A 72,089-nucleotide genomic window follows, 5' to 3' on the forward strand; every position below is an offset into this window, starting at 1 on the left:
TAGGAACAGATTACAATATACCCAAGATTCCTAGAAGCAAAAGAACCTAGGTATCTTTAAAGCGACTCTGTACCCACAATCTGACCCCCCTAATCCAACATCTGTCCTGGGGTCCATTCAGCAGGTGATTCAGTTATTGTCATAAAAACAACTTTTAATCCTACAGTGCTGTGTCTAACTGCCGGGGCTTACATTTGTATATGGATTAGGCTGGCACCACCTCTCTGTCCTTCCTCCCCACCAGGGCCGTTTCTAGGTCATTTTGACTACAGGGCGAATCCTGCTAAAAGCGCCCCCCCACCCATAGTAGTAAGCCCCCCTGTGCTCCCCCACCCATAGTAGTAAGCCCCCCTGTGCTCCCCCACCCATAGTAATAAGCCTACCTGTGCTCCCCCATAGTAATAAGCCCCCCTGTGCTCCCCCACCCATAGTAATAAGCCCCCCTGTGCTCCCCCACCCATAGTAATAAGCCCCCCTGTGCTCCCTCACCCATAGTAATAAGCCCCCCTGTGCTCCCCCACCCATAGTAATAAGCCCCCCTGTGCTCCCCCCATAGTAGTAACCCCCCCTGTGCTCCCCCACCCATAGTAATAAGCCCCCCTGTGCTCCCCACCAATAGTAATAAGCCCCCCTGTGCTCCCCCACCCATAGTAATAAGCCCCCCTGTGCTCCCCCACCCATTGTAATAAGCCCCCCTGTGCTCCCCACCCATAGTAATAAGCCCCCCTGTGCTCCCCCACCCATAGTAATAAGCCCCCCTGTGCTCTCCCACCCATAGTAGTAAGCCCCCCTGTGCTCCCCCACCCATAGTAATAAGCCCCCCTGTGCTCCCCCACCCATAGTAGTAAGCCCCCCTGTGCTACCCCACCCATAATAGTTAGCCCCCCTGTGCTCCCCCACCCATAGTAATAAGCCCCCCTGTGCTCCCCCACCCATAGTAATAAGCCCCTCGTGCTCCCCCACCCATAGTAATAAGCCCCCTGTGCTCCCCCACCCATAGTAATAAGCCCCCCGTGCTCCCCCACCCATAGTAATAAGCCCCCCTGTGCTCCCCCACCAATAGTAATAAGCACCCTGTGCTCCCCCCCATAGTAGTAACCTCCCCTGTGCTCCCCCACCCATAGTAGTAAGCCCCCCCTGTGCTCCCCCACCCATAGTAATAAGCCCCCCTGTGTTCCCCCACCCATAGTAATAAGCCCCCCTGTCCTCCCCCATCCATAGTAGTAAGCCCCCTGTGCTCCCCCACCCATAGTAATAAGCCCCCCTGTGCTCCCCCACCCATAGTAATAAGCCCCCCTGTGCTCTCCCACCCATAGTAGTAAGCCCCCCTGTGCTCCCCCACCCATAGTAATAAGCCCCCCTGTGCTCCCCCACCCATAGTAGTAAGCCCCCCTGTGCTACCCCACCCATAATAGTTAGCCCCCCTGTGCTCCCCCACCCATAGTAATAAGCCCCCCTGTGCTCCCCCACCCATAGTAATAAGCCCCTCGTGCTCCCCCACCCATAGTAATAAGCCCCCTGTGCTCCCCCACCCATAGTAATAAGCCCCCCGTGCTCCCCCACCCATAGTAATAAGCCCCCCTGTGCTCCCCCACCAATAGTAATAAGCACCCTGTGCTCCCCCCCATAGTAGTAACCTCCCCTGTGCTCCCCCACCCATAGTAATAAGCCCCCCCTGTGCTCCCCCACCCATAGTAATAAGCCCCCCTGTGTTCCCCCACCCATAGTAATAAGCCCCCCTGTCCTCCCCCACCCATAGTAGTAAGCCCCCTGTGCTCCCCCACCCATAGTAATAAGCCCCCCTGTGCTCCCCCACCATCAGTAATAAGCCCCCTGTGCTCCCCCCCATAGTAGTAACCTCCCCTGTGCTCCCCCACCCATAGTAGTAAGCCCCCCCTGTGCTCCCCCACCCATAGTAATAAGCCCCCCTGTGTTCCCCCACCCATAGTAATAAGCCCCCCTGTCCTCCCCCATCCATAGTAGTAAGCCCCCTGTGCTCCCCCACCCATAGTAATAACCCCCCCATGCTTTGTCCACACACAAAAAAAAAAAACATTATACTCACCTTGTTCCAGCATACAGCAGGACCCTCTCTCCTCTTCTCCAGCCTGCAAGGAGCAGGCCGCCGTCACCCCTGCACAAATCTTCTCTCTTCAGCAGGCACAGTGATATGACGTCATTGCGCCTGCTCAGGGAGAAAATGTCTGCAGCGGCCTGCAGAGTGCTCGGCAGGGTCCGGCCGGTCCATGGGGGGCGGAGCTACGTTCGGACGGGGGGCGGAGCTACGTTCGGGCGGGAGCGGAGCTACGCCTGGGCGGCAGGGCGGAACAACGTTCGGGCACCAGTCTTGCCCTGTGATGGGGCACAGAGGCAGGGGGTCACAGAGCTAGGTGATGGGGTGAGCGGGTGGGCGGCCGGGGGTGCGCGCAGCTCAGTGGAGCCACCAGTGCCCCCTAGCTGTCGGCGCCCCGTGCGGTCGCCAGGCCCGCCTGACTCTAGAAACGGCCCTGCTCCCCACCCTCCTCATCATTAGTAATGCTTCAGGCAGATTGCTTCCTATTTCCCACCTGTGTGCATAATGAACATGGGCTGGATCGTTAATACACCTGTGCAAAGCTCAAACAGCAGTAAATGTTCCTGGATGATTCCTAATGATGAGGAGGGTGGGGAGGAGGAACAGAGAGGTTGTGCCAGCCTAATGCATATACAAATGTAAGCCCTGGCCGTTAGACACAGCACTGCAGGATTAAAAGTTGTTTTTTAGGAGAATAACTGCATCACCTGTCAGACGGACCCCAGGACAGATCTTGGATTAAAAGCAGCTATCGGAAGGTACAAGTGGTTTGGGGGGGGGTCGGATTGTGGGTACAGAGTCGCTTTAAGAGGATGTACAAGTGAAAGGATAGTAGTTATCTAAGAAAAGCACATATACAGTATGCTGTTTCTATATCACATTATCAGTGAATAGGCATGCTGTAAGAAGATCTTTGCTGTCTGTATACCCATAATCATGCTTCCTTCACTGTGCTACACTTCTCCATTAGATCAGGCAAAACACAACCATTTAAAAAATACAAAAAAACAAACATGCAGTTTCTAGATATTTCTGTTATATATTTGTAGCATTCTAAAAGAGTAGTATATACTTGGAACAGACTTCAAACAGAAGTTGAAAGAAAATCAACAATAAGTGAAGGCATATACATATATCGATTCTAGGGGTGGTATTTTTCAATTTCCTCAGAAAGTCCACCTAATGTGTGCAGAGCTGGTGGTCGCACAGTCCCATCGCCTGTATTCTCTCAAACACAGTCAGGCCACGTTCACACGTCGTAAACACCAGACATTCTGTGACCCGACAGGTGTTTGTGAAGATTATCCTGCAGTACCGGCTGAATGATTTTTCTTTGTGCTGAATTGGGATGCGGGCACATCTGTGTGCGCCCACATCCCAATTCACCATAGCTGATAATGGAGTGTGCGGCCGGAGCCCCATGCTCCATTGTGTGATTTGTCAGGCTTGTTCAATGAATAGCGGCCACACAAAACTGACATGTCAGTTTTTTGTGTGGCCGCTAGGGATCCCACCTGGAGTGTATACTATGTGTATACACTCCGCCCGGGATTCCCTCAGCCTGCAGTGCAGGTAAGTTTTGAATTTATCACGGCCATTGTTGTAAATCTGCAACAACAGCCGTGATTAATTCAAAATGACGTTGTGTCAACATGGCCTCAGGGAGGATTTCAGCAGACGTGCAGGCCAGCAAATAAGAATCACTGCACTAAAAGCAACATATTATCACCAATACTGGGCATGTGAGGTGATGTCCTAAGCAGAAGAAATTACTTTCACTAAAATTTAGTGACCTCTACATGCTGCCAGGAAATACAACAATGATAATGACACATCATTAGCTGGTTGATTGGTGTATATCTACATATAGCGTTGAGTAACTTTCCTTACCTTACACTTCTTATGTCTTAGTTCACGTCTATAGTTTTAACTGTGAAATTATTATGGGCAATAACAGGAAGCTAGGCAGAAATGTCATAAGCTAGTACTGCAATTCAGGTACTATGCAAGACCCATGTAACTACATCACCAGATCATTGCAGAACCTTGGCCAAGACAGTCTAAAAATTCCAGTGTATTTCTGACGTAGCTTGTTTTTTTTCTTGTGGGTTTTCCCCCCAAAAAAAAATTATGTGAATGATAGATAACTTAATTAAGTTTTTTCTTTTTTGGAATCACAATTTATAATGTAAAAAACAGCACAAAGTACAGGTGAAATTGCCTGAAAATTGCCCGCAGCCGCAACTTCAGAGCCGGTCTCTGAAGTGACAGGACGCTTAGCCTGTCACTTTAGAGAAGTTGCATTAGCAGCTGCTGGGAGAAGACAGGAAGATAGCGGGGAGTGTGGACAGGTAAGTTACATTCAGTCATGGCCAAAAGTTTTGAGAATGACACAAATAATATATTTTCACATGATCTGCTGCCCTCTGGTTTTTATGTGTGTTTGTCAGATGTTTTTATCACATACAGAAATATAATTGCAATCATATAATGAGTAACAAAAGCTTAAATTAACAGTTAGAATGAGTTAATGCAGCAAGACAATATTTGCAATGTTGACCCTTCTTCTTCAGGACCTCTGCAATTCTCCCTGGCATGCTCTCAATCAACTTCTGGACCAAATCCTGACTGATAGCAGTCCATTCTTGCACAATCAATGCTTGCATTTTGTCAGAATTTGTTGATCTTTGTTTGTCCACCCGTCTCTTGACGATTGACCACAAGTTCTGAATGGGATTAAGATCTAGGGAGTTTCCAGGCCATGGACCCAAAATCCTCAGCAGTCCACTCCCTGTACCTTTTGGAGAATATCAGTCTGTCCCTGATGTTTTTTCTGGAGAGAAGTGGCTTCTTTGCTGCCCTCCTTAAGACCAGGCCTTGCTCCAAGAGTCTCTGCCTCACAGTGCGTGCAGATGCACTCACACCTGCCTGCTGCCATTCCTGAGCAAGCTCTGCACTGCTGGTAGCCCGATCCCGCAGCCGAAACACTTTTAAGAGACGGTCCTGGCGCTTGCTGGTCTTTCTTGGGCGCCCTGGAGCCTTTTTGGCAACAATGGAACCTCTCTCCTTGAAGTTCTTGATGAAGCGATAGATTGTTGACTGAGGTGCAATCTTTCTAGCTGCGATACTCTTTCCTGTTAGGCCATTTTTGTGCAGTGCAATGATGACTGCACGTGTTTCTTTAGAGATAACCATGGTTCACAGAAGAGAAACAATGATGCCAAGCACCAGCCTCCTTTTAAAGTGTCCAGTGGTGTCATTCTTAGTTAATCATGACAGATTGATCTCCAGCACTGTCCTCATCAACACCCACACCTGTGTTAATGGAGCAATCACTGAAACAATGTTAGCTGGTCCTTTTAAGGCAGGGCTGCAATGATGTTGAAATGTGTTTGGGGGGATAAAGTTCATTTTCTAGGCAAATATTGACTTTGCAAGTAATTGCTGTTAAGCTGACCACTCTTTATAACATTCTGGAGTATATGCAAATTGCCATTTTAAAAACTGAAGCAGTAGACTTTGTAAAAATGTATATTTGTATCATTCTCAAAACTTTTGGCCATGACTGTACTTTATTATATTCTTTATTTAGTCGTCAGCCTCACATCGCTATTACAAGTAGAAATGTGCGGTCGGTGGCTGATGATTTTAGGTCAGGATCATGTAATAGAGGCAATGATCAGCAGATGACAACAATCATTAATATCTTTTAATATCTTTTAAGGTATCATGTGATTGCAACAAAACTGCTTTTAAAAACTCCAACCAAAACATTAGTAAATCACTATGTGTATGAAGCCCAGGGACATGTGTGAGAACAGCCCAGGGACATGACCTCCTAATCATAGAGCACTGAAAAATATATTAAAGCCATAAAAAAGTTATAATTATTATATGAAACTTGTTTTTGTTAAGCTTTACAGTATTTCACAATGCAGTGAGCAGAAATTAATCTGGAGCTTGGTTTGTAGGTCCCCGAGGCTCTGTTCACACTCTCTTTCTGAGGCGTATGTCTCACAAATGTGCCAGAAAATCCAGACATGTGTTATGCTTTCCTGTGCAGTGCAATACAATACCCGTGGCCTCCCTTTGTATTGCAAAATGCAGTGTGGTATCACCTAAAGGTATGTTGATACAAGGCTTTAGGCATATGTCGGGTACATATAAGACTGTTGAGAAGACGATAAGATTTTACCCTGATCTGTTACACAGTAAAGAGGCTGCTCACAGAACTTCTGAGCTTCCTTCTGCATGACACAACTGCTGTACAATTACTCCACCCGTAATGAAACTTTACATGGTTCCACCCTTATTTATACCCTATATTCTGTAATGATAATGATTTTAGTAATTACAAATGTGCAGTCAGTAATTGCCTCCTGATCTTTTGTTTTTATTGATACCAAAACCAGAAATGGAACTAGCACAGAAAAACTTAAAAGTCAATGTACCAGGCATGAAGCACTGAAGGTGGGTCTGCCAGCTTCCAGTGTGACGAGCTGTTCTCCCCATTGTGATGTGGCTCCATTAATTCGCACCACAGAGAGCAGCGGGTTTCGTCACACTTGGGGCCGACCAGCCCACCTCCGGTGTTTCATGCCCAGCCGATGCTTGGTAATAGACAAGCACCATGTGCGGGAACTGGGCGGCGGTTCTAGGCGCACCTAGTGGATGTGCCGAACATTTGGTTTTCCCCAGAGACAATACCACCTCCAAGAGAGACTTTTCTCTGGGGTGACAGACCACTCAGCCAATCACTGGTTGTGGTTCTGTCGCCGGAGACCCAAAGGAAGACACAGGAGGCGCGCAGAGAGGTAGACATAGCTTCTTTATTGTTTTATAGGTACTTGCAACTAAATATATATATATACACTACCGTTCAAAAGTTTGGGGTCACTTTGAAATGTCCTTATTTTTGAAGGAAAAGCACTGTACTTTTCAATGAAGATAACTTTAAACTAGTCCTAACTTTAAACAAATACACTCTATACATTGCTAATGTGGTAAATGACTATTCTAGCTGCAAATGTCTGGTTTTTAGTGCAATATCTACATAGGTGTATAGAGGCCCATTTCCAGCAACTATCACTCCAGTGTTCTAATGGTACAATGTGCTTGCTCATTGGCTCAGAAAGCTAATTGATGATTAGAAAACCCTTGTGCAATCATGTTCACACATATGAAAACAGTATAGCTGGTTACAGAAGCTACAAAACTGACCTTCTTTGAGCAGGTTGTGTTTCTGGAGCATCACATTTGTGGGGTCAATTAAACGCTCAAAATGGCCAGAAAAAGAGAACTTTCATCTGAAACTCGACAGTCTATTCTTGTTCTTAGAAATGAAGGCTATTCCATGCGAGAAATTGCTAAGAAATTGAAGATTTCCTACAATGGTGTGTACTACTCCCTTCAGAGGACAGCACAAACAGGCTCTTACCAGAGTAGAAAAAGAAGTGGGAGGCCACGTTGCACAACTAAGCAAGAAGATAAGCACATTAGAGTCTCTAGTTTGAGAAACAGACGCCTCACAGGTCCCCAACTGGCATCTTCATTAAATAGTACCCGCAAAACACCAGTGTCAACATCTACAGTGAAGAGGCGGCTGCGGGATTTTGGCCTTCAGGGCAGAGTGGCAAAGAAAAAGCCATATCTGAGACTGGCCAATAAAAGAAAAAGATTAAGATGGGCAAAAGAACACAGACATTGGACAGAGGAAGACTGGAAAAAGTGTTGTGGACGGATGAATCCAAGTTTGAGGTGTTTGGATCACAAAGAAGAACGTTTGTGAGACGCAGAACAAATGAAAAGATGCTAGAAGAATGCCTGACGCCATCTGTTAAGCATGGTGGAGGTAATGTGATGGTCTGGGCTTGCTTTGGTGCTGGTAAGGTGGGAGATTTGTACAGGGTAAAAGGGATTCTGAATAAGGAAGGCTATCACTCTGCAGCGCCATGCCATACCCAGTGGACAGCGCTTGATTGAAGCCAATTTCATCCTACAACAGGACAATGACCCTAAACACACCTCCAAATTGTGCAAGAACTATTTACAGCAGAAGCAGGCAGCTGGTATTCTATCGGTAATGGAGTGGCCAGCGCAGTCACCAGATCTGAACCCCATTGAGCTGTTGTGGGAGCAGCTTGACCGTATGGTACGCCAGAAGTGCCCATCCAACCAATCCAACTTTTGGGAGCTGCTTCTAGAAGCGTGGGGTGCAATTCCTCCAGCTTACCTCAACAAATTAATAGCTAGAATGCCAAAGGTGTGCAGTGCTGGAATTGCTGCAAAAGGAGGATTCTTTGACGAAAGCAAAGTTTGATGTAAAAACAATGTTATTTCAAATACAAATCATTATTTCTAACCTTGTCAATGTCTTGACTCTATTTTCTATTCATTTCACAACGTATGGTGGTGAAGAAGTGTGACTTTTCATGGAAAACACAAAATTGTTTGGGTGACCCCAAACTTTTGAACGGTAGTGTATATATATAGTTTTGTCTATTCAGATAACCCTTTAAGGGTGCCTTCACACCTACCGACTCGCAGTGTTAATAACGCTGCGAGTCGGCTAGGTCCTGGCAGTCTGAACGACCGCTGCGTGTATGTAAATACTCAGCTCTGTATACATTACCTCCTCGCTCCACGGGGTCCCGGCGTCCTGCTCTCGCGCCCGGCCAATCAGTGTTTTGCCCTGCCACAACCACTGATTGGCCGGGCGGTAGAGCAGGACGCCGGGACCCCGTGGAGCGAGGAGGTAATGTATACAGAGCTGAGCGGGAGGCAGCCGGCCGGCATCAGAAGGGGTTAAGCGGCCGGCAGATTTACATACACGCAGCGGTCGTTCAGGCCGCTGCGTGTATGTACTGACAGTGATCTGCCAGGACCTAGCCGACTCGGTAGGTGTGAAGGCACCCTAAGAATGATTATTGGCTGCACAAGCTAATAATGCCCTGTGTATTAGGCCCAGCAATCAGCCGACAAATCACTCATCACATTATTTTAGCAGGTTAAGAGAAATTGTTGTCTGCACGTATGTAATAAGTCATGTGCAGCCAATGAATGATGAAAGAAAAAGGCTAAAGAACTAAAATGTTTTTAAATAACCCATTGTAATGATATATAATTTGCTAGTAAGGTTAGATGATGTTGATGGGGCTGTACTGTTAAAACAGCACTAGCATCATTATTAGTGATGAGCGGACTGTCGGACTTTTGGTCAGACGGCATCTGCGCTCTATCGGCATGCCTGTGATCCCGACTGCATAGTTGCGATCCTGCGAATATGCGGCCAGGATATTTCAGGGAATTCCAGATCGATTCCCTGGAATAGAATCCGGGATCACAGGCATGCCGATAGAGCGAAATGCTTTCGGACCAAAAGTCCGAAAGATTCGCTCATCTCTAGCCATTATTATTTTACTGCATGGAGCTGTGGACCTTCTCTATTTTTGCCTTCCATTCACGGTGAAAAGCCTGACTTGATTATCCACCTGCTCTGCATCACATGGGTTACTGCGGACCCCTCTCCCTGATTGGTCCATTTGCGTACTTGCCCCCTTAGCTTTCTTTCCTGCCCACTGCTGTCATTACTATTGCACAGTAAACACTGAACTGTATTTTCCACTGATTTTGCATCACATCACCCCAATATGTATTCCATGCTAGCTGATGATGTAGCAGAGATGACACACGCATGGTGTAGCTATGTGCTGCATTACGGGCATCTGTTTACCAGGGGTGGGGGGGTGTAGTGTATGTTTAGATCTCTGCTTGCTGACTGTGAATAAAAATATTCTAGTTCCATCCAGACTCTAAGAACATCCATAACGAACGCAATAGCGACAACAAGACGACCGCAAGAACGATCATAAGTAACGATTATCTTTCCATGTAAATGGGTGAACGATTTCAGGTCTTTCGTAATAGCGGTCCTTTGGATCGTTTATCATTAAAAATTATGCAATGTGATGTAATAATTGTATGTAAAAGTCCCCCAAAGGCCCTCCCCCAATAAAAGTTTAAATCACCCCCCTTTCCCATTATATAAATAAAACATATAAAAATAAATAAATAAATAAACATATAATATATTGTAGCATGCATAATTCTCCGATCTATTAAAATATAACAATCGTCATTGCGAACGGCGTAAATGAAAAGAGTGAAAAAAGCGTCAGGATTACCGATTTTTTTGTTACATTTGTAACCGGTTGCTTTTGATAATAGTCTGAGAAGGCTATAACCACACAGATTTATAGAAAAATAAGAGATTTATTACAGAAAACAATACTTAGCTGCAGTTACAGATGGTACAGATGCATAGATGTTCCTTCCACAATGAAATGGGGAGCCCCATTGTATATTATGCACTAATATACACCCATCTCGCTCGATGACAGGGTGCTGGGCACCTTCCATCCATGGTCCCAGCTGAGGCTGACTAGAAGCTACATACCCCCGATCTTTATAGTAAGTTTGGGTGGGGGGTGATGTGCTTCCAGAAATGTCTATGTAGACCACTGATGACCATGAATGGAAGTTTCCCAGGCTTTGTACATGTTTATCAAGCAAAATGTGGTTGTTCAATTTCAGCTACATGCATTTGGACAATAACAACAACTGTGTCCTCCAATGTTGACACTACTGGGGAGGTTTATGGCCGAACAGTTGACATAACAATACCTATTCCCATGCACATAGCTAAATACAAACCAATCCCACTTACACAGCCAGCTAAGATAGATAGATAGATAGATAGATACAAATAAGACATGAAAACACTACATTCCTTCCTATCACATGAATAAGACACTTTAACAATCTGAAATAAATCCATCCGGTTACACATTATATATAAAGTAAAATGTATTAAAAGGTGATCAAAACGTCCGATCTACACAAATATGGTATTAATAAAAACTAGAGATCATGGCGCAAAAAATGACACCCCATACAGCCCCGTAGGTGAAAAACTTAAACCGTTGTAAGTTTCACAATAGGCCCATTTTATTAGTAATTAATTGCAACAAAAAAAAAAGGATTTAATAAAAATGTTTTATAACATTAGAGAATCTGTGTAACCTGCATGTGGTTGTGTTCGGCCTGACCTATAGAATGATGGTATCATGTCGCTTTTACCATATAGTTCCCCCCAAAAGTTACTATATTGCATTCTTTTTTTACGATTTCACTAATTTATATCTTCATAAATAATAATTTCATCATACATGTTATGGTAGAATGAAAGACGCCATTACAAAGTACAACTATTCCTGTAAAAAACAAGTCCTTACATAGCCCTGTAGATAGAAAAATGAAAGTGCTAGAGCTCTTAGAAGGGGAGGAGGAAAAAACGAAAACACAAAAATGACCACTGGGTCATTTGGGGCTTGGTCCTCAAAGGGTTAATTGCAGCGATTTTGCTTTGGGTTATTGCAGTTTGGTTATAACAGGTGACAGGTATTACAGGGGCGGACATAGACTGCAGAGGGTCCCTGTGCAAAAAATGTGTTTGGGCCCCATAACACATTTGTTTCTCCACCCTTCTGCCTTGAAGGCGCACACATATGTACGCCTGGGTATCTGGTACATGTGTTCTGGTTTCTCGGGAGGGCCCTACAGCACAGATGCCAGGGCCCACTAAAGGACTATACTGCAGTCTGTGCAGGCCCCAGTGTGAGACTGGGGTACATGTGGCCCACCAATAGAACTGAGCATGGGGAGCACCCAAATAAAGAACCCATCAGAAGGGACATGCAGACCTTGTCCCATCCCGTACTGATGTATCTGTGACCACAGCTCCCGGAAAAACAATAACTACAACTCTCAGAATGCCTTACACTTATGAAGCTCCAAGAGAATGCTGGGAGTTGTTTTTTCCGAGCGGACAACCCCTTGAATTGTCTGCTCATTTGTACTTCAAATCCCAGCATATCCCGAGGGCTGCAGACTGCAGTAAATGCTGGGAGTTGTAGTGTTTGCAGCTGTTGTACTTGGAGGGTCCTGAATGCATTATACACTTGAGGCTGTGGATGGGATTAGAATATATAGGTCAGAGTGTGGAAGTGACTCCAGAACATCACTAATAGGGGATAGAACAAATGGGCCCTTAATCACGGTGGGGTACATGTACTGTATGTGGCTGCACAGGTGTGAGACATGTACTGTGTGTGGCTGCTTAGGGGGAGATAAAAGAGAAAAGCAACCATGCTTCAGGGGGGAGGGGGCACAGATATCGGCTGAAAGGCATAAACTTACAATAAAACTTACAGCACCAGAGAGGGGGGTGGGGGCTCTGTGCTTTCTCTTACACAGTTCAACCTCTATCTTACAACTTCTAGCAGCCTGACAGACACACTGACAATAATCACTCACTGTCAGAGCTGCTGCTGTTACTCCTTTCCACAGTCCTGTCCCTGACAGCCATAACCCTGCAGGACCCCACCCCATGCTCTGTCCTCTCCTCCTCACACAAGGTATGCCGGACAGTGGATTACAGGTAGAGGGGGGGTCTGTCATCACATGCTCTCTCTCCTCTCTTCCTCACACAAGGTATGCCAGACAGTGGAGTACAGGAGGGGGTGTGAGCAGCCGTAGTGTGCAGGAGGAGAGGAGAACCAGAACCTATGTTCACTAATGGGGCCCGCACTTCCCGGGTGCTGATGCCGCCTGGGGGGGCCCACTACAGATATGTGCCATGCTGAGCTGACACTTAAGAGTCTGAGCCTGGCGGGCCCCTCTATTGGCCTGGGCACCTGTGCAGCTGAACAGGCTGCACAAGTGATAGGTCCGCCTCTGAGGTCTTAAAACACATTGAGAGATAGGATCACAATCTACCTAGTAGCATACCTGTGTTTCCTGCCCATAGAAAACAATCAGAGGTTGTAAAGATGAAAGGTCGGATGTAGTTGGTTGCTGTATGAGAAAAACCACCGATATACTAGTAGTTATTAATGGTTTCCCCAGTAGTGAAATGTCTCCCCTGTCCTATAATGTGCTGTCAGTAGCCACATTGTACATCTGGGGCCGTACACAGCAAGATACACTGTCACTACTATAGCATTACTTCATCATCGTTTCTATTTACATTTTATTGCCCAGGACCCCTTCACCCCATAAGGCATCATGTGATGACAGCTCTTGTTATAGGGACTATAATTGACTATAGCAACCAATGAGATCATTGCTTCAACTGTCACACCTACAAGCACTAATCTGATTGGATGCTACAGTCATTGAACCTGTCAACCAATCAGATCATTGCTTCAATTGTGAAACCTACAAGTACTAATCTGATTGGCTGCAACAGTTATCGACCCTTAGCAACCAATCAGATTATTGCTTCAATTGTGGAACCTATAAACACTAATCTGATTGGCTGCCACAGTAGTAGGACAAACAAAGTGATGTCACCATGCTTCTGATTGACATGGCAACATCTGAAGGAGCAAAGATACACAGATCTTATACAGAGAAACTACTCCGCACTACATCACAGGAGCGTCCTCCATCTCCTGCTACAAAGACAACTCCACCTGGGACATGGACAATGCTGACCTGGGACCACTGAACTACAATACAGGTGGGTCTATCTAGGCAGACTATGTGCAATGTGTGGTGGTGGGGATGAGTGATGGAGATGGGGGAGGGGTATGTGTAAGGCTACGTTTACACAGAGCAAAAGGTGCGGATTACGCAAGGAAATATTTCCGCCTGAAATCAACTGACGCTGAATTCCGAGCAGAATATAAGCAGAATGTAAGCAGAATCCCTGCGTATTCCGCTAGGAAAGTGTTCAGCTCGTAATCAGCTCTTGACAAATTCAGCGCGTAATTTCCGCTTGTATTACGCTTGTATTCCGCGCTGAAACAGAAAATCAGAGCCCCATTGGTTTGTATAGGCTTCCGCTAGCGGAAGAATGAACATGTTCATTCTTCTGGCGGAAAGCGGATTAGTTCAGTGCGGAAATTCCACAGTGTGAACTGCAGAGCAGAATTTCCATTCAACACAATGGAAATTAGCTCTGCACCTATTTTAACGGCTGAAATTTCAGCGCTGATTCAGCGCAGAAATTCATCTGCTTTTGCTCTGTGTGAACGAGCCCTAAGATTACAACCTGTAATGGTTTTTTCTATTAAAGAAATGGAACGCTATGGCTCTGCACAGTGACTGGATATGGCTGTTCTAGGACTCCACCAGGTATGGTTATGGACACGTCCATTATAACATTTCTTATTCTATCCATGTTACAAACAGTGTCGGACTGGGCCACCGGGGGACCGGGGAATTCCCCGGTGGGCCCCGAGCAGGAGTAGGCCCCGCCCCCCAGTCAGGGGACTCAGGGCTGGAGACCACAAGAATGTGGTCTCCACCCAGTAAGCCCAGCGGGGGCCCCCGTGCTCCTAGGGGGCCCACTCAGCCGCCGATTGCCGCACCTTCCCTTTTAACTGGAAGCGATCGAAACGATCGCTTCCAGTTAAATGTAGCAGTGTTCCGATTGACAGGGCGAGAAGCCATTGGCTTCCCGCCCTGTCAATCACTCTTGTGACCGCAAGCAGCTTCTTGCTTGCGGTCACAAGCGTGGTGCTGCCGCCGCCTCCCCTGACAGATGAGCAGCTGCTGGTCCCGGGCAGCGTCATCACCAGAGAGCTCCGTGCGCAGTGCGGCAGCGGGGACTTCCGGTTTACGTAAACGCATACCGGAAGTCCCAGCCGCTGCGGTGCACACAAAGCTCTCTGGTGGTGATGCTGCCAGGATCAGGAGCTGCTCGTCTGTCGGGGAAGAGAAGAAGGGGTCCGCGACCGTCGGGGGAGCGTGGTGACAGGTGAGTTGGGTTTTGTTGTTTTTTTACCAGCACTGGGGGCTATAGGGGAGGGAGGGGGATGGCCAGCACTGGGGGCTATAGGGGAGGGAGGGGGATGGCCAGCACTGGGGGCTATAGGGGGGATGGCCAGCACTGGGGGCTATAGGGGAGGGAGGGGGATGGCCAGCACTGGGGGCTATAGGGGAGGGAGGGGGATGGCCAGCACTGGGGGCTATAGGGGGGATGGCCAGCACTGGGGGCTATAGGGGAGGGAGGGGGATGGCCAGCACTGGGGGCTATAGGGGGGATGGCCAGCACTGGAGGCTATAGGGGGGGGGAGGGGGATGGCCAGCACTGGGGGCTATAGGGGAGGGAGGGGGATGGCCAGCACTGGGGGCTATAGGGGGATGGCCAGCACTGGGGGCTATAGGGGAGGGAGGGGGATGGCCAGCACTGGGGGCTATAGGGGGGATGGCCAGCACTGGGGGCTATAGGGGGGATGGCCAGCACTGGGGGCTATAGGGGAGGGAGGGGGATGGCCAGCACTGGGGGCTATAGGGGGGATGGCCAGCACTGGGGGCGATAGGGGGGATGGCCAGCACTGGGGGCTATAGGGGAGGGAGGGGGATGGCCAGCACTGGGGGCTATAGGGGGGATGGCCAGCACTGGGGGCTATAGGGGAGGGAGGGGGATGGCCAGCACTGGGGGCTATAGGGGGGATGGCCAGCACTGGGGGCTATAGGGGGGATGGCCAGCACTGGGGGCTATAGGGGAGGGAGGGGGATGGCCAGCACTGGGGGCTATAGGGGGGATGGCCAGCACTGGGGGCTATAGGGGAGGGAGGGGGATGGCCAGCACTGGGGGCTATAGGGGAGGGAGGGGGATGGCCAGCACTGGGGGCTATAGGGGGGATGGCCAGCACTGGGGGCTATAGGGGAGGGAGAGGGATGGCCAGCACTGGGGGCTATAGGGGAGGGAGGGGGATGGCCAGCACTGGGGGCTATAGGGGAGGGAGAGGGATGGCCAGCACTGGGGGCTATAGGGGAGGGAGGGGGATGGCCAGCACTGGGGGCTATAGGGGAGGGAGAGGGATGGCCAGCACTGGGGGCTATAGGGGAGGGAGGGGGATGGCCAGCACTGGGGGCTATAGGGGAGGGAGGGGGATGGCCAGCACTGGGGGCTATAGGGGGGATGGCCAGCACTGGGGGCTATAGGGGAGGGAGAGGGGGTGGATGGCCAGCACTGGGGGCTATAGGGGAGGGAGGGGGATGGCCAGCACTGGGGGCTATAGGGGAGGGAGGGGGGATGGCCAGCACTGGGGGCTATAGGGGGGATGGCCAGCACTGGGGGCTATAGGGGAGGGAGAGGGGGTGGATGGCCAGCACTGGGGGCTATAGGGGAGGGAGGGGGATGGCCAGCACTGGGGGCTATAGGGGAGGGAGGGGGGGTGGATGGCCAGCACTGGGGGCTATAGGGGGGATGGCCAGCACTGGGGGCTATAGGGGAGGGTGGGGGATAGCCAGCACTGGGGGCTATAGGGGAGGGAGGGGGATGGCCAGCACTGGGGGCTATAGGGGAGGGAGGGGGGGTGGATGGCCAGCACTGGGGGCTATAGGGGAGGGAGGGGGGGGGGGATGGCCAGCACTGGGGACTATAGGGGAGGGAGGGGGATGGCCAGCACTGGGGGCTATAGGGGAGGGAGGGGGATGGCCAGAACTGGGGGCTATAGGGGAGGGAGGGGGATGGCCAGCACTGGGGGCTATAGGGGAGGGAGGGGAGGGGGATGGCCAGCACTGTGGGCTATAGGGGAGGGAGGGGAGGTGGATGGCCAGCACTGGGGGCTATAGGGGAGGGAGGAGGGGTGGATGGCCAGCACTGGGGGCTATAGGGGAGGGAGGGGGGGGGGATGGCCAGCACTGGGGGCTATAGGGGAGGGAGGGGGATGGCCAGCACTGGGGTCTATAGGGGGGATGGCCTGCACTGGGGGCTATAGGGGGGATGGACAACATAAGGGGGGCTATAGGGGGGGATGGACAACATAAGGGGGGCTATAGGGGGGGATGGACAACATAAGGGGGGCTATAGGGGGGGATGGACAACATAAGGGGGGCTATAGGGGGGGATGGAAAACATAAGGGGGGCTATGGGGGGATGGGCAACATAAGGGGGCTATGGGGGGATGGAAAACATAAGGGGGGCTATGGGGGGGATGGGCAACATAAGGGGGCTATGGGGGGGATAGACAACATAAGGGGGGCTATAGGGGGGATGGACAACATAAGGGGGGCTATAGGGGGGATGGACAACATAAGGGGGCTATGGGGGGGATAGACAACATAAGGGGGCTATGGGGGGATGGACAACATAAGGGGGCTATGGGGGGGATAGACAACATAAGGGGGGCTTTAGGGGGGATGGACAACATGAGGGGGGCTATATGGGGGAATGGACAACATGAGGGGGCTATATGGGGGAATGGACTACATAAGGGGGGTATCTATATTGAAGAAGGACAACATGGAGGGGCTATATATATGGGGATGGACAACATAAGGGGTCTACCTATATGGGGCATGGACAACACTGTAAGTTGTCTATATGGGGGACTGAACAAAGGACCATCTATAAGGTGCCTACACAGAGGGGACCATATACTATAAGGGAGATATATACACATAGTGTCAGGGCTACCCACTAAATGAGGGCATAAAGGGGCCAATACAGATGTGCATTGTGTATAGAGATGAGGATGGTGACAGAGTGAGGAACCTAATATATTTCTCTGGCAGATTCTGTGGATTAGTGGCTCATAGAAGTTCTCATAACGGCCCAGGACAGATGGAGAAGAAGAAGAAGAGGGAAGAACTCTGATTAGAGAAGACGTCCCCTGTGAGTCACCTGCTATAACTGCACTGTAATGTATATGGTGTACAGAGCCTGTGTAGAGCTGCGTCTACCTCTATATGACTGGATGAGGTGATGGTGATCTGTGTACAGAGGATTATTCAGTAGCAGCGGTGGTGTTAGTCAGTATGTGGTGGTTTTAGTCAGTAGCAGTGGTGATGTGAGTCAGTATGTGGTGGTGTTAGTCAGTAGCAGCGGTGGGGTTAGTCAGTATGTGGTGGTGTTAGTCAGTATGTGATGGTATTAGTCAGTATGTGATGGTATTAGTCAGTATGTGGTGGTGTTAGTCAGTATGTGGTGGTGTTAGTCAGTATGTGGTGGTGTTAGTCAGTATGTGATGGTATTAGTCAGTATGTGGTGGTATTTGTTACTTGTAATCTGGTGCAGTGTTCATTGGTCTTAGTATACTGGTTCTGGTCAGTAACAATATGGTGGAGATGGTATTGGTTGTGGTGTGACGGTAATATTTCCCCCTTGTATACTGTTATTATTGGTAATATTGGTATACAGGATCTGGTCAGTAATAGTATGGCAGTAATATGTATGGTGATATTTCCCTCCTATATACTGGTATTATTGGTAATATTGGTATACAGGATCTGGTCAGTAACAGTATGGCAGTAATATGTGTGGGGATGTTTGCTCTTTATATACTGGTGTTATTGGTAGCATACAGTAGTATACAGTGTTATCATGCAAAGAAAATTGTCTTATAGCCCAATTACATCGGCCAATTATCGGTAACAAGCGCTCCTAGGAAGCCCCATGTAACAGTGCCAGAGATCAGCTGACAAATGCCCCATAGTTGGCTGATTAGATCTTTTGTGCGGGTGTAATAATCATTGCTGTCGGCCGCACATCTCTATATACTGCCCCCTATCATGCCGTGTAACTGGACCCTTATTAATGTTACCATAGATAAGTATAGTGGCAGAAGGGTGGGCCCCAAGAAGGATTTCCCCTGGTGGGCCCAAGGACTCCAGTCCGACACTGCTTACAAACACATGTATTAGTCACTGAGATAAACCAGACTTTCAATGATAGTGATTGCTGGAAATAACAATGTTTTAAAATGAAAGCTGGGCTCTTATTGGTTGCTATGGGAATGACAGATGTCATGTTACACAGTTTTTTATTCAAATTTTTCTTATTTCTTTTAAAGATGCGGAGCACTGGAGAGGGAAAGAGAATGATCCGGGGCAAAGACTACAGGTGACGTCTATCTAACATTACTGGAGGGGGGATTTGGCAGTTCTGCTCTGAACATTGGTTGTCTAAGGGTGCCTTTACACAGAGAGATTTATCTGACAGATTTTTTGAAGCCAAAGCCAGGAACAGACTATACACAGAGAACAGGTCAAAAAGGAGATTTCTTCTCTTTCCAAATCCATTCCTGGCTTTGGCTTCAAAAATCTGTCAGATAAATCTCTCTGTGTAAAGGCACCCTTAGGCTCTGTTCATACATTGCTTTTATTTGGCACTATTTTGCCGCAAATAGCACGATCACAGAAAAACGGCACCATTTTACAGCGAATTGTGCAAAATAGCTGCAAAATAGCACTAACTAACGCTAATTAAATGCTGTGCGTGAACATAACCTTTTGTAAGTACCATTGTTGTGTATGAGGGAATATATTATATATTATCTGTGGTCATGTGCTGGGGTAGAGAGAGTATTATTTTGTAAAAGTTGTTGGGCAAAAAAATATTCTGATCAGTACAGTACATCATTTTGAAAAAGAAAAAGAAAACTAACAACTTAACATGGCACTGGATCTGAGGTTTCTATTTGTTAAACACTGTATTGCATGAAAATCTTATAAAGTCATGGCGCAAGGATATTTCCACTAAGTGCAATATGGCAGCTAGAGATAAACACTGTTAAAGTACCCATTATTGCAAAAGAAGACTTGGGAAAGAAGACTACCCTCATGGGAGAAGAAGAAAGATAAAGACTGTTGTCATACTCATAATTTTTCACCACAGGCTACCTTCTAAATACTGCACATGAGAATGTGGTATGCTGTATGATAGTTGTGGCCTATCTCTGTGATCATGTGCTTGAAGTAGCTATGGGTTTAATTCCGCAAGAACATGCGATAGACAGAAGGAAACTTCAACAAGAAAGAAGACCTGGGACAGCTGAAGATGAAGATGGGCATGTTATCATACCCATCATTTCTTACCACAGGCTATCTTCCAAAAATTGCGCATGTGAATGTTGCATGCTGTATGATAGTTGTGGTTATGTCTGTGATCATGTGCTAGAAGTAGCTGTGATTCCCTTCTGCAAGAAGATGCAGTGGCCAGAAAGAAGATTGAACTAGAAGACCTGGGACAGATGACTACCCTCCATGGGAAAGAAGGCAAAATGGGTATCTTATCATACCGATTATTTCTTACCACAGTCTACCTTCCAAATACTGCGCATGTGAATGTTGTATGCTGTATGATAGTTGTGACTTATGTCTGTGATCATGTGCTAGAAGTAGCTGTGGATCCCATTCTGCAAGAAGATCTGGTGGCTAGAAAGAAACTCAGCAACAGAGAAGACGTGGGACAGATGACTACCCTCGTTGGACAAGAAGCCAGCTAAAGACGAAGATGGGTATGTTATTATACCCATAATTTCTCAGCACAGGCTATCTTCCAAATATTGCGCATGTGAATGTTGCATGATGTATGATAGTTGTCGCCTATGTCTGTGATCATGTGCTAGAAGTAGCTGTGAATTCTGTTCTTCAAAAAGATGCAATGGCTAGAAAAAAGATTGAACAAGAAGACCTGGAACAGATGACTACCCTCCATGGGCAAGACGTTAGCTAAAGAGAAGGATGGGTATTTTATCATACCCTTCATTCCTCACCAAAGGCTATGTTCCAAATATTGCGCATATGAATGTTGTATGCAGTGCCATAGTTTTGGCTTATGTCTTTGATCATGTGCTAGAAGTAGCTGTGGATTCTGTTCTTCAAAAGATGCAAAGGCCAAAAAGAAAATTGAACAAGAAGATTTGGATAGATGACTACCTTGTATTTGCAAGAAGCCAACTAAAGATGAACATGAGTACGTTATCATACCCATTATTTCTCACCACAGGCTATCTTCCAAATACTTGCGCATGTGAATGTGGTATGCTGTATGATAGTTGTGGCTTATGTCTGTGATCATGTGCTAGAAGTAGCTGTGGATTCTGTTCTGCTAGAAGATGCAGTGGCCAGAAAGAAGATTGAACTAGAAGACCTGGGACAGATGACTACCCTCCATGAGCAAGAGGCCAACTAAAGAGAAAGATGGGTATGTTATCATACCCATTATTTCCTACCACAGGCTGACTTCCAAATATTGCACAAGTGAATGTTCTATGCTGTATGATAGTTGTGGCCTATGTCTGTGGTCATGTGCTAGACATAGCTGTGGCTTCCATTCTGCAAGAAGATACAGTGACAAGGAAGAATATTAAAGAAAAGAGAAGAACTTGGACAGATGACTACCCTCCATGAGCAAGAAGCAAGCTAAAGAGAAAGATGGGTATGTTATCATACCCATCATTTCTTATCACAGGCTATCTATCTTCCAAATAGTGCGCATGTGAATGTGGTATGCTGTATGATAGATGTGGCCTATGTCTGTAATTATGTGCTAGAAGTAGCTGTGGATTCCGTTCTGCAAGAAAATGCAGTGACCAGAAAGAATATTAAAGAAAAGAGAAAACCTGGAACAGATGACTGTCCTCCATGGGCAAGAAGCCCGCTAAAGATGCAGTGTTCCCATCAGCCATTGTGTGGTGGCTAATGTGCGTGTTCGTGTTATAGGGGAAGCTATGGTGTTTTGTTTTGTAAAATGATGTAATGGAAGAATAAAAATGTGTTAACATCTGGGAAAAGTGAATATCCTATATGGGCAAAATGTCAGCTACAGGTAAAGGATGGCATTGTGCTATCTTTTCTTACCTATGCCTGCCTTATGTACATATGTATGAATGTGGGGTGTTCTATATGAGTAACATAAGAGATGATGTCATATATTAGGGAGTGCATGTGGTAATGTAGATTTGGCTGTTTTGTGACATTTGTTGTGTGTGCTATTAAAAGATCTATCTCTTAATGTTTCTCTTTCATGGTGAGCTGAAGAGAGAAACTACGCTCTGGAGGGCACATATGACTTCACAGGAAGCTTCAGTGGCGTTCCGAGACTCTGGTCCTTAATAACACATTGAACACAAGAACAAGGTGACAGCATCTGAGGTTAGTTGGGGAAAAATCATAAACAGTATGAGAAAATATTACTTTACTGAAAGAGTAGTAGATGCCTGGAACAGCCTCCAAGCAGATGTGGTTAGTAAATGTACTGTGACTGAATATAAACCTGCCTCGGATACACGTATCGCTATCCTAGAGTAATAATAAAGGAAATAATAGATGGGCGGACTAGATGGACTGGGTGGTCTTTTTCTGCTGACAGTCTTCTATGTTTCTTATAGTAAATGTAAACCGGAGCATGGTTGAGCAGTATCTGGACCTTGGGATACCACACAGCAATGACGGTCCAGTCAGAAGTTGTTTCTTCGGCCAAGTGTGATGGAAGAAGATCCCAAGCTCTTGATGTAAGCCTACCATAAAAACATACCGGATTATTGTAAATTAAAAATAATGCCTCAATTGTGTAATTTGTTTTATTGAATCTGACCTGAGAGCTCATGAATACAGATGAGCAAAATTTTCAAAAATTCGGTTTGGCAGGTCCGCTAAACTTTAAGGTGCCAAACCGAACTTTAACAAACTGCATTAAAACAGCTAAAGGTTTTTAAAAAAGAAAATTTATATTAATTCTAATGGGCATCACAGTGGAACACAAAATTGTGATTTAAAAAGTTGCATTTAGGCCACTGATATGACAATGTCATCACACAGAGAGGGATTCCCCACATCACACACAAAGGGATTCCCCACATCACACACAAAGGGATTCCCCACATCACACACAAAAAATACAGCCTGGCCCAAAGTGGTTCTGGGTATAAAAACTGGCATCAAAGTGGGCAGACGGGTACTTTATCCTGATATTAGTAAGTAACTGGTGTTTTTAAAAGATTAAATGAGCTTGAGCCACTGATCTTACAATACCTACATATAGAGAAGGTACCTGTCATATAGAGAGGGGTGCCTGCCTTGCATTATACCCAGAACAATCCAGCTTGGCCCAAAGTGGCTCTAGATGTAAAACCTGTAATCAAAGTGAGCAGATAGGCACATTTTACTGATTTGATTTAGTAACTGGTGTTTTCAAAGGGTTAAATGAGTTTGGGCCAGTAATCTCACACTGCCAACACAAAGAGAGGGATGCCCCGAATTAAACCCAGTCCAGCCTGGCCCAAAGTCGTTCTGGGTGTAAAGGCTGGCATCAAAGTGGGTCTGCTTGTGTGTCTGTTTATTGTTCTTCAATAAATTGGGTTGAAACTTGTATGCGTTACTGTTGCCTGACAATCTGGGACTGGCTAGGATTGGTCAGGTAGGACATGTGACCCTGATCCCACCGCCATTCTGCTGCTGGTTAGTGTAGGGAGAGGTTGGTGCTGCCGTCAGGAACTACCCAGAGCAGGAGAGGTTTTCTATGGGATTTGCTGCTGCTCTGGACAGTTCCTGAAATGAACATGGGTGGCAGCAGAGAGCACTGTGTTAGACTGGAAAGAATACACCACTTACTGTAGGACATGCAGCAGTTGATAAGTACTGGAAGACTGGAGATTTTGTAAACAGAAGTAAATTACAAGTGTAAATAACTTTCTTAAACCAGTTGATCTAAAAGAAAAAGATTTTCACCGGAGTACCCCTTTAAATAGAACCACAAGTTCGGTCTTTGTTAAGAGTCAGAGTGCTGTTTAGAGAGTCAGTTAGGCAATTGTTTGGTGGCGATCGAGCTGCTGCTGTTGTAGGAAACAAACAGGGGAGATCTGTGCTTGCCTCTAGTGCAAGTAGGAGCAGGGATTACAGCGTAACTTCCTAGGCCCCAGTATGGGGCAGCCAATGGTCAGTCAAGATCAAACAGAGGCTTTAGATTATTACATGGCTCAGTGCTTCCAGTTCCATGGGGTTGTGTCTTCCATCCACTCCTCTGCCGCTATAACCATTGACCCCTACGCTTCACCCTCTTACAAATCTTCTAAACGCTATGAGCCCCAGGTGATAGAGTAATCTCCAATGCTCTTTGAGGATTCTGTTCCCATGATGGGTGGTGCAAATGGGCAGGGGAACAGTACCTGATGTGTCAGACGACGATGAAACAACTGCCAATCAATGACACTTTCACTTGTGTGGAGACAGTAGCGGAGGGCAACACCGAGGAGAGGGTGAAAGATGACCTGCGGGGTGATGATGAAGTGATAGACCCCACATGGACTGAAGGCCATAACAGTCCTGAGGAAGAGGTAGTGGTGAGCCAGCCATTGGTGGGTATTGCACCAAGTGACTGATCATGGCCAAAACAGTTCATAGGAACTCTGCGGCTTGGCATTTCCATTAACATGCTCCCATTCGGGGTGGTGGAGATGGAGGGTTGTAAGAACCTAATGGAGGTGGTTGTCCCCCAGTATGTAATTTCCATCTGCCACTACTTTTCTAGTCAGGCCATCCCTCACCTGCACCAACATGTTAGAGAGAAGATATGATGCATGCTGTGTAACACCATCAGTGCCAAAGTCCACATTACCACCGATACGTGGACCAGTAAGCTAGGTCTGACAAGTATTGCCTTCCAGGACTGCTGGAAGACAATACTTGCCCTCGGTTTCCTCCTCAGGTTGCGCTGAAACTGATATGTCTGGGCGCAAACCCCACACCATGCAGGAGCTGAGGAAGGGAATAGAGCAACAGACAGACCACTGGTAGCTGCTGGTGAACCTGAAGCCCGGCAAGGCCATGTGCGACAAGGGCCTCCTTGCTATCTTCCACCGCCACCACCCCTTCACCATCTTGCCATCCATGTCCTCAATATTATTTATTTATTCAGTTAATTTACTTTTTTATTCTTTAATATTTATTTCATCTTATTATTTTAAATACTTTCTCGATTGCTTTGTTCTTACCCACATTTTGGTTGCATTTGCAGCCTTTTCTCAGCAACTTTTTATATTTTACAGCAGTTTTTGTGGCCCAAAATTCAGGTTCCCATTGTCTTGAATGGGTTTGGCCAAAAGTTTGGGTTGGTGAACTATTTTTTATTCAAGTTCCATCGAACCGAGCCAATCCGAATATCCACAGGCCCGCTTATCATTAGTTTTAGAAGCTAAAGCAATAAAGTGTAGTTTAAGAGAAGTTGGAATTTTGGTCCAAGTCATAAATCCACTTGTTAGGTTTAACCCTTGTGTAGAAGACTGGAATGTTCTTATCAGCTTCACTTCCTAGATCTTTTTCTTATTCCTGTTTGACCTTTTGGTTTTAAAAGTTTTAAATCTGTCATTCTGTGTTTTTAGCCAGTGTAGTGTTTACATTGTGAGGGTGCGTTCATACTACAGAATCCGCATGGAGAACTTCACGCGGATTCCGCCGCTTACCCCCGCTTCACAGTTCTCTGCATGGATTTTGTAGTGTGAACGCAGCCTTGGGGTATGCGCACACTATGGAATCCTGACTAAACAACCGTCATGGATTCCGCAGTTCACACCTGCTCACGGACGCGTGCTGGTCCCATAGACTTCCCTCTGTGTGATAGATGGCGGAATCTGTCAAACCATAGAATGAAGTCTATGGAAGCGAGTGGGGACGAGCTGCGGAATCCGTGCCGGTTGTTTAGTTTTTGTTTCCAACTCTGATGCCCATTCGTACGCCAATGGGTAAATTAAGAGCAATAAGCAATTTGATGGCCCAGATTTGCTTTGCTTTGAATCTGCAACTTTAAATCTGCTGCGGATCCTGTAGGTGTGAACGCACCCTAAGTCTGCTGCGGATCCTGTAGGTGTGAACGCACCCTAAGTCTGCTGCGGATCCTGTAAGTGTGAACGCACCCTAAGTCTGCTGCGGATCCTGTAGGTGTGAACGCACCCTAAGTCTGCTGCGGATCCTGTAGGTGTGAACGCACCCTAAGTCTGCTGCGGATCCTGTAGGTGTGAACGCACCCTAAGTCTGCTGCGGATCCTGTAGGTGTGAACGCACCCTAAGTCTGCTGCGGATCCTGTAGGTGTGAACGCACCCTAAGTCTGCTGCGGATCCTGTAGGTCTGAACGCACCCTAAGTCGGCTGCGGATCCTGTAGGTGTGAACGCACCCTAAGTCTGCTGCGGATCCTGTAGGTGTGAACGCAAAATGGTTAAGAAATCAGAAAGAAAAATCCTGTGAATAAGAAAGTGCTGAATAAGAAACCAACTTCAGCCCTGAATAAGGAATTGGCCAATAAAAAAACAACTTCAGCATCTATGAGGATATTGTATTCTAATAGGACACGAAGTCTGCTGGGACTTGTAGTTCACCAGGGCCCTTGGTTCTGGGGATAACCCAGTGTGTGAGGTGGGAGGTGCAGCCGCCGCAGCCCATATAGTGTCGGGCAGAGCAGCGGCAGGCAGGAGTGCGCATGTGCAGGAGGCTGCTGCTTCTCGCAGGGGCTCTACTGATTGTACTGGGCCGGAGGAGTCCCGGGGCCTCGGCCTCACACACGGCGGTGGCGGCGGGGGGAGCGGGGAACAGCCGGCAACTTGTCTCCTTCACCCCCGGCATGGAGTCCTGAGCTCACCCCACCGAGCCCCCCGGTCACACTGAGTAGGCCTAAAGCGGGAATGAGCCATTGAGGGAGTCCGGGATCTGCACGGGAGAGCTGGGGAGCAGCGCGGACATCATGGAGAAGATGGAGCTGGACGTGGTGGAGATCCCGGGGGATGGCGGCCTGAGGAGGTCCAACAGCGCCCCCCATATCAACGGGCTGAGGTGAGGAGGGCAGCCGGGGGCAGAGGTCACCGGGGGGCTGTGCACACAATGCCACCATTCACTACACTCTCAGATTGGCACACACTACAACTCTCAGCAGGCTCGGGATATGATAGGAGTTGTAGTTGTGCAACAGCTGGGGAGCCACAGGTTGGGGATCAGTGTATAGTAGAGGGCTCTGATGTGGAGGCCCCGACTACATGCAGCAATACAGGGATTAGCTTGTTTATTTATTTGTGATAACAAATATTTGGCCCTAAAGGATGAGAAGCTCTGCAGGTCCTGCCCCAACTCTGCAGCTGCCACTATAATCCGCCATGAGGTTGCAACAAAGTATCAGAGCAGCCAGTCTTCTCTCTAATCTGCATTGTCTTGGAAGCTTCACACCACTTCCCAGGAAGGCATCATTGGGCATAGATAGATATAGGTATCTATCTATCTTCTCCTTAACCCCTTCCTGACTCCTGGGGTACACTTGTGTGGTGGATTGGCAGGGGAGGTGTGGGCACAGGAGTCTGCGGTGGGTGGCAGCCATTGATGACTGGCAGCGCTGATCCATCTGACACTGGCCGTTTAACTGTACAGATACTGCAGTACAATAATAGGGTGCTGATCAGTTGTCATGGCCTTTGGTGGATGCCATAGTACTGTACTAGAAGAGTCCTGACTGAATGGATCCAGATCTGTATAAGGGGCCTATTCCACGGAGCGATAATCGGCCTGATTTGGCCGATTATCGCTCCATGGAATAGAGACAATGATCAGCCGATCGTGTCATCGGCTGATCGTTTATTTAGGTTCAAACCTAAAATTATCGGGCACTGACCGCACATCGCTGCGGGAAATAGCGATGCGCGGAAAGCGACCGATTATTTCGCAAGCACTATACTTTACCTAAACATGTTGCGGTGCGGCCTGTCTGAGCTGACAGACTGCTCAGCCAATCGCTGGCCGCGGTGGTCCTGGCCAGTAATTGGCTGAGCGGTCTGTCAGCTCAGACAGGCCACAGCTGCTGCTCGGCGCAGGACCGGGAGGAAGAAGGTGCGCAGGAGAAACCCCGCAACATGTTTAGGTAATGTATGGTGTTTAAACAAGGGCTGCAAGGACATCGTAACAATGTCCCTGCAGCCCTCGCTAAATGATTATTGAGCTGTGGAATTGGCCCAGTAAACGAGCGCTGATCGACTACATTATTGAATAGGACCCTAAAGGTGCGTTTACACATAACGATTATCGTGTGAATTTGCACGATAACGATCGAATTCGAACGATAATCGTACATGTAAACGCAGCGAATGATCAAACGAGAAATAGTTCATTTTAAACTTTCAACATGTTCTCAAATCGTGGTTCGCAGAAAATTCACATACCGTTCCGTGTAGACAGTCGTTCACCGATTTAACCAATGTGTGAGATAGGCTTAAGCGATTGCAAAACGAATTTTCCCCACAATATATCGTTCCGTCTAAATGCTGATCGTTATGAAAAAAAAATCGTTACTCCGACATCGCTAATCGTACGATCGGGCCAATTATCGTTTTGTGTAAACGCACCTTAAGGCTCTGTGCACACAGAGCAAAAGTGTTCATTGTTCAGCGCAGAGAGAGGAGGCGCACAACCCTCCCAGAGTCGTTATGACAGGGAGGCTAGCAGAATTCAACTCCGCCACTTTTGCTTTGTGTGCACGCAGCCTAAGCCAAATGATTCTTTACAAAAGCCTGCTTGGGATACCACAAAAGTTAAAAATAAATGGGTAATATCTATCTAACTTAAAATAATGGTTCCAAAAAAAAACTCTGTAGATTGGTGGTGGGGATAAGTGAGTTATAGGGCTTGATTTCTATTTATTTTTTTAAAAAAGCATAAGAAAAGGTGTGGTTGTTATCATGGCCAGCAAAAATAAAGTTTGGCCCTCAAACTTGGGTAAATGCATGGGGTTTATTTCGTTTTTTGTTTTCCCCTACAGATTCAATAAAAATTTACTTAAATGTATTATTCATTGCCTGTTGGCCTATTTATTGCAACATTGTATAAAAGGCAGCTTTTGTGTGGTAGCTTGTTTGGGTTTACGTTAGGGTACCGTTTTATTATTCAACCATCTCATGCAGACTAAAACCCAGCCCTTGGCTGTATGTACACAGAGCTGCCTCCTGAATGTAATTCCCAGTTTTGCTTATCAGCAGTTCAGTGTTGAGTGTTACTCCTTCCTCGCTGTGCTGCTTTCTTTTCCTCTTACATAGTACCTCACAGTACATCAGTAACTCCTTCTGCCTTTCTCCTGGGGCTGGTTATCTGGCAAAAAACAAGTTTTGTTTTGTTTTTTTATTCCAGAGGCACAGTGAGGTGCCTTAGGCCTGCCGCACCTCTCTTCTCTTTAGGCATGCCCCTGGGCTGGATCAAAAGCGTGGAGAGAGACGCTGCAGGCCTAGAGCACCAATGCTCTAGGCCCCGCCACATTGACACCCCACCTCTCTGCACTGCCAGAATGAAACTTGTTGTTAACCAGAATACTGGCCCCCGGAGAAATGAAGACCCCGGGACCGGACATGGTGTGATGAAGTCTAGAGTACAGTACCGGCAGTTTGGGGTGGGTGGCGTCTGGTACAAATTTGCTTTAAGGAGTCCAGTGGGCGGTGTCACTCGATGGACTGGACTCCTCAGCAGGGAAACATCAGAGAGTTTAATCGGTAAATTAAAAGTTATACTGAATCTTTTTCCATAAAGATATACATCAATCTGCTCAGTTCCTTCTGCTCTATAACATGTTGCTGAGAGATTAGGTAGCATTTTCATGGTGACAAACGCTGTACAAACACCGGCCGTCCCACCATAAACGGACATTGTTTAAAGGGGTTTTTTCATATCAACTGGTGTCGGAAAGCTATACAGATTTATAATTTACTTCTATAAAAAAAACTCAAGTCTTCCCATCGTTAGCTGCTGTATGTTCTGCAGGAAGTGTTTTATTTTCAGTCAGACACAGTGCTCTCTGCTGACATCTCTGTCCATGACGGGTACTCTATCTCCATTTTCTATGATTGCCCATAGAAAACCTTTCCTGTTCTGAACAGTTCCTGTCTCGGCCAGAGATGTCAGCAGAGAGCTCTGTGTCAGACTGAAAGTAAAACAAACAAAACTTCCTTCAGGACATACAGCAGCTAATAAGTATGGGAAGATTCAAGATTTTTTTTTTTTTTATAGAAGCAAATTACAAATCTATACAACTTTCTGACACCAGTTGAAATGAAAGAAAAAGATATTCGCTGGACAACCCCTTTAATGATACGGCCGGAATTATTGATCATTAATTCCGGCCATTGTTTTACATAAACAGCTGTTAGCGCTTCACAGTATTTAGTGAAAACATAGCCTAAAGCAAAGGTCTCAACAGAAAATTACCTGTTTTATATAACATTTTTACATTAAAGGGAACCTGTGACAGGTCCTCTTTAAGCATATTTAACCCCTTAAGGACGGAGCCTGAAATGGCCTTAATGACAGAGACAAATTTTATGAATATGACCAGTGTCACTTTATTCATTAATAACTTCGGGATGCTTTTACCTATCCGTCTGATTCTGAGATTGTTTTCTCGTGACATATTGTACTTTACATTTCTGGTAAATTGGAGTCGATACTTATAACAAATCTTTATGAAAAAAACCCAAATAACGTGAAAAATTGTAAAAAAATTCATTTTTCCAACTTTGAAACTTTTTTGCGTATACAGAAAGTGGTTATACCACATAAATTATATATTAAATAGCATTAGCAACATGTCTACTTTATGTTGGCGGCATTTATTAAACGATCTTTCATTTTTTTTAGACAATAGAAAGCTTAAAACATAAGCAGCAAATTTCCAAATTTTCAGTAAAATTTCAAAATCAGATATTTTTAGGGACCTGTTCAGGTTTAAAGTGTATTTGAGGGGCCTGTATGTTAGAAAGCCCCACAAAGCACCCCATTTCAGAAACTGCACCCCCCACACTCTGCAAAAGCATATCTAGAAAGTGTTTTAACCCTTTAGGGGAGTCACAGAAATAAAAGCTAAGTGTGTAAGAAATTTGAAAATTTAAATTTTCCGTGCAGAGATTTTATTGTAATCCAATATTTTTCATATTTATAAACCTATTACCAGAGAAATGCACCCCAATATTGATTGCCCCGTTTCTGCAGTTTATAGAAATACCCCATATGTGGCCCTATTGCGCTATTTGACGCAACCACAAGCCTCAGATATAAGGGAGCGCCTAGTGCATTTCAATGGCTTCGTTATATTTGGTCATTTCTGACTGTACCACTTCAGGTTGGCAGAGGCTCTGGGGTGCCAAAACCTAAAAAACACCCCTAAAGGGACACCATTTAGAAAACTACACCCCTCAAGGAATGTAACAAGGGGTGCGGTGAGCATTTGGACCCCACAGGTGCTTCACAGATTTTCCGAACAATATGGCGTGAAAAAAGAAAAATTTATTTTTTACACTAAAATGTTGTTCTAGCCTTCAATTTTTCATTTTCACAAAGGGATAAGAGGAAAAAAAAGACACAAAACATGTAGTGCAGTTTCTCCCGAGTACGGAAATACCCCACATGTGGCGATAAAGTGCCAAGGGGGCGCAGCACGAGCCTCCAAAGGGAAGGAGCGCCAATTGGCTTTTGGAAGCTAGATTTCACTGGAATGGATTTCAAGGGCCATGTCGCATTTACAGAGCCCTCGTGCTGCCAAAACACTGGAAACCCCCCACAAGTGACCCCATTCTGGAAACTACACCCCTCAAGGAATCTAACAAGGGGGGCAGTGAGCATATGGACCCCACTGGTGACGGGCACAAATGTAGAAAAATGTGACGTGAAATTGAAAATTTTCATTTTTTCACTTTCACGGCACATATGTGCCCGTCATCCAGCGGTACATATCCTCACTGCACCCCTTGTTAGATTCCTTGAGGGGTGTAGTTTCCAGAATGGGGTCACTTGTGGGGGGTTTCCAGTGTTTTGGCAGCACAAGGGCTCTGTAAATGCGACATGGCATTCATCATCTGTTCTAGCCAAATCCAACCTCCAAAATCCAAATGGCGCTCCTTCCCTTCGGAGGCTTGCCCTGCACCCACATGGCGCTTTATGTCCACATGTGGGGTATTTACGGACTCAGGGGAAATTGCTCTACACATTTTGTGGCTTTTTTTCTCTTTTAACCCCTTGTGAAAATGAAAAATTCAAGGCTAGACCAACATTATAGTGTAAAAAATGTAATATTTCATTTTCAAGCCACATTGTTCCACATTTGTACCCGTCACCAGTGGGGTCCATATGCTCACTACACCCCTTGTTACATTCCCTGAGGGGTGTAGTTTCCATAATGGGGTCACTTGTGGGGGGTTTTCACTGGCTTGGCAGAACAGGGACTTTTTAAATGCAACATGGCCTTTGAAATCCATTCTACCGAAATCCAGCCCCAAAAAGCTAAATGGCGCTCCTTCCCTTTGGAGGCCCGTCTTGCGGCTGCATAGTGCCTTAAGTCCACATGTGGGGTATTTCCGTACACGGGGGAAATTTCTCTACGCGTTTTGTTTTGTTTCTTCTCTTTTAACCCCTTGTGAAAATGAAAAAACCAAGTCTAGGTCAATGATTTAGTGTAAAAATGAAAACATTTTTACACTACATGTTGGTCTATACTTGATTTTTTCCCTTTTCACAAGGGTTTAAAAGAGAAAAAAGCTCAAAGCGTGTAGAGCAGTTTGTTTCGAGTACGGAAACACCCAACATGTGGACATAAAGCGCATTGCGGCCGCAAGACGGGCCTCCAAAGGGAAGGAGCGCCATTTGGCTTTTGGAGGCTGGATTTGGCTGGAATGGATTTCAAGGGCCATGTTTCATTTACAAAGACCCTATGCTGCCAAGACAGTGGTAAACCCCCACAAGTGACCCCATTCTGCAAACTACACCCCTCAAGGAATCTAACAAGGGGTGCAGTGAGCATATGGACCCCACTGGTGACGGGCACAAATGTGGAACAATGTGACGTGAAAGTAAAAAATTTCATTTTTTCACTTTCACGGCTCAAATGTGCCCGTCATCAAGGGGTCAATATCCTCACTGCACCCCTTGTTAGATTCCTTGAGGGGTGTAGTTTCCAGAATGGGGTCAATTTTGGGGGTTTTCCACTATCTTGGCAACACAGGGCCTTTGTAAATGCGAGATGGCATTCACCATCCATTCTAGCCAAATGGCGCTCCTTCCCTTTGGAGGCTTACCCTGCACCCGCATGATGCTTTATGTCCACATGTGGGGTATTTCCATACTTGGGGTAAATTGCGCTACACATTTAGTGTTTATTTTATCTTTTAACCCTTTGTGAAAATGAAAAAATAAAGACTAGATCAATGATTTAGTGTAAAAATATATATTTTTTTTACACTAAATGTTGGTCCAGCCTTGATATTTTTCATTTCCAAAAGGGGTTAAAAGAGAAAATAAATGCAAAATGTGTAGGGTAATTTCCCCTGAGTACGAAAATACCCCACATGTGGACATAATATGCCATATGGGCACAGGGCAAGCCACCAAAGGGACAGAGCGCCATTTAGAGGCTGGAATGGAGGACGGAGGCCATGTTGCATTTACAAAGCTCCTGTGCTGCCAAGACAGTAGAAACCCCCCACAAGTGACCCCATTCTGGAAACTACACCCCATAAGGAATCTAACAAGGGGTGCAGTGGGCATATGGACCCCACTGGTGACGAGCACATATGTAGAACATGTGCTGTGAAGATGAAAAATACTATTTTTTTCACTTTCACAGCACAAATGTGCCCGTCACCAGGGGGGCATATCCCCGCTGCCCCCCTTGTTAGATTCCTTATGGGGTGTAGTTTCCAGAATGGGGTCACTTGTGGGGGGTTTGTACTGTCCTGGCCGCACAGGGGCTTTCTAATTGCACCATGGCATCCTCTAATGGGAATGGGGGCCATGCCTATTTAGTTGGGGAAAAGGAACAATTTTAATTAATTTGGGGGTATTGGGCCAATTAGAAGTTTATAAGGTTGAAAAGGACAGGAGTCCATCAAATTCAACCTGTGTTGATCCAGAGGAAGGCAAAAAACCCTAGTGAGGCAGAAAACAGTAGCCTCATCACAGGGGAAAAATTCCTTCCCGACTCCATAATGGCAATCAGACTAATCCCTGGATCAACGTGACCCCTGAAATAAGAATAAGGGACAGAATATTGAAAATTTAGAACTCCAATGACGTGTGGTACGCCTTGAAGCAATCCTTTATGCAGAGGCCGGGGTGATCAGGACAGGTGTCACACTGGTAAATGGTGTCCTTCCTGATCCCCCTTTTGTGGCACACTCTGCACTTCTTTTGGGATCTCCCCTTTTTTCCAGTGTGGGGGACTTCACCTGGAAAATGTTGTCCCTCTACGCTACGGGGTCCTTCATATCCAGAAGCGCTGGGGCCCGCTCCGTGGCTGCAGAATATCAGGGCTTTGATTACTGCTTCCTGGAAATCAAGGAATTTCCCCTGGTGGCCGGCACATCGGTACAACACAAAAGCGTTGTACATCGCTGTTTGTACCAGATGTACGGCCACCTTTTTGTACCACGTTCTGGTTTTTCGCGTGGCGTTATATGGCTTGAGGACTTGATCTGAGAGATCAACTCCTCCCATATACTGATTGTACTCTAGAATACAATCAGGTTTGTTCACCACGTTTGTGGTACCACGTACAGTGACAGGGGTGGTGCTATTCCTGTGAATTGTGGTCAGAATAAGGACATCGCGCTTGTCCTTATATCTGACCAACAACATGTTTTCACAGGAATAGGCCTTGCACGCACCCCTTCTCATCGTTTCTCTAACAGGGTGACTTGGGAGGCCTCTTTGGTTTTTTCGGATCGTGCCGCAAGCTACTGTAGCTCGGGCAGCGAGTGACCGAAACAGGGGGATGCTGGTATAAAAGTTATCAACAAACAGGTGATAACCTTTATCCAGCAGTGGGAAGATCAGCTCCCAAACGATCTTCCCACTAACTCCGAGGATGGGGGGGCATTCTGGGGGCTGGATTCGGGTGTCCCTACCCTCATACACTCTAAATCTGTAAGTGTACCCTGAGGTACTCTCACAGAGTTTGTAGAATTTCACGCCATACCGCGATCTTTTATTGGGAAGGTACTGGCGGAAATGGAGTCTTCCTTTGAAGCTCAGGAGGGACTCATCTACTGAGATGTATTTCTCTGGGATATACATCTCAGTAAATTTGGCTGAGAAGTGCTCTATGACCGGCCGTACTTTGTACAGTCGGTCATATGAGGGGTCATCTCGTGGGGGGCACCTTGCATTGTCATTGTAATGCAAGAATTTTAGGAGGGTTTCGAATCGTACCCGTCCCATGGCCATTCTGTAAAGTGGGGTATTATATATAATATCCCCACTCCAGTATTGCCGCATTGTGGGTTTTTTTTACTAGGCCCATGTGCAGCAGGAGCCCCCAAAATTTAGTCATTTCGGCTGCATCAGTAGGGGTCCACGCCATGGGCCTAGCAAAAGAAGAGGAGGGGTTCTGGGCCAGGAATTGGTGCGCGTACAGGTTTGTTTGCGCCACCATCAAATTTACAAGGTCACCAGAGAAATAGAGTTTGAAAAAGTCTATTTCTCTGAGACCTGTGGGGTTAACCTGGATTCCCGTCGTTGCCGTAAAGCCAGGAATCCAGGGCTGATGATTTTGGGGGTCTGGGTTCCAGATGGGGTCACCTGTCTGGGGGACAGTGGGCGGGATGGGGTCACCTGTCTGGGGGACGGGGGGTGGGATAGGATGACGTGTCTGGGGGGCAGGGGGCGGGATGGGATGACTTGTCTGGGGGGCAGGGGATGGGATGGATTGACGGGGGGCAGCCCGAGGCGTTCTCCTTGGACGCCGTGGTGGATAATCATCATCACTGGATGATGATGATGATGAGGATGAATGGAGGAATGAAGGATCCCCCCATTCATCCTCACTGGCTGTTTCGGTGTCAGAGGCGATAAGTGCGTACGCCTCTTCCACCGAAAATCGTTTCTGTGACATTTTTATACGGGGATTGGGGTAGGGGGGTATGTAAATGTAATGTGGTGTAGTGGTGTAGTGTAAAGCTTTATTAGATGTATTGTAATGTAATGTGTGGTAGTGTAGTGTAGTGTAGTGTTTTGTGTTTTACGTGTTTTTCACAGTAAGGGGGGGGGGGAACCTACGCCAAAAAAAGAGTTGCTGATAAATGTCGCACTTATGTGCGGTACTTTTCAGCAAACAGTGGCAGTAGGATATAGAAAAAAAAGGGTGAAAAGGGGGGAAAAAACCCCCTACGCCAAAAAAGCGGAGTTGCTGATCAGCGGCGCACTTACGTGCAAAGCTGATCGGCACTCAGCGGCGAAAGGACGCAAAAAAAAAAAAAAAAAAATGGAGGGGAAAAAAAAAAAAAAATGCTATTTCTTCACCCCAAAGCCACTGATTAGTGTATGATATACACTAACCAGCCGCTAGGGGGCAGTACTACGTACCTGACGGAAATAGCCGAAGATCTCCGGAAAAAACGCGACAAGACCCGAACGAAGAAGCCGAACGATGACGTGGAAAGAAGCCGACGCCGAACGAACGCGGACGCCACGGAATCGCCGATTCGCCGCACCGGACGCTACGATCAGGTGAGTATGGTGCACTACACACCACACACACCTGCTCTGCTCACCTCAGGTAACCGACTGAGGTGTGCAGATCAAAGTAAAAATATTTATTTTTACTTTGATCGCCGCTATTGGCCGGCCGGGCTTGGCCGGCCAATAGCAGCGATCTGGGGGGTGGCACCATGGCCCCCTCTAGTATACACACTAATGATGATTGGTGCTGTCTCGGACAGCACCAATCATCATTAAATTCCGGGTCCCCGGGTCACCGATGACCCGGGAACCGGAAAATCACTGTAGTTGGCTGATTTGGATAAATCAGCCAATTACAGCGATCGTCGGCACGGAGGGGTTAATCACCCCCCCGTGCCGGCAAGCTACGGTGGTCTGCTGTTAGTAACAGCAGCCATCATTACCCGATCGCCGCGTGTTTACACGCAGCGGTCGGGTAAACATCGGGCGTAAATTTACGCCCTGGTGCGTTAAGTACCAGGCTGCGAGGGCGTAAGTTTACGCCCGATGTCGTTAAGGGGTTAAAGTAGTACTCCCTTTTTGAAAAAAAAAAAAAAAAGCTTAATTAACAAACGTTACCAAGTTATATAACTTTGTAATGTGTGTCTTTCTCTCACCTTTTTCTCTCAAAGTATACATACCAAATAACTGTCGACCCCCGTCCTCTTTTCCTGGGAGCCATCTTGGGTCGATGCCTTCAGAGCAGTAAGCGGGCCTGGTCTTCCTCTTTGGCGTCTTCCACAGCAGTAAATGGTGGAGGGAAAAGGCTGCAGGTGCTGGGAAGCTTGGCTCATCAGCTGTTAAAAAAACTAAAACTCCCATTATGCCTGGACAGATAAAGCTTTGGCTGTCTGGGCATGATGGGAGTTGTAGTTTTTGTAACAGCTGGAGGGCCAAGGTTCCCTACCCCTTTGTTATAGTATCTGGTTCTAATCTATGTGTATATTTGAAGACAGGGCCGTTTTAATACATTGGTGGGCCCAGTGCACAGCCCTCAAGAGTGCCCCCCCCCCCCCAACCCAGCGTTATCAGAATCGGAGCTCCACACACAGTATAATGCCCTGAATGCCCCCACACTGTATTAGGAGCCCCAATAGTAGTTACCTTATAACCTTATAAAGATATCCCCACTGATACCATTACAAAATACCGCCAAACCATTACCACTATCACTACAAGCCTATAACAGTTACATCCATTTACTCACAGGGGGCGTCTTCTCTGATCAGAGTCTTTCACCTTTTCTTTCACTCCTTCCAGCCTGGGCCACCTTTAAGTCTTCCCCCGGCTGTGAATCTTCTCTTCAGACTCTGCCAGAGAAACATTTTAGGCTCCAACACATACAGTAGTAAGGTCCCCTGTACCCCTATACAGTAGTCACCCCCCTTTGTGCTCCTATATAGTAGTTACACCCCTCTATGCCCCTATATAATAGTTACACCCCTCTGTGCCCCTATATAGTAGTTACACCCCTCTGTGCCCCTATATAATAGTTACACCCCTCTGTACCTCTATATAGTAGTTACCCCCCTATGTACCCCTATATAGTAGTTACCCCCCTCTGTGCACCTATTTAGTAGTTACACCCCTCTGTGCTCCCACTTAATAATTAGGTATGCTCTGTGCCCCAATATAGTAGTAAGGTCCCTATATAGTATAGGCCCCTCTGTGCAGCCCTAATGTTAGAATAGACCCGTGTGCTGCCCCCAGTAGTATAGAAAACTGTGTGCTGCCCCCAGTAGTATAGAAAGCTGTGTGCTGCCCCCAGTAGTATATAGAGCTGTGTGCTGCCCCCAGTAGTATATAGAGCTGTGTGCTACCCCCAGTAGTATATAGACCCCATTGTACTGCCCCCAGTAGTATATAGACCACTAGGTGCTGCCCCCAGTAGTATATAGACCCCTTGTGTGCTGCCCCTAGTACTATAGACCACTAGGTGCTGCCCCCATTAGTATATAGCCCCCTCTGTGCATCCCCCAGTAGTATATAGACCCCTTATGCACTGCCCCCAGTAGTATATAGACCCCTTGTGTGCTGCCCCTAGTACTATAGACCACTAGGTGCTGCACCCATTAGTATATAGCCCCCTCTGTGCTCCCCCAGTTATATATACCCGCCACTGTGCATCCCCCAGTAGTATATATACCCCCTTGTGCTCCCCCAAGTAGTATATAGTCCCCCTGTGCACCCCACAGTAGTATATATCCCCTGTGCTCCCCCAAGTAGTATATAGTCCCCCTGTGCTCCCCACAGTAGTATATATCCCCTGTGCTCCCCCAAGTAGTATATAGTCCCCCTGTTCCCCCTCACAGTAGTATATATCCCTTGTGTTCCCCCAAGTAGTATATAGTCCCCCTGTGCACCCCACAGTAGTATTAATATCCCCTGTGCGCCCCTATATAGCCCCCTGTGTGCTCCCTGACTTATATATACCCCCCTGTGCACCCCCCTTTTATATAATCCCCCTGTGCACCCCTGTTATATATATCCCCTGTGTGGCCCAGTTATATATATACCCCCTGTGTGCCCCCCCCCTCCAGTTATATATATACCCCCTGTGTGCCCCCAGTTATATATATATATCCCCTGTGTGCCCCCAGTTTTATATATATATATATATATATATACCCCCTGTGTGCCCCCAGTTTTATATATATATATATATATATATATATATATATATATATATATATATATATATATATATATATATATATATATATATATATATATATATATATATATATATATAACCACAAGCCAAAAAGACAGAAATGGATGCACATCGCACCCATGGCTGACACAAAAGCTTATTCAGCTACATTTAAAACCAACATCAGAAGTTAGTATATAATTTGGCCAAACCATATTGCCTTATGCACCTGTGTACATAAGGGGAGGATCTCCTAGTATTCTCCCATTCTACCTGCAGAGGAATGGAGAGAGAGGTAAGAGCTTGTTCACACTTGTGTTGCTTGGCGTCCACTTTTTCCGCCGGTGGCGCCTGCGGGGTTCGGGGGGGGCCCTTTAGGGTCTGGTCCTGTGACAATGGGGTTGCGGGGCCATTCCGTGGCCCCCCTTTTCTGCTTGCGCACGTCTTGCGGGGATTGTGGTCACTGACCGGCACAGTGATGTTTTTTAGTTAGGGACTCATGTGTATCAGAAGACCTGCACGTGGTACATGAGGCAATATGGTTTGGCCAAATTATATACTAACTACTGATGTTGGTTTTAAATGTAGCTGAATAAGCTTTCGTGTCAGCCATGGGTGCGATGTGCAGCCATTTCTGTCTTATTGGCTTGTGCATATTTTATGTATTCTGTCCCTTTTTTCATTGTGGCTAGCACTCGTGCTGTGTAAGACCCATGTGATCCAAATTAGCAGGAAGCACCTGTGTACATAAGGGGAGGATCACCTAGTATTCTCCCATTCTATCTGCAGAGGAATGGAGAGAGGTAAGAGCTTGTTCACACTTATGTTGCTTGGCGTCCACTTTTTCCGCCAGTGGCGCCTGCGGGGTTCGGGGGGGCCCTTTAGGGTCTGGTCCTGTGACAATGGGGTTGCAGGGCCATTCCGTGGCCCCCCTTCTCTGCTTGCGCACGTCTTGCGGGGATTGTGGTCGCTGACCGGCACAGTGATGTTTTTTAGTTAGGGACTCATGTGTATCAGAAGACCTGCACGTGGTACATGAGGCAATATGGTTTGGCCAAATTATATACTAACTTCTGATGTTGGTTTTAAATGTAGCTGAATAAGCTTTTGTGTCAGCCATGGGTGCGATGTGCAGCCATTTCTGTCTTTTTCGCTTGTGCATATATATATATATATATACCCCCTGTGTGCTCCCCAAGTTATGTATACCCCCTTGTACATAATCCCCCTGTGCACCCCCCAGTTATATATATATATATATCCCCTGTGTGCCCCCAGTTATATATATACTGTATATATACACCCCCTGTGTGCCATCCAAGTTATATATACCCCCCTGTGTGCTCCCCAAGTTATATATACCCCCTTTATATAATCCCCCTGTGCACCCCCCAGTTATATATATACACCCCCTGTGTGCCCCCAGTTATATATATATATATATATATATATATATATATACACCCCCTGTGTACCCCCAGTTATATATATATATACACCCCCTGTGTGCCCCCAGTTATATATATATACCCCCTGTGTGCCCCCAGATATATATATACCCACTGTGTGCCCCAGATATACATATACCCCCTGTGTGCCCCCAGATATATATACCCAGTGTGCCTCCAGATATATATACCCCCTGTGCACCCCCTTTTATATAATCCCCCGTCACTGTGCGCTCCCCCAGTTTAAATATACCTCCTGTGTGGCCCCCCCAATTATATATACCCCCCTGTGCACCCCATCCCCCCAGTAGTATATAGGCCCCCCCTTGTGTGCTGCCTACCGTTATATAGCCCCCCTTTGGGCTTCCCCCTGCCATATAGCAAGTAACAAAAAAAACAAACACTTTATACTCACCTGGGTCCGCGCGTTCCTCTTCTCTTCACCTCACCTCACACTTATGGCTGCAGGCAGTGCTTTACCTGCGGTCACAAGAGGCCGCTCTTCCCTCTCGCGGTGTCGGCGCTGAGTGACGTCACTCAGCGCCGATACCACTGCGGGAAAGCGGCCTCTTGTGACCGCAGGCAAAGCACTGCCTGCGGTCACCAGGATGACTGACAGGGAGGGAGCCAATAGCTCCCGACCTGTCAGTGCCACTGCTGCTGCCTGTACCTATGAGCGCTCATAGCTACAGTACAGAGCGCCGCAGGGGGGGCCCTGCAGGGGGCACCATGGATGGGTAACCTTACCCATCCCGATGGCGCCCTCCTGGCAGGCTGGTGGCCGGAGCCCTGTGCGATCGCAATGGTCACACAGAGCAAAAGCCGGCCCTGCTCAGGGTGGGCCCCTTTAACCAGTGGGCCCGGTGCACGTGCACCATGGGCCCTCTGGTTAAAGCGGCCCTGTTTGAAGAGGAAGCCTAATACTATAGATTTGACCCTGCATATCCATTGATTGCCCAGTATGCTATGAATGCTTTGAATTTACCTTGCTTTTTATACACAATGCTGCTTATGTATATAATGTATACATTTCATTTTTTTATTTTTTTTCTTGCTTTCCACAGTGATCATTCACAAGTGTTCCAACCCTATGTAGCCCGTGCACGCAGAAACAGCACTACTGTAGTGAATCGTCAGACCATGGTAAGTCAGTGGTGTTGATGTGATTAATATGGCTCCACCTTAAAGGGGTTGTCCAGTGAAAACTTTTTTCTTTCAAATCAATTGGTTTCAGAAAGTTACATAGATTTGTAATTTACTTCTATTTAAAAATCTTAAGTCTTCCTATACTTATTAGCTGCTGTATGTCCTGCAGGAAATGTTTACTTTTCAGTCTGACACTTTCTCTGCTCTGGCCCAGACAGGAACTCTCCAGAGCAGGAAAGGTTTTCTATGAGGATTTGCTGCTGCTCTGGACAGTTTCTGTCTCAGACAGAGATGTCAGCAGAGAGCACTGTCAGACTGAAAAGAAAACCTTTCCTGTAGGACTTACAGCAGCTGATGAGTATGGGAAGACTTGAGAGTTTTTTTTAATAGACTTAAATTACAAGTCTATATAACTTTCTTAAACCAGCTGATTTGAAAGAATATTTGCTGAATTACCCACAGTCATATTGTAAAAATATTGCTCCTAAAACCGTGCTGTCACTGCTCAAATTTGTCATGTAAATACCAAAAATGGATCCTATTTTTGTAGCATACACAAACGTGGTTGACCACATTTTTCTGTACTTTAAAATTAAACGTGCTAAAACAGATATACTCTAGTGAAACAGCTGCAAAAATGCAGTGTGAACCTAGCCTTAGGCTGCATGCACATGTCCGTGAAATTTCCGGATACATTTCTGCATTCATAGGCTTCTATTAGGCACGGACACCCTTCAGTTTTTCCATTAAAGGGCGTGCAGTCCAGAAAATATCTCTGGGAAGTTATAGAGCCTTCCCTATTTTTGTCTGGAATTCTGACACGGTTACCCCTTAAAAGTCTATGGGAGCATGATGACCCAATAGGTTGGGACTTGTCGCCTTAATAGAGATTCAAAGGATGCCCCCACATTAGTGTTCATTTTGCTCGTACAGAGTAAAGTCTCTCATAGGTTTTCAGGTAGTTCATGAGAAACGCTGTTAGTGACTTCAGCACCCGATCCTGGTGAAGCAGCTGCCAGTGTAAAGGCCCAGTACTGTTTGTTTGCACTGTGAGATATTACATTAATAACTCTTAGTCATTCTCTCCATGCAGGTGCCGTCATCCTCTCCTGTCCGCATTCCTAGCAGCAGACTTCATCAGCTGAAAAGGGTATATTCACCAATGTCATTCCACTGTTTTTCACCTTATGGCAAAACCTGTAGAAAAGTGACCCCTGAGTCCTATACATCTATACATACTTTTTTTTCCCTCTAATAAAAATTTTTAATAAGTGTATAATATGTATATATTATATGCAAAGTATATTAATTTCCACGTCGCTGAAAACAGAATGTTAAAAACTAGTGCTGAATTATCAGTGGACTGTTGGATGCCGAGAAATCTGTGTATGATATATAGAACTCATTGTAGATAGTTTACACAGCACTGCAGGTTTATTACACGTGGAATAAAGTCCGCTACAGGCATTCCACGTCCGTTTTCCTTGCAGAACACGTTACCTGAGAATGCAGCCTTAGTATCTGACAGACTGTGTTTGGATGGATGTTACCTATTTATTGTGCTAGAAATAAGTCATTTAGTGCCAGCCCTGTGGTATAGAAATAGCTGACTCACGTCATTTCTTTATTCTATGTAGGAGGAAGGAGTAGACTTAATGAATCGAGAAACAGCCCGTGAGCGGTAAGTGTTAGCTTAAAGCGAATGTACCAGCAGGTACGTCACTTTATGACTTTTTTTTTTTTTTTTTTACATCAGTAGACTGGGGCAGGGATGTTGGTGCGTCAGTCCCCTTTTTTTTTTTTTTTTTTTTTTTTATATATAAATTGTGTTGGTCTATTCCCAGTCACCGGCCTGAAGCACTGGAGGTGGGCCCAACCTCAGTGTGACATTCTGCCCTCCACTCTGACACGGCTCCATTGATTGTAATGGAGCCGCGTCACAGACGTTTCGAGGAACGCGCGGGCCCACCTCCAGTGCTTCAGGCCAGTGACAGGGAATAGACTGGCACTGTGCACAAAAAACAGGCCGTGGTTCAAAAAAAGTCTATCAATGTAAAAATCTTAAAGCGATGTACCTACTAGTACATTCACTTTAAGGGTCATTGTAAACTGATCACTGATATTTGTGATATTAAAATTATTGAAATTGTCGATAATATGGTGTGTGCTATTTTTTTTTTTTCACTAGTGAAGTGCAGACAGCCATGCAGATGAGCTTATCCTGGGAAGAAAGCTTTAATCTAGTAAGCTGTTTTTTTTTTGTTTTTTTTTTTGTTTTTTTTTTAATGTTCTTGCTCCTGGCCCTATCAAACACTGGCTCACATTTACCTGTATGCGCTCCTGATTAGAAGCTTGTGCAGTTAAAGGGCCAGCGTCGGCACTTGCTGATACTGCAGCTGGCCCAGGCTGCCAAGCAGTGCATTTGGAATTCTGGAGCTGTTCAGAATTACGGATGCCCCCATAGGGTTACATCCATAATTGACAACGACCGTCCAAAAAATTAATGGATGATACCCATTAGCTCTGGTGCTAGCATCCTTTCTTCCCACCTCTCGGAAGCATATTTTCCAAGATGTGAAGAAGTGGGTGTAAGTCCTGGTTAGAGATGAGTGCAAATGAGCATGCTGTAGCCCAATCGTTCAGTATTTGAAAACCAGTGGCTGCAGAAGTTGGATTCAGCCCTAGAGCTGCCTGGAAAACCTGGATATAGCCATAGGCTGTATCAATGTTTTACAGGCGGCTCTAGGGCTGCATCCAACTTCTGATGCCACTGGTATTCAAATGCTGAACGATCAGACTCTAGCTTGCTCATCTTTAGTCCTGATCATAGTTTGCAAGATGAAATCTGCATGGGGTGACCAGCTGCACAACGTCACTAATATTGTGCTGGGGAGCAGAAGTACTGATGGTCTTCTAGACCACAGCATCAAACTCAGGCCCTCCTGCTGTCACAGAACTACTACTCCCATCATGCATGGAGAGCAAGATAGGAATTGTAGTTTTGCAACAGTTGGAGGGCCTGAGTTTGACACCCCTCTTCTAGACTGTAAGACCTGTACTTGCTTTGAACTTATTAACAGTTAGTTATCCCCTTTCACTCCGTTCCTCCTGGCGATCTCCAGATCGGCCTCTGGCTCCTTTGTTTTGAATAGAGCCGTGTATTGCATGTGACCCACAGTTCTATTTATTCGCTATAGAGCAACTGGAAAGAGTCAAGTTTTGTACTCTCCGAGATAGATCACCAGGGACACCGAGGTTGTGCGCATGCGCCCTCCCCAATGATCTTTCTTGTTCCCTAGTAAGTTTTAATAGGAAAACCCCTTTAAATCTTCCTTAAGAGGAACCTAATAAAAAAACACACAAAAAAAAACACCACCCTCACTAAGAAGATGCAGTTTACATAGTTTGAGCACTTATAAACCATACACTTTTTCTTACAGAGCGACAATGATTATGACAAGTTGGACAAGCCTTCCTCTCCAAAGCGTGTTGACTTTGCCCCCGTATCACCAGCACCGTCTCCTACCAGAGGAATAGGAAAGGTAATGATATAGTACTAAGTTACTACAGCTGTGGGTTGGTTGTCACATGCCAGTGTTGTCACATCACAGTGTTTGGGTATGTGGCATAACCTGATGTCTGTTGGGTTGTACTAGGTAATGTATAATGCCTGTGAATCTAGAATTGTGCCCGCTGGGATATTGGTGTGTGTTCTATTTCCATAGAACTTCTTTGCTTTATCCATGCGATATAATTCTAATGAGTTATCAGGGCTTCCAGTCTCTGAGTGCAGGTAGCATATCACTGAGTTGTAGCATATCACTCCTTTATATGTATAGTTCACCTTGTTCTATTGCACTGCATACATACTATTGCCTTTTTTATGGACCAGACTAAGTATTCTCTTTCTTTATAACCCTCAGCAATGTTTTTCTCCGTCTCTACAAATGTGTCTGGGCAGCAATGGTTTGCCCCCCAGCCCTATCCCTAGTCCAACAAGGCGCTTCACCACGTAAGTATCACATACTTTCTACAAGTCTGTTGGCACTCCTGTCTACCGTGTTGGTGTGGTAATAGCCCTTTGTGTATGTTATATAACCTAGTTTACATGCCAACTGTCCCTTTTTCTTGTTTGTGCTTGAGTGCGCATGCTGGTCTTTTGTCCACCAGTCATTTGGCATTGATAAATTTAGGCTCAGGAACTGTAGTTATGGACAATAATAACTCCAAGTCTTCTAGATTCTGTTTGATTCACATTAACATTTATCTATGAAATCAGATCATTGTAAAGGAGTTGCTTGCGGATACTATGTGGCTGCACGTGAAGTCCCAAAAGTGTTAGACATGGCACCTTATCCATCTTTTAGTTGGGGTGTGGCGGTGGAGGGTCTTTTGGAAGGTCGCAGTGATGTTAATGGAAACTCTATAAGTTTTTTATCATACAGGATAAGTGAAGCAATATGTGAATAGTTTAAACTTTTTCCAAATTTTATGTGCAGCTTTTTTTATTCGAATATTGTAAACTGGTGTGGGTTTTTCCCCTCTACATTGGTTATTGAAAGGACAACTCCAGTCAAAATGTAGTTTTTAATATGTTATTACATAAGGAAAGTTGGACAAATTCCTAATATACACTTATTATGGAAAATGCACATATACTGCTATTTTCCTCAATTTAGTAGATCAGGCAGATTTCAATTTCTCTAAAAAACCGTGACGTCATGAATCAGAGCAGGGCTGGGTGTAATTACTATGAAGCGTCCAGCAGGGAGCGCAGTATATGGAGAAATTACATTGTAATTTTGGCACGGGTTGCAGTCATCTATAGCAGCACTGTACCTGTACCTGTTTTGTGTGTGAGGTCTTTGCCCTGTGTACACATACTCAGTAGTTATTATGGTAGAAAAAGACATATGTCACAGTTGGGACACTGGAAAGTAAGACTTAGATTCAAGCTGTGCCAGAGCTTCTGTTTGCTTGAGGCGTTTTACACAGTTAATGTATATGGTAAAACAAATTCTGGACACCCTCCCCCCCACAGTAACCAGCAGAGCTGTATTACATATACATATGGTATATGCAGGGCACATACTGTACATATGTTACCTTTTTATGCTGCTAGCTAGCATTTTCGAATTCCTAATAGAAATGGAGGGAAGCCTTATCTAATGTAATTTAAAAAGTTATGTATAAAAGTACCTTATATAACTTTGCCGTTTTAATTTTTTTTTTCTCTCTCTCCGCACCATTGTCCTCAGCAGGAGGAGTCAGAGTCCCATCAACTGTATACGTCCAAGTGCACTAGGTCCTATAAAGAGGAAAGGTATCATATTCTATCTGTTTAACAAACCATATACTTTTGTAAAGGCTTTTATACAATCTAGACCAGTGCTCCTCTAACTGTGAGGCAGGCCTCACCAGTGAGGCGCCCCCTAGTTGTTGGTGAGGCCCAGCTGGGGAGGGAGTTTTCACAAAAGTTACTATGATCTGCACAGTCCTTTTGCGGTTTCCAAAAATCTCCATTTTAGCAACATTATTAACTTAATTTGTACTTGCTTTATTAGTGTATAGAGCTTTGAAGATGGGTGAAAGGCAGCCCTAGCATTATTTTCAGCTTTTAAATGGACTTTCACCACAGATACTGAGGCCTAGGTACCCCCTTGGTCAGTCTGGTGAGGCCCAGGCATTGCCTTGGTCTGTTGGGTGAGGCTCCAGAAGAAATAGTTTGAGAAGCACTGATCTAGACAATAATACATATATATGCATGGCAGATGTTACTCTTGTGCTTCATCCCGTGGTACATCAGTGTATCCAAGTCATGCTAGAGAAAGTACATGTGGAGTTATCAGGGCTGCCAGTTGTAAAGTACAGACTGAGTGGTAGTATATTACTCCTACACGACTGTCATTCTGTGCGGGCATCACTATATAGGATAAAAAAAATTTGGCTCTGTGGCACTTTATCCAAAATGCAGTATGCTGTGTTTTTTTTTTCTTTTCCTGCAAATGCCAGGAAAAAAGGGGGGGAAGCCATTTTCAACTAAGGTTAAAAAAGCCAGATTTTTTTTTTTTTTTTTTGTTCTGTTTTGTTTTTTAGGCCAGAAAATGCCACAAAAGGTGTGAAGCCACCCTTGTGCAGTGCCTTTTATACCTAGTCGTATAAATGACTGACTTTTTTTTTATTATTATTATTTTTAAATAGTTGAGATGGACATGGAGACTCAGCCAAAGAGACTATTTCAAGGAACAACAAACATGCTGTCTCCAGACATGACCCATCTGTCAGATTACAGCTGGTAAGGTTAAATCTTCAGAAGGTTAGATGATTTATTACTTTGACTTCTTTTTTTTTTATTTTTTTTTAATATATATATATATATATATATATATATATATATATATATATATATATATAATCTAGATTCTGTCACCAATAATTGATTTTATTTTTAACTATAACTGTTAAAGTATTACTGTTATTTAAAGAAACAACTTTTGACTTGTCGGAGGTTTTGATTGGTCAGGGTGCTTAGACCTTTTACAATCACTAGAATGAGCCGTGAGAAATGCTCCACAAAGTGCTTCTCTCCCTCTACAGGAGACAGGCTTCATAGACTTACTACAGAATCTGTCTCCAGCAGTGCGAGATAGAAGTGCTTAGTGGAGCATGTGGGTCTCTGCACATAGACTCTGACCAATCAAATTGTGTGTGCTGTTCTTAAATTGACTGTGACACTTAAAGGCTACATTCACAATCTGTGTAGTGTGTTTTTAGGACAAGAATGATCATTGTTTTCCATTAAAATAGAGAAATGTGTTGCATTTAAGTCAATGCAAACAGTGGCCGTTGTTCATACAGTGTATTGAACAGCCATTGTTTGCTATGGCCGTAGAAATAATTGACTTGTCAATTATTTCCAGCAGACGTGCATTGATTTCAGTGCGACAACAGCCGTTGTTGGGCACTCGTTGTCGTACCATGTGTGAATATGGCCTAAAGGGGTATTAGCGATGAGCGAACGAATGTGGAATTAAAGCGAACAATTAAAAATGATTTTAGGGTCAGATTTAAATCAACGACACACGTTTAAATTTGAATGATCTAACAATTTTCTGCACGATAATCGTCCCATGTAATAGGGATTTTAATCTGAGGTCAAGTTAAAGGGGTTATCCAGTGCTACAAAGACATGGCCACTTTCCCCCTACTGTTGTCTCCAGCTTGGGTGGGGTTTTGAAACTCAGTTCTATTGAAGTAAATGGAGCTTAATTGCAAACTGCACCTAAACTGGAGACAACAGTAGGGGGAAAAGTGGCCATGTTTTTGTAGCGCTGGATAACCCCTTTAATGATAAATTCACACTGATTATTCCTCCTGGCATTACAGAGTTGCACATAGGGACTGGTTTATATCAGGTCTGGTGTCTTTAGCCGCAAGCAGCAGCTCTGAACTGGAGAAGGAGAATAAACTAAATATAAACTAGTACAGAATGAATTGTTAATATAACCATGGGCAGCAACATATAAAACTTTGTTTGAGTAAAATACCCCTTTAAGGCAATGTTTGAGATTAAAATTGGGCTGTATTTTTCAATATGATGATGTGCTCTGTGGAAGTCAATGGTAAATTGGCCAGAGGTGCACACACCAAATAGAGTAAGGACTGTAATTGATTACAATCGAATAATGAACATGCTCTTTATGTATAACCCCCTTTTACTATAAATATATTAATATAAATATAATCTCTGTTCACATATTTTTATGTCCCCCGCCAAATCCAGGTCATTGGAGATGCAAAAAGTTGTGATTGAAACTCTCAAAAAAAAAAAAAAACCTGGTTACTCTTGTACACCAGAAGATTGACACTCAGTGGTGCTTTGGGCCTCTGAAGCATTCATATTAAAGCATAGAAGACAGAAAAGTGCTGTGATCTGAAACTTGTCTAGCTGTTAAACAGCATTAAAGGGGTTATCCAGCACATGATCCCTTTCCCCCTCTCTTGTCTCCAGGTCAGGTGCGGTTTGCAATTAAGCTTCATTCAATTCAATGGAGCTGAGTTTCTAACCACACCCAATCTGGAGATAAGAGTGGTGCAAAAGTGGCCGTGTTTTTGTAGCACTGGATAACCTTTTAGGGTACAAACACACACACTGTATACGCAGCAGATCTGCAGTAGATTTGATGCTGTGTTCAGTTATTTAGATCTAATCTGCTGCGTATTTGCAGCGTATCGCAGCAGTAAATACGCTGCGTATACGGCGTGTGTGTTTGTACCCTTAAAGGGGTTTTCCAGGCAAAATAGACCCTGGCGATCAGCTATTCGGCGCCCACACTACACTGTGTACTGCCTATGTGCTGCACCTGCTTAGTGCAGCTTAGCTGTTATTTACTTGAGCAGCTGGCTCCGTTCACTGCATAGTGGTGGCGGCATGTAACCTCGACTCTGTTCAAATGATCAGTCAGTGATTGATTTTAGCGCTGCTGTGCATAGCTGACCAGTGTAGTTTGCCGTAATAACCCCTTTAATACACTTGGAACCATATTTTACATGTGTTTCTTTTAATTTTCAGCCTTTCGTCAGACCTTGACAGCAGCAGCAGTATCGGTTCTTCATCTGACTCTACAGCCAAGGAAAGTGTTACTGACTCCCCCGCAGCCTGTTCCAACTCTTGCTCTTCATTTATATCACTGGATGATCTGTCACCCAAGTGAGTGACACAAGACCACACCACGGTGTCACCTCATCATTTTTAGACCACGTGGCAAATCACAAAGAACCCTGATGAGTCTTCTCCACTGTGTATTATGGTTTTATGATGTGTATATAGTAACTTCCTGCTGCGGGACTGTTACAGGACTTGAGACATGGAGCAGGGGAATGTGTATTTTGTGTACAGAATAGTATGTACAGGATCGGTGTACATATTGCCTGTGTGTCCCAGGTTTTTGTGTTATTTTAAAGTGTAGTTTTTGCTTTTATTTATTCTTTTAAAACTGTGTGTATTATCTGCAATCATGGATTGAGAATGTAGTAGTGTTGTCTCGGCTTGTCAACGAAAGTCTCTGCCAGGAAGGAACTAGCCGTGCAGTTCCATGTCTTGTAATGTACAGATGGGCCAAGACTCGACTGGTCAGTAAGATTCAGCCTAATAAGACGTAGTTTTTCGTGGTTACTAAAGGTCCCATGAGCTGGCTAGTTTTCACTTCTCACTGCAAAAGTGCTTCTGAATGTTCTGTGACAGGAATGGGGAACCCTCGGCCCTCCGGCTGTTGCACAACTACAATTGCCATCATCCCTGGACAGAGGCTGTCTAGGCATGATGAGAATTGTAGTTTTGCAACAGCTGGTGGCCGAGGGTTCCCCATCCCTGCTCTGTGGCTTGTATTACCATTGGAAATGTAAGTCCTTGACTTTTCTCTTCCTCTGTATCCTCTGTTGTAACTGATGACAACCACTAGATGCTGCCACATCATTTCTACTTGGGGCCTGTGTGTTGAGTTTTATTCTCTTTACTGCTCTCTTTTCCTACTGCTCTACTTTTTGGCTGCGCAATACCTCTATAGTAGCATGCTAGTCTCAATGTTATATCTATGAACCAGATGCCCGAGCATAGGTATATAGCTCCGTTTGCGTATTTATTTTCCTAATGCTGGGCCCGGAAGCCCCTCACTCCCCGCCCCCACGGACTTAATAGAAAAGCATGATATACTTTTTTTTTTTTTTTTTTTACGATGGGAAGAGTCAGTGGTGGACAAATATCACTGTATATCTATACAGTAACATGGAGAATACTCTGGCATATAGGGACTTCTGCCTTAATACAGTAGATGAGATGGTAGTGGAGCTCTGATCACATATTGTAACAGTTATGCTGGGTTCACACTGCTATGTTAAACAGACTGCAAAATGGCAGTATGAGTCCAGCTTTACCAATTTGACTATTTCTGATGCATCTTTGTCTATCAAGTGGAACCACCATGATTTTCTGAGTCCTGACCCCCTCCTGCTCCCAGAGGCCATAGCTTTATACCTAAACTGAGCCTGTTTGTTTTGAAGTGACTCGATGGGACCATAAAACCTAAAAAGTGCCATATGTAAAAAGTTGCTGGTGACATGTAAATATGTATTATGCACAAAAAGCTAAGTAACCCATTTGATCTCCCTTTGCTTAGACAGTGCTCAGGCTGTTCAGTGCAATGATGTGATCACTGTGTCTGTTATACCTGTATAGGAACTTTCTCGGCTAAGCCAATACACTGTGTTATGCCTAGTGCAGATCTGCAGGCTAGGTTAGGGGCGTCCTGGATGAATAGGGCAGTGGTCGGACATGGGTATTGCTGCTCAATTCTATTCCTATTTCGTAGATAGACGAGTGTCCTTTTGTGGTGAAAACCCTTGTGCCAGGCTCCACCTGACATACCCTTTATCTGCTTCATCCCTTCCTGCTTTGTGTGGAGGTCGGTTCAGCGTTGAACAGCAGCATGTGCACAATGCACTTTGATATTGGCTTGGGAGTAATCCATTAAGCGATGTACAGTGAGCTTACTAACAACTTACATGCTATATGTGCCCTTCTACACAAAGGGTCCTATTACACCAACAGATTATCTGACAGATTTTTTTGATCCAAAGCCAGGAACAGACTATAAACAAAGAACAGGTAATAAAGGAAAGACTGAGATTTCTCCTCTTTTCGAATCCATTCCTGGTTTTGGCTTAAAAAAAAAATCTGTCAGGTATTCTGTAAGTATAATAGGGCCCTAAGTCTTCGCAGACAGCACACTGGACCTTAATAGACCCAGGATCAAGAAACAAAAAGCTAAAAATCACTGTAAACTGTCAGGACAGACGTCCACGTATGTAAAGTGGATTGTATTTGCTGTTTGGATCAAACTTTTAACTTTTTATTTTTTTTATATATATATGAGAAAAGAAAAATTGCCTATCCTTGACATACATCTTGTTTGTTAGGTTAGTAATCTATTTTGTATAGCTAAGATTTACATAAATTCCTATATTTGTCTTATTCTTGAAATAAATGTCTGTGTGGTGTACAAGCAATTGATATGTCCTCTTATTTGCCCCTTTAGCATGCTTACTAGTAGACTTCAGGTCCTGTTACTGCCAGGTACCAGAATGTGTATTCCTAGCTTGAGGCTAGGTTCCTGAAAAGCAATTAACATCTTGTTTTTACATACAATAGGGTGTGACTAACTAAGCAACCTTTTTTGCCCCAACCAGCCCAGCACCCGCCCCGCCCCCCCCCCCCCCCCCCCCCCCCCCCCCCCCCCCCCCCCCCCTTGATGTTTTTGGAAGACTATAGAATTTTCATTGTACAGTAGGGGCTCTTGAAGAGGTCCTTGGAATATTACACAGAAAGATTATCATGCAAAAAAAAAACCAAAAACATTATAATCGAATTTAAGCCGTAATCTTTCCGTCAAACAACTAACGAAAATAAGTTTGTATGTCTCTGCTTGCTTCTTTTGAGCTGAGCAAAAAATCATTGTTAATCACTCTCAAATCTTTCAGTGTACGTACACATTGTTCGTTCATAATTACGATGAATGCATAGCTTCCAACCGTCCCGGATTCCGTGGGACAGTCCCGTTTTCGGGGTGCGGTCCCGGAATGGCCCCCAGTGTCCCGCATTATATGTGGCCCCACCGAAAAAAACAATAAACCAGTAACTCACCTGTCCGCCGGACCCAGCAGCTCCTCTCCCGGCAGAGAGCGCACTCCCGTCATCCTCCGGTGGCGGGCAGCGGGGTATACTGACAATGACTGTACCAGAAGTGAGCTGCAGCCTCTATCATGAATTACTTCCGGAACAGTCAGTGTCTGCATACCCCGCTGCCCACCCCGGATGTTGACGGGAGTGCGCGCTCTGCCGGGAGAGGAGCTGCTGGGACCGGCAGACAGGTGAGTCACAAATGGGGGGATTGGCTACTATGTGGGGTGCTATATGGGGGATTGGCTACTATGTGGGGCACTATATGGGGGGGATTGGCTACTATGTGGGGTGCTATATGGGGGATTGGCTACTATGGGGGGATTGGCTACTATGTGTGGTGCTATATGGGGGGATTGGCTACTATATGGGGGGATTGGCTACTATGTGGGCACTATATGGGGGATTGGCTACTATGTGGGGCATATGGGGGCATTGGCTACTATGTGGGCACTATATGGGGCATTGGCTACTATGTGGGGCATATGGGGGCATTGGCTACTATGTGGGCACTATATGGGGCATTGGCTACTATGTGGGGCACTATATGGGGGATTGGCTACTATGTGGAGCGCTATATGGGGGGATTGGATACTATGTGGGCACTATTGGGGGGATTGGCTACTGTGGGGCACTATATGGGGGGATTGGCTACTATGTGGGGCACTATATGGGGGGATTGGCTACTATGTGTGGCACTATTGGGGGGTTTGGATGCTATGTGGGGCACTATAATGGGGGATTGGATACTATATAGGGTATATAGGGCATTTTTGGGGGGATTGGATACTATATCGGGCACTATTCAGTCAGCATCATGTGGTGACTGTAGGGGCGTGGCTATGGAGGGTCGCTATGGGGGCGTGGCTATGGAGGATTACTATGGGGACCGCAACCGATTTGCGATCATGACAAGGGCTTGCCAAGGCAGGCTTCCATCCACAGACAGCCGTTTTGGGAGTTTTGCCCCTCGTCAGTGTGGAGTAGGATTCTGGCTAGTTGGGGCAATAGCAAATCGACCAACAAAACACAGTTATCACTGAACTCAAGGAGAACAGTGAAAAAAATTCCAATGAAGTACTCAATCGAGTCTCCACTGATGCCCCCAAAAATTTTAATATGCAAAACAGGAGTCCGTGGAGCCTCGGTTGCGAGTCTCAAAACACGGGATAGCCAGATATCTCTATCTGTTACCACGGGGTGCCTCCATGATAGGGAGAGCACCACACCACCCTGACTCTTGATTGAGTACTTCATTGGAATTTTTTTGCTATTGCCCCAACTAGCCAGAATTCTACTCCACACTGACGAGGGGCAAAAACCCCGAAATGGCTGTCTGTGGATGGAAGCCTGCCTTGGCAAGCCCTTGTCATGATCGCAATACTCGCACCTTGAGTTAGACATTGACACAAAGGGGCCACCCTGGTGTTTCCCTATTTACGTTCCAATACCCGCAACAGAGTGGGACTTAGGGAGAGCACCACACCACCCTGATAAATAGCCCCTTAAGTCCCACTCTGTTGCGGGTATTGGAACGTAAATAGGGAAACACCAGGGTGGCCCCTTTTTGTCAATGTCTAACTCAAGGTGCGAGTATTGCGATCATGACCAGGGCTTGCCAAGGCAGGCTTCCATCCACAGACAGCCGTTTCGGGGTTTTTGCCCCTCGTCAGTGTGGAGTAGAATTCTGGCTAGTTGGGGCAATAGCAAAAAAATTCCAATGAAGTACTCAATCAAGAGTCAGGGTGGTGTGGTGCTCTCCCTATCATGGAGGCACCCCATGGCAACAGGCTAGAGATATCTGGCTATCCCGTGTTTTGAGACTTGTAACCGAGGCTCCACGGACTCCTGTTTTGCATATTTAAATTTTTGGGGGCATCAGTGGAGACTCTTGATTGAGTACTTCATTGGAATTTTTTTCACTGTTCTCCCTGAGTTCAGTGATAACTGTGTTTTATTGTTCTGGTACATCGCTTTGTGTGTTTTTTTTTGTTTTTTTTAACACCTGAATGGATTGGCACAGGGATGCAGGTGGCACGGTCTATTCCTGAGCACCAGCCCAGCATTAAGCACTGGGGACAGGCTCGCCAGCCCCCAGGGTGACAAAACACCCTCCCCTCTGACACCGCTTTGTGGAGAGGAAATCGTCACCCTGGGGGCTGGTGGGCCTGTCCCCAGTGCTTTATCCTGGGCCGGTGCTTGGGAATAGACTGATACACACACGCACCTACACCTCTTTACATGCTGTCAATGAGGTTTATTAAGTGTCTGAGCAATGTTCTGCCACACTGAATGTACCATTGCCAACCAATAATATCACATGTGTGTTCTATGGAGTCCAGATATGTCCAGTTTTGGTCTCGCAGACTGCCCACAGTAACATGAAGAACATAAAGCATGGTTTTGTTGTGTTAAAAAAAAACATTGGGGGAGATTTATCAAACAGGGGTAAAGTAGAATTGTCTAAGTTGCCCCTAGCAACCTGTCAGATTCCATTTTTCATTTTCAAAGAATCTGTGAGGAATGAAAAGTGGAATCTGATTGGTTGCTAGGGACAACTAAGACAATTTTACTTTACAACAGTTTGATAAATCTCCTCCCATTGAGTTTTCTTTTCCCAGATGCAACGATAGCTGGAGATTTGGGGGGGTTAAAGGGGCTGGGGTTACATACTCGCAGCGGAATGAAAATTCCGCTGCGGGTATGTAACCCCATTGAGCTTCACACTACATGGATTCGCAGTGGATTTCGCTGCAAAATCACTGCGCTGGCTAATACATGCGGTCCCCAGCTGCACATAGAAACTGAGGACTGCCTGTTGCAGATAGGGCTCATGCCGGGAGCCCTCTCTGTTGACGAGTATACTTGTCCTGCGGCGTTAAGAGGTGAAATGGCACAAATGATACAGTGATAGATTGTGAGGCCCGGGCCTTGTGATTACTTATGGCTTCTAAAGGCACTGCAAACGAGCGCCGATCTCACTGATTGTCGCTTCTCTTGAGTCCTTTCACCATATGGAGCCATGTAAAAGGACCCTTAGAATAACTTACAGTTTTGCCACCCCCGGGGCGATTTATCATAGGCAGGGCCGTATTACCAGCTCCTGCTGCCCTAGGCACTAAACCTGCAGACGCCTCATCTTCACTCAATTAGCATCATGATTTTCTAGTTTCTGAACATTATATTAAGATCTGATCAGTCTTGGGCTGTGTTCCCACATTTACTGTACGTCACCACATGCAGCGGAAATACCACCATACTGTGACTGGATAACACCAACATACCAGACCTGACTAATGTCACCATACTGTGACTGGATAACACCAACATACCAGACCTGACTAATGTCACCATACTGTGACTGGATAACATAGAGGGCCCTTTTAATACATTGGTGGGCCCAGTGCACAGCCCTCAAGAGTGCCTGCTCCCCAACCCAGCGTTATCAGAATCTGAGCTCCACACACAGTATAATACCCCCACACTGTATTAAGAGCCCCAATACATACGGTAGTTACCTTATAACCTTATAAAGATATCACTAATGATACCATTACATAATACCGCCACACCATGACCGCCGTCAATACAAGCCTATGACAGTTACATCCATTTACTCACAGGGGGCGTCTTCTCTGATCAGAGTCTTTCACCTTTTCTTTTTTCTCACCATCCAGCGTGGGCCACCTTTAAGGGCCCTATTCCACAGGAACGATAATCGGACGATTATCTCTCGGTGGAATAGAGAGAACGATCAGCCGATGATTCTGTCATCGGCTGATTGTTCATTTAGGGCCAGACCTAAAATCATCCCCCCACCGACGGGCGACCAGCTTCAGAATGGCCTGTCAGCTGACGGAGCGTTTAGCCAATCACAGGCCGGGGCTGCCGCGGCCTGTGATTGGCTGAATGAATTGTCAGCTGACAGGCCATTCTGAAGCCAGAGCGCGCGAGACCCGGGGAGGAAGACAGAGCGGAGGAGAAGCCCTGCAGGTAATGTATGCTGCAAGGGCTGCAAGGACATCGGTAACAATGTCCCTGCAGCCCTCGATCAACGATTATAGGGCCATGGAATAGGCCCAGTAAACGAGCGGCGATCTAGCAGATCGGCGCTCGTTTACATCGTTGATCGGGCCCTGCTCTGCCCGTGGAATAGGGCACTAAGTCTTCCCCCAGCTATGAATCATCTCTCGAGAAACATTTTAGGCTCCAACACATACAGTAGTTAGGTCCCCTGTACCCCTATATAGTAGTCACACTCCTATAGGCACCTCTGTGCAGCCCCAATGTTAGTATAGACCTGTGTGCTGCCCCCAGTAGTATAGATCCCCGGTGTGCTGCCCCCAGTAGTATATAGATCCCTGTGTGCTGCCCCCAGTAGTATAGAAAGCTGTATGCTGCCCTCAGTAGTATAGACAGCTGTGTGCTGCCCCCAGTAGTATATAGACACCTGTGTGCTGCCCCCAGTACTATAGACCACTATGTGCTGCCCCTAGTAGTATATAGACCCCCTGTGTGCAGCTCCCAGTAGTATATAGACCCCCTGTGTGCTGCCCCCAGTAGTATATAGACCCCCTGTGCGCTGCCCTGAGTAGTGTATAGACTCCTTGTGTGCTGCCCCTAGTACTATAGACCACTAGGTGTTCCCCCCAGCAGTATATAGCCCCCTCTGTGCTCCCCCAGTTATATATATCCCCCTGTGCATCCCCCAGTAGTATATATACACCCCTGTGCACCCCCCAGTAGTATATATATCCCCTGTGCTCCCCCTAGTAGTATATAGTCCCCCTGTGCACCCCCAGTAGTATATATATATCCCCTGTGTGCCCCCCAGTATGCTTTCCTAGTTATGCCCCCCTGTGCGCTCCCCGAGTTATATATGTACCCCCTGTGCGCCCCCCCCAGTAGTATATAGGCCCTCTGTGGCACCCCTAGTAGTATAGACCCCCGCTGTGTGCTGCCCCGTTATATAGCCCCCCTTTTTGCCCCCCCCAGTAGTATAAAGGCCCCCCTGTGGACCCCCGCTTTGTGCTGCCCCCCGTTATATAGCCCCCCTTTGTGCTCCCCCTCCCATATAGCAAATAAAAAATAAACAAACACGTATACTCACCTGGGTCCGCGTGTCTCCTCCTCACTTCACCTAACCCTTGTGGCCGCAGTCACAAGAGGCCTTCCTTCCCCCTGGTGTAAGCTACCCATAGCAGTTTACACCAGTGTATATTTTAAACCATGTGATAAACTCGGGCCCCTCTTTCTATTATAACAAACATAGAATATGGCAGACCAAGAGTATGAAACCAAGGACTCCAGATAGACTTTCTGCCATTTTTACTTTGATTGATGTAAAAATTATCAGTTTCCTAATCTTTGGTGATGTTGATTTCTTAGCTCCAAAACTTGGAGCCAGACTTATTTTTAACCTGGGGCAAAGCTTCAGTTTGTTGTCTTAGGGTACGTTCACACCTACAGGATCTGCAGCAGATTTGATGCTGTGTTCAGTTATTTAAATGAAATCTGCTGCAGAAAATCAGCTGCAGATCCTGTAGCTGTGAACACACCATTAGGCTGGGTTCACACTACGTATATTTCAGTCAGTATTGTGGTCCTCATATTGCAACCAAAACCAGGAGTGGATTAAAAACACAGAAAGGATCTGTTCACACAATGTTGAAATTGAGTGGATGGCCGCCATATAACAGTAAATAACTGCCATTATTTCAATATAACAGACGTTGTTTTAAAATAACAGCAAATATTTGCCATTAAATGGCGGCCATCCACTCAATTTCAACATTATGTGGACAGATCCTTTCTGTGTTTTTAATACACTCCTGGTTTTGGTTGCAATATGAGGACCACAATACTGACTGAAATATACGTAGTGTGAACCCAGCCTTAGGGTGCATTTACACAGAGAGATTTATCTGATGAGACAGGTGTATAAGTATTAGTATCTGTGGGGTGTTTCTTAGGCTTTAGAATCATTGTATTTGCTTCCTCCATTCACTTAAGGGCCCCATACACTTTATACTGTCTGAACCCGCCTTAAATGTTGGTGGAGTTAGGGGTTGGGTGTTTCACTGCCCGATCCTTTTGTTCTTGGAGGGATAAGCCACTGCCAGGGCTTACCCCTCCCCTCCCAATAGTGAAGACAGGAACATTTGCCTGTCAGTTATTGAAGGTGTATGCCTGTCTTTAGGAAGGGATCCTTCCACATATACCTTTGGTGAAATACTCTGAAACTGTGTGGGAGGAAATAATAGTGGTAAAATATTTATTATGACCAGACCTTGATATAATTGTCCCTATTATTTGTCTTTTTTTCCAGCGCTACTTAAAAATATATAGGGGGGGATTTATCAACTTGGTGTAAAGTAAAATAATTTTAGTTGCCCCTAGCAACCTATCAGATTCTACTTATCATTCCTCACAGATTCTTTGAAAAATGAAAGATGGAATCTAGGGGCAACTAAGACAGTTCTACTTCACATCAGTTTGATAAATCTTCCCCATTAGTGTTACTTATATAATTCCCCCCCCCCCCCCCCCTCCTACTACTATAGCACAACAAAAAATAGCGTTGGTTATACAAGATGTATAGTACTGCAAGACATAAATTTTTCAGTTGAGGTTGCCTTATAGTGCCTGTAATGTAGAAAAAACTTTTGACATGTCCTAGAGCAGGGGTGTCAAACTCAAATACACAGTGGAGTGGGCCAAAATTTAAAAATTGGACAAAGTCGCGGGCCAACCTTGATTTTTAATGAAAAGTACATGTGGCGTTCCTGGCACTGCCTATCCTAAAGAAATTGTCCCCACGTGGTAGTTACCTATTACATCCCTCAAGCAGTAGGTAATCCTATAATTGTGCCCCATGTAGTAGCCCCCCCCAATAGTGCCCCACATTCTAGCCAGGCCTACTATTAGAGCCCCACATAGTAGCCATCCCTCCTGATAGTGTCCCATATAGCAACCAGCCCCCAATAGTGTCTTATATAGTAACCAGCCCCCAAAAGTGTCTTATTTAGTAGCCAGCCCTCCGACTAGTGTCTTATATAGTAGCTAGTCCCCCAATAGTGTCTTATATAGTAGCCAGCACACCTAATAGTGCCCAATATATTAGCCAACCCTCCCAATAGTGTCCCATATAGTAGCCAGCCCCAATAGTGTCTTATATAGTAGCCAGCCCTCCAAATAGTGACCCATATAGTAGCCAGCCCTCCAAATAGTGACCCATATAGTAGCCAGCCCTCCAAATAGTGCCCAATATAGTAGCCAGCCCCCCCGATAGTGTCCCATATAGTAGCCAGCCCCCAATAGTGTCCTATTTAGTAGCCAGCCCTCCCAATAGTGTCTTACATAGTAGCCAGCTCCCAATAGTGTGTTATATAGTATCCAGCCCTTCCAATAATGCCCAATATAGTATCCAGCCCTCCCAATAATGTCTTATATAGTAGCCAGCCTTCCAAATAGTCTCTTATATAGTAGCCAGCCCTCTCCCATAGTCTCTTATATAGTAGCCAGCCATCTCTTATAGTCTCTTTTGTAGTAGCCAGCCCTCCCCCATAGTCTCTTATATAGTAGCCAGCCCTCCCCAATAGTCTCTTATGTAATGTAGAAACCAGTCCCTAAAATAGTCTCATATAGTAGCCAGCCCTCCCCAATAGTTTTATATATAAAATAGTCATAAAGTAGCCAGCCCTCCCCAATAGTGACTTATATAGAAGCCAGTCCCCAAAATAGTCTCTTATGTAGTAGCCTGTGGCCCACGAGATTATAATACGGTCTGAGCGGCCATCCAGACCACCCATATTATAATCTGCTGCAACCTCAGGAGGGCCAGATTTAACACAGCAATGAAAAGTGTGGCGGGCCAAAAATAATGGTACCACGGGCCAGATTTGGCCCGCGGGCCAGAGTTTGACATGACTGTCCTAGAGAATTTTGATTAGTTGGTTTCTGGGTGTTAAGACCCTATTACACAAATTATAATTATCGTTTTGTGTAATAAAGTGAATGATCAGCCAATGACAACGATCCTCGGCTGACTGTGGCTTTTGTTCCTAAATAAAAATAATTGCCCACCGACTGTGCATCGCTACGTGTAATAGCAATGTGCGACCAACGGCTAAAGAAATGTACGTACCTGTCCACGCTTTCCAGCAGCCGCCGGTGGAACTTCAGAGCCGGTCTCTAAAGTGACAGGTTCCTCAGCCAATCACATGACAGCGCTGCGGCCAATGATCAGCCGAGCAGCCTGTCACTGCAGAGACCGGCTTTGGGTAGAAGCCAGGAAGACTCTGGGGAGCAGGGACACATTTTACACTTTTAAGGCGAGGGCAGCACCAGGGGCGGGCTGGGCCGGGGGGCAGGAGGGCATGTGCCCCCCGGGCCGGTCTTCCCCACCAATGAGTGGGCCGCGACGCGCGGCCGACTCTCTACAGTAGTTGAGACTGAAAGAATAGCGCGGCCGGCCGCCGCGCTATTCCCCCAGTCTCTTCCGGGCCGCCTGATCCCCCCAGGAGCCGCAGACGTGCTGTACGCAGGCACGTCTGCAGGCACCTACATCAGGTCCCCAGCGGTGACGTCACTTCCCTGACGCGCCGCTGAGGACCTGATAGGAAAGGGAGAGGAGAGGAGCCGCCGCGCTGCAGCAGCAGGGAGAAGCTGCTGCACACTGAAGATCCGGCCCGAGGAGAGGTGAGTTGTTTTTCTTTTTTTTTAAACCCATTAACATGTGGCCACACCGGGGGGGGGGCTATTCTATGAGGGGGGGTGCACAAGGGGGCTATTCTATGAGGGGGGATGCGCAGGGGGGCTATTCTATATTGGGGGAATGCACAGGGGGGCTATTCTATGAAGGGGGATGCACAGGGGGCTATTCTATGAGGGGGGATGCACAGGGGGGCTATTCTATATTGGGGGGATGCACAGGGGGGGCTATTCTATGAAGGGGGATGCACAGGGGGGCTATTCTATGAGGGGGGATGCACAGGGGGCTATTCTATGAGGGGGGATGCACAGGGGGGCTATTCTATGAGGGGGGATGCACAGGGGGGCTATTCTATATTGGGGGGATGCACAGGGGGGGCTATTCTATGAAGGGGGATGCACAGGGGGGCTATTCTATGAGGGGGGATGCGCAGGGGGGCTATTCTATATTGGGGGGATGCACATGGGGGCTATTCTATGAGGGGGGATGCGCAGGGGGGCTATTCTATATTGGGGGGATGCACAGGGGGGCTATTCTATGAAGGGGGATGCACAGGGGGGCTATTCTATGAGGGGGGATGCACAGGGGGGCTATTCTATATTGGGGGGATGCACAGGGGGGGCTATTCTATGAAGGGGGATGCACAGGGGGCTATTCTATGAGGGGGGATGCGCAGGGGGGCTATTCTATATTGGGGGGATGCACAGGGGGGCTATTCTATGAAGGGGGATGCGCAGGGGGGCTATTCTATATTGGGGGGGATGCACAGGGGGGCTATTCTATGAAGGGGGATGCACAGGGGGCTATTCTATGAGGGGGGATGCTCAGGAGGCTATTCTATGAGGGGGGATGGACAAGGAGGCTATTCTATATGGGGGGTGCATGGGGGCTATTCTATGAGGGGGGATGCACAGGGGGGATATTCTATTAGGGGGGGATGCACAGGGGGGCTATTCTATGAAGGGGGATGCACAGGGGGGCTATTCTATGAGGGGGGATGCGCAGGGGGGCTATTCTATGAGGGGGGATGCACAGGGGGGCTATTCTATGAAGGGGGATGCACAGGGGGGGCTATTCTATATTGGGGGGATGCACAGGGGGGGCTATTCTATGAAGGGGGATGCACAGGGGGGCTATTCTATGAGGGGGGATGCACATGGGGGCTATTCTATATTGGGGAGATGCACAGGGGGGCTATTCTATGAAGGGGGATGCACAGGGGGGCTATTCTATGAGGGGGGATGCACAGGGGGGCTATTCTATGAGGGGGGATGCACAGGGGGGCTATTCTATGAAGGGGGATGCACAGGGGGGCTATTCTATGAGGGGGGATGCGCAGGGGGGCTATTCTATATTGGGGGGATGCGCAGGGGGGCTATTCTATGAAGGGGGATGCACAGGGGGCTATTCTATGAGGGGGGATGCTCAGGAGGCTATTCTATATGGGGGGGGTGCATGGGGGCTATTCTATGAGGGGGGATGCACAGGGGGGATATTCTATTAGGGGGGGGGATGCACAGGGGGGCTATTCTATGAAGGGGGATGCACAGGGGGGCTATTCTATGAGGGGGGATGCGCAGGGGGGCTACTCTATAAGGGGGGATGCACAGGGGGAGCTATTCTATAAGAGGGATGCACAGGGGGGGCTATTCTATGAGGGGGGATGCACAGGGGGCTATTCTATAAGAGGGGGGATGCACAGGGGGGCTATTCTATAAGGGGGGATGCACAGGGGGAGCTATTCTATAAGGGTGATGCACAGGGGGGGCTATTCTATGAGGGGGGATGCACAGGGGGGCTATTCTATGAAGGGGGATGCACAGGGGGGCTATTCTATATTGGGGGGATGCACAGGGGGGGCTATTCTATGAAGGGGGATGCACAGGGGGGCTATTCTATGAGGGGGGATGCACAGGGGGGCTATTCTATATTGGGGGGATGCACAGGGGGGGCTATTCTATGAAGGGGGATGCGCAGGGGGGCTATTCTATATTGGGGGGATGCACAGGGGGGCTATTCTATGAAGGGGGATGCACAGGGGGGCTATTCTATGAGGGGGGATGCACAGGGGGGCTATTCTATGAGGGGGGATGCACAGGGGGGCTATTCTATATTGGGGGGATGCACAGGGGGGGCTATTCTATGAAGGGGGATGCACAGGGGGGCTATTCTATGAGGGGGGATGCACAGGGGGGCTATTCTATATTGGGGGATGCACAGGGGGGGCTATTCTATGAAGGGGGATGCGCAGGGGGGCTATTCTATATTGGGGGGATGCACAGGGGGGGCTATTCTATGAAGGGGGATGCACAGGGGGGCTATTCTATGAGGGGGGATGCACAGGGGGGCTATTCTATATTGGGGGGATGCACAGGGGGGGCTATTCTATGAGGGGGGATGCACAGGGGGGGGCTATTCTATGAAGGGGGATGCACAGGGGGGCTATTCTATGAGGGGGGATGCGCAGGGGGGCTATTCTATATTGGGGGGATGCACAGGGGGGCTATTCTATGAAGGTAGATGCACAGGGGGGCTATTCTATGAGGGGGGATGCACAGGGGGGCTATTCTATGAGGGGGGATGCACAGGGGGGCTATTCTATGAAGGGGGATGCACAGGGGGCTATTCTATGAGGGGGGATGGACAAGGAGGCTATTCTATATGGGGGGGTGCATAGGGGCTATTCTATATGGGGGGATGCACAGGGGGGATATTCTATTAGGGGGGGATGCACAGGGGGGCTATTCTATAAAGGAGAATGCACAGGGGGGTATTATATTAGGGGGGGATGCACAGGGGGCTATTCTATGAGGGGGGATGCACAGGGGGAGCTATTCTATAAGGGGGGGGGGGGTGCACAGGGGGGGCTATTCTATGAGGGGGGATGCACAGGGGGGCTATTCTATGAGGGGGGATACACAGGGGGAGCTATTCTATGAGGGGGGATGCACAGGGGGAGCTATTCTATAAGGGGGGATGCACAGGGGGGGCTATTCTATAAAGGAGAATGCACAGGGGGGCTATTCTATGAAGGGGGATGCACAGGGGGCTATTCTATATGGGGGGGGGGGTGCATGGGGGCTATTCTATATGGGGGGGTGCATGGGGGCTATTCTATATGGGAGGATGCACAGGGGGGGTTATTCTATATTGGGGGAATGCACAGGGGGCTATTCTATGAGGGGGGGGATGCACAGGGGGAGCTATTCTATAAGGGGGGATGCACAGGGGGAGCTATTCTATAAGGGAGAATGCACAGGGGGGCTGTTCTATATGAGGGGATGCACAGGGGGAGCTATTCTATATTGGGGGGATGCACGGGGGGGGGGCTATTCTATAAGGGGGGATGCACAGGGGGGCTATTCTATAAGGGAGAATGCACAGGGGGGCTATTCTATATGGGGGGATGCACAGGGGGAGCTATTCTATAAGGGGGATGCACAGGGGGGCTATTCTATGAAGGGGAATGCACAGGGGGGCTATTCTATGAGGGGGGGATGCACAGGGGGAGCTATTCTATGAGGGGGGGGATGCACAGGGGGAGCTATTCTATGAGGGGGATGCACAGGGGGCTATTCTATATGGGAGAATGCACAGGGGGGCTATTCTATATTGGGGGGGATGCACAGGGGGGCTATTCTATGAGGGGGGATGCACAGGGGGCTATTCTATGAGGGGGGGATGCACAGGGGGAGCTATTCTATAAGGGGGATGCACAGGGGGAGCTATTCTATAAAGGAGAACGCACAGGGGGGCTATTCTATAAGGGGGATGCACAGGGGGAGCTATTCTATAAAGGAGAACGCACAGGGGGGCTATTCTATAAGGGGGATGCACAGGGGGAGCTATTCTATAAGGGGGATGCACAGGGGGAGCTATTCTATGAAGGGGGATGCACAGGGGGCTATTCTATGAGGGGGGATGCACAGGGGGCTATTCTACGAGGGGGGTTGCACAAGGGGGCTATTCTATATGGGGGGATGCACAGGGGGGGGGCTATCCTATATGGGGGATGCACAGGTGGGCTATTCTATATGGAGAGATGTGCAGCGGGGGGCTATTCTATATGGAGGGATGTATTGATGAGGATGTTGCTGGAGCAAGAAGCCTAAAATGTCTGTCTGACAGATCCCGTGGAGAGGAGTCATGGCCAGAGAAGCCTTCATGATGGCCGGAGCCGGATGGAGAAGAAAAGGAAAAGTGGACGTCTCTTCATGCAGAGAAGACGCCTACTGTGAGTCACTGAATGTAACTGCACTATAATAACTTATAAGGTCTTTTAACTTATCAGGGGTGTCAAACTATGTCCCTCCAGATGTTGCAAAACTACAATTCCCGTCATGGTTTATCTGTCCAGTCATGATGGGATTTGTAGTGTTGTAACAACTGGAGGGACGGAGTTTGACAACTGTGTTCTATTGTCAGTGTTCTTATACCGGAGATAGATAGGAGATAGATAGATAGATAGGAGATAGATAGATAGATAGATAGATAGATAGATAGATAGATAGATAGATAGATAGGAGATAGATAGATAGGAGATAGATAGATAGATAGATAGATAGATAGATAGATAGATAGATAGGAGATAGATAGATAGATAGATAGATAGATAGATAGATAGATAGATAGATAGGAGATAGATAGATAGATAGATAGATAGATAGATAGATAGATGATAGATAGGTAGGAGATAGATAGATAGATAGATAGATAGGAAATAGATAGATAGGAGATAGATAGATAGATGATAGGAGATAGATAGATAGATAGATAGATAGATAGATAGGAGATAGATAGATAGATAGATAGATAGATAGATAGATAGATAGATAGATAGATAGATAGGAGATAGATAGATAGATAGATAGATAGATAGATAGGAGATAGATAGATAGATAGATAGATAGATAGATAGATAGATAGATAGATTGATAGATAGATATCCAGTAGGAAATAGCTATCTAGCAGTTCATTATGTATCTTTGATTACACATGAGATCACAACCAGCAGACACATTTTAATAATAAGAACCTTCTATGTGGATGATCCTGGTATTTGTACGGTGGATGTTAGTTAGTAATGGCGGCGGTGAAGGGGTTGTGATATTTGTTTCTTTCATACTGGTATTATTGGTCTTGTTATACTGGATCTCAGTTATGGTTTGGTGGTATAAGTTAGTATAGGGTGGTAATGGTTGTGGTCACAGTGACAATATATGTTTCTTATATACTGGTGTATTGGATTTGGTCAGTAACGGTATATTTCTTCTATCCCCTATTAGTTCTGTTCTGGGGTCACATCCACACACTGATCCCCCACAGAACTCTGTATACTGATCTCTCACAAAGCCTCCAGTATACAATACACCAGGAATCCTCCAAGTACAACAGCTGCAAACACTACAACTCCCAGCATTTACTTACAGTCTGCAGCCCTCAGGATATGCTGGGAGTTGTAGTACATCCTCTGATAACAGCTGGTGCTGCAGAGATTCAGGGCTGATGGTTTTAACATGATAAGAGAACCAAAAGGGCATTACAGCACTGATAACAGGGTCACCGGGTACACAGCATGGTACCTTAAGGGTGCATTCACACAGACAGATTTAGCTGACAGATTTTTGAAGCCAATGCCAGGAATGGAGTTGAAAAGAGGAGAAATCTCAGTTTTTCCTTTATTACCTGTTCTCTGCTTATAGTCTGTTCCTGGCTTTGGCTTCAAACATCGGTCAGATAAATCTCTCTGTTTAAAGGCACCCTAAGGTACTATGCTGTGCACCTGGAGCTAGGTTCCCTTTAATCCAATAGATGTATATCACAAGGGCTTTTAGTGGCTGGGAACACTGGCCACAATACTATAATTCTGTGGCGCATGTGTAATCTTCCTTTCCCGCACTTATTTGGGGAGGGTAATACCAGGTAAGGGCCAGGGTGGTGGATGGGCCGCTAGCCTGCCAGTCAAGGGCCAGTGCCGTGTGCTTGCCCCCAGGCTAAAATCTGCCAGCCAGCCCCTGGGCAGCACGGACATTGCTGACGTGATTTTATATATATATATATATATATATATATATATATATATATATACAGGCCTTGTTGCACGATTATTGCGCCATGTAATAGGCTCAGTAAACGAGCACTAATCTAGCTGATCGGCGCTCTATTACGTTACTGATCGGGCCCTGTAATATGGCCCTTACTATAAGGGTCCATTTACACAGAAAGATTATCTGACAGATTATCTGCCAAAGATTTGAAGCCAAAGTCAGGAACAGACTATAAACCGAGATCAGATCATAAAGGAAACACTGAGGTTTCTCCTCTTTTCAAATCCATTCCAGGCTTTGGCTTCAAATCTTTGGCAGATAATCTTTCTGTGTAAATGCACCCTTACAATTGTTCCTACGATCGTTTACTCCATCTGATCCCAGCAACAGAAGGAACAATGTGCAATTACACTGAATGATTTGTGAGCAAATTTGGAATTATAGTGAACGATTAACAATGATTTTAGGGTCAGATCTAAATCAATGATCAACGACACACAAATAATTTTCCGATCGTTGCCTGGGATTAAACAGGACGATTTTCGTTTAAATTTGGACGTTATTACGATTTTGTGTAATAGGGCAATAAAATTCTGTTGATTGCCACATAGACAGAACGCACTTAGCAAGTACTCCTCAGTCGTTCTAGTCATCTGTGGGGGTCTAAGCACCCAAACCCCTACCAATAAAAAACTTTTGACAGTTCTCCAGGTAATCCAGTTAAAACTATTCTCAGGTATATGGCCGCCTTCATATATCCACAAGAATAAAGTATGGTCACAAAGGAAGTCTTTTGCTCTGGCGGAGCCAGCTCGTCCTTGCAGCCCATTGAGGCCTTTGTGTGTATGGATAGGAGCTGCAGGGAGTCTGATGTAACATCAGCCTTGCAAGTTCATTAAGAAGAAAATGCACTGAAGCCCAAATCATGATTTGCCATGGGCTATTGTTTTCCTGTCTGTCTTATGTATATGGGGAGGTAATAAGATTATATAGTCAGGGAGTCTTGTTTAGCCTACTTCCTGAACATGTTAACCACAAGGGACCAGATGATGGGTTTTCAGCCACCATTGAATATGTCATTTGCATCTATAAGGCCATCACAGCTTTTGTATTGTTGGGTGTATGGCCTGTATTCACTGTAGGTGTGCACCTAAAAACCATTAACATGTTAAAAGAATCCATTCCTGAGTGTTGGTGGTAATGGGATTGATAATGGGAAGCTGTGGTCGTCATTGTTACCGAAAGTCTCATGTTGTGTGTCCCCTCCTGTAATGTCTGCTATTCAGCTATTCATGATTTATATGGCTGAGACAAGGTATACGAAAGAGACGGCTCTTCTGTGTCCCTCCCACCCACCTATTCAGGTGATACTACAGATATGAAAGGACTATTGCTTATGAGCCCCAAGTGCCATGGGGTGTCTAGTGCTGCAGAGTAGTTGTCCTTGGTAGCCACCTCTCAGGTTTCACAGGCTCTTTTGAAAATGTACCCTTACAGAAAAATAATAAAAAAATTATTAATAATTTAATCGGTTTTATTCACATATGCACATTTACAGCACATTTCTTCGATACACACACCTTACTGAATACATATCGGCATTTTTTTTAGCCCCATAGAAGTCAATGGGTTGAATTAAAAAAATGCAAGTTTTTTTTTTTTTTTTTTCGTTTTCATGGCACAATTTTTTTTTTTACATCTAACAATATGACAAAAAAAAAAACAACAAAAATGGATGAAAAACTGACAACTTAATACAAGATAGAACAAATTTGAAAAAAAAAAAAAATTATGGGATTTATCATGGATTTTTGTGATTTTTTTTTTCACTAATACAGTGCTCCTTCAAGTTACAATATTAATTAGTTCCCTGGCGGCCATGTTAAAAATATTGCATTGTGAGACCTAAATTCTATGGAAAACTGGTAATTGGTTCTGAAGCTTCCAAAATATCATCCATAAATGAGAAATGAAGATTTAAAGAAAAATAAGCAGATAACTAATATAGATAAAGCAAGTCCTTACATAATACCGGAGACTATAAATGACCTTCTATGTAAAGGACCAGAGCATTTTCAGGGTCCTGAGCAGGGGCGTAACTACCACTATAGCAGCCATAGCGGCTGCTATGGGGCCCGCCGCATCAGGGGGCCCCATGGCCTGCTCCTGCAATACACTGGGCCCCCTGAGCCGTCATCATTTGCAGCACCGGGTGGCCCTGCTGGTGTCCTGGGTTTTGAAAATGTCCCTTTAACTGCAAGCACTCCTGACCAGAGCTAGCAGTTATGTAGTTATGACTTCACTTGACCGTTTAGTGGTCAGTCGGGGGGGGGGCCCAATCAAAAGTTTGCTATGGGGCACAGCCATTTCTAGTTACGCCCCTGGTCCTGAGTCCTAGGAAAATAAAATAATTCTATCACCATTGTACGTTGAATTCAACCTTAGGCCATTGTCAGTTTTGGGATCAATGTAATTTCTGTTTGTCCTGTTTCAAGGAAGATGTGCATGCTAATACATATTTCCGCCTCAAAAAATGTTGTGTGAACATCCCCTTAAAATAGTGTGCATGGAATTTTTTATTATTATGCCCCAAGCTGAAAGTGACCAGTATTATAGCCTGTGCAGCTCTATTAGCCTAATTCATCTTTGCGCCAAGAAATTGTGCAAAAATCTGTGCACAAACCATTCGCCACCTCCTGACCATGTTACACAAATATTTTGTAATTTTGAAATTTTTGCTCATGTCACTTTCTGAAAAGTGGGCAGGGTTTAGTTAGAGCGGGCATGGTCTCCTGTGGCCAGGCAGAGTTTCTATAATTGACACCAAAAATAAGGTTACATTCACACAGGTATATGATGTCTGCTATCATCCACAATCTACATTATATATCCGAAATCCATATTTTCTGCAAATCAGCAAGAAAAAGGGGAAGGAGATCGTTAAATAAGTGGGAATGGTATATAATGATTACTCCTTACAAATTTGCAGACATTACGGACATTTCATCCGTAAAAATTTACGGACGCTCCTATAGACATATATGAGACAATCTGGCCGCAATTATGTTCCATAGTAGAGCTTGTCATAGCAGATCTATAAATATACGGACAGTGGGAAGAGCCCAATCGAAATCAATGGGCCCAAAATTTATCTGTAATTGCGGATCCACAAAACTATGAAATATGTGAATGTAGCCTCAGTGTAATTATTATCTGGTATCTATTCCGCTATATAGGCTTCAATCTGTGCTGCATGGACAACCAGTGGTGTGACAAAGTCCCTACGAGGACCTAGACTCCCAATACATTTAGCTAAACTAGCTGAAGACTGGAGTGTAATGTGCCAATAAGGCAGGGAACCTCGGCTCTCCAGCTGTTTCAAAACTACAACTCCCATCATGCCTGGACAGCCAAAGCTAAAGCTGGAGAGCCAAGGTTCCCTACCCCTGCAATAAGTCATAGTGCTGCATAAGGCTAGTGGGGCTTATGGTTGTTGCATTTACACAGGACGATTATTGTTGGAAAAATCGTTAGATTGTTCAGATTTAAACTATACTCGTTTCGTGTAATAGCAGACAACGATTAAACGACCAACGAGAAATTGTTGGTCGTTTTATAGAATCCGGACCTATTTTTATCGTTTGATCGTTCACAAATCGTTTGCACATCGTTCGGTGTAATAAGAAGTCATACCTGAAACGTACGCAATAGCGACAACAAAACGGCCGCAAGAACAATCACGAGCAACGATCATCTTTGCGTGTAATTGGACGAGCGATTTCAGGTCGTTTGAGATTGTTTATCATTAGTCGTCAAAAAAGCGCTTGGTGTAATAGTAGCCTAAGGGCCCTATTCCACCGGACGATTATCGTTCAGATTATCGTTAAATCGTTCGAATCTAAACGATAATCGTTCGGTTGAAATGCAGTTAACGATTAACGACCGAACAAGAAATCGTTGATCGCTTCATAAGACCTGG

General features: G+C 46.1%; 1 protein-coding gene and 1 non-coding gene across 4 annotated transcripts; both read left to right on the forward strand.

Moving 5' to 3' along the window:
- The first annotated feature begins 26,348 nt into the window (after positions 1-26,348).
- On the forward strand, positions 26,349-52,671 carry LOC138765957 (P2R1A-PPP2R2A-interacting phosphatase regulator 1-like). 3 transcript variants are annotated; one of them, XM_069943160.1, is made up of 10 exons: positions 26,349-26,694; positions 41,535-41,613; positions 42,710-42,766; positions 43,254-43,297; positions 43,805-43,859; positions 45,057-45,158; positions 45,540-45,628; positions 46,875-46,939; positions 47,818-47,911; positions 50,189-52,671. In XM_069943160.1, exons 1-10 carry the CDS (start codon positions 26,606-26,608, stop codon positions 50,328-50,330), a joined length of 816 nt encoding a protein of 271 aa, XP_069799261.1. In that variant the 5' UTR covers positions 26,349-26,605; the 3' UTR covers positions 50,331-52,671. The 3 variants fall into 3 exon arrangements, with proteins under 3 accessions (XP_069799261.1, XP_069799262.1, XP_069799263.1); XM_069943161.1 differs by having other exon boundaries at positions 46,878-46,939; XM_069943162.1 differs by having other exon boundaries at positions 47,818-47,932; positions 50,189-50,277.
- LOC138766728 (small nucleolar RNA U109) lies at positions 47,377-47,517 on the forward strand. Its single transcript, XR_011358766.1, has one exon. It is a non-coding gene; the product is annotated as a small nucleolar RNA U109 (small nucleolar RNA).
- Positions 52,672-72,089: the final 19,418 nt, after the last annotated feature.

Source organism: Dendropsophus ebraccatus, chromosome 10, assembly GCF_027789765.1.
Source record: "Dendropsophus ebraccatus isolate aDenEbr1 chromosome 10, aDenEbr1.pat, whole genome shotgun sequence".
Classification (NCBI taxonomy): Eukaryota; Metazoa; Chordata; class Amphibia; order Anura; family Hylidae; genus Dendropsophus; species Dendropsophus ebraccatus.

Bases quoted from the DNA above. Each gene is read 5' to 3' on its own strand.
- LOC138765957 (XM_069943160.1), top strand. From the start codon at position 26,606: ATGGAGAAGATGGAGCTGGACGTGGTGGAGATCCCGGGGGATGGCGGC. The intron at 26,695-41,534 runs GTGAGGAGGGCA...TGCTTTCCACAG, and splicing joins CCCCATATCAACGGGCTGAG to TGATCATTCACAAGTGTTCC. The intron at 43,298-43,804 runs GTAAGTGTTAGC...TTTTTTCACTAG, and splicing joins CGAGAAACAGCCCGTGAGCG to TGAAGTGCAGACAGCCATGC.